This window comes from Elephantulus edwardii, unplaced genomic scaffold, assembly GCF_000299155.1.
Source record: "Elephantulus edwardii isolate Elephantulus edwardi_28Jun2011 unplaced genomic scaffold, EleEdw1.0 scaffold00006, whole genome shotgun sequence".
Taxonomy (NCBI): Eukaryota; Metazoa; Chordata; class Mammalia; order Macroscelidea; family Macroscelididae; genus Elephantulus; species Elephantulus edwardii.
This window is the reverse complement of record NW_006399756.1, coordinates 33,427,060-33,488,854: the sequence shown is the minus strand read 5'-3', so window position 1 is coordinate 33,488,854 and position 61,795 is coordinate 33,427,060. Positions and strand designations below refer to the sequence as shown.

The 61,795-nt window shown below is 46.8% G+C and overlaps 1 protein-coding gene across 1 annotated transcript; it reads left to right on the top strand.

Annotated features, from left to right (window-relative positions):
- Positions 1-18,933: 18,933 nt before the first annotated feature.
- On the top strand, positions 18,934-51,278 carry LOC102851036. Its single transcript, XM_006880199.1, has 6 exons — positions 18,934-18,995; positions 36,030-36,631; positions 44,301-44,467; positions 49,739-49,891; positions 49,979-50,080; positions 51,165-51,278. The coding sequence occupies exons 1-6, from the start codon at positions 18,934-18,936 to the stop codon at positions 51,276-51,278; spliced, it is 1,200 nt and encodes a 399-aa protein (XP_006880261.1).
- The last annotated feature ends 10,517 nt before the right edge of the window (positions 51,279-61,795 follow it).

Below are 61,795 nucleotides of genomic sequence, written 5' to 3'. Positions count from 1 at the left end.
CCTTCCTTCCTTCCTTCCTTCCTTCCTTCCTTCCCTTTCTTTTTCTTTCCCTCCTTCCCTCCTTTCACCTTGAATGGTCCCCTTCCCTCCAACTGGAGATATCCTGGGGTGCTCTGGTGGCCCTTCTATAGGCCCTGCAGGATCTCCACCCTTCTCCCCTTTTTTGAGGAAGCTGGAGATGTTGCCAGCACCTACATCACTAGGCTGGGGGCTGGATTTCCTGAAGCAAAAGTTTCTGAGGAGTGCTTGAGGTGACACGAGCTGGAAGTTTCTAGGAGATGGGCCTGAAGGGCTGAGCGCAAATCCTGAGGGTGGTAAGAGAGCTGGGGGCTGTAGAGGGGATGTGCATGGATGGGGATGGATGTGGATGAAGCTGAAGGAAGATTCACAGGGGATGCTCATGGACCATCCAGGGATGCAGGAAATGGCATTTACTAGGTGTGAGTGAGTTAAGCATTAGCCTGTGTTTCTGAGAGTGAGAGGTGGGAGTGCCCCTGCTGACCAATGATAAGGCTGACCTTGCGTGTTATGAGGTAAGAAATCTCCTTTCTCCACACAAATACCCCTTGACTATATTTTTGTTTATTTGCTCTTACAGCAAACCTACACTAGGCAGTGTATTAGACCTAGAAATGCAGCGGTCAATGCAAGCTCTCCCACCTTAGGGGGCTCCCTGTAGAGACCAGGTTACAAACAATGGCCTGCAGGCCCAATCCGGCCCTAAGGTGTGTTTGTGTAGGTACCTAGAGTTTAAAAATCTGGAAATGGTCTAGAACATCCAATTTCCAGCTTCTCTGGGCTGATAGATAAATCTGGCAGCGCTCCACCCTGCACTGGTGCCTGGCAGCACCTGGCAGGAGCTGAGTCCCTAGTGGCTCCCTCCCCAGTGGTCCATGCTGCTCTCTTCCCAGTGACCTGTGCTTCTCCAGTTTGCCACAGTACCCACTACTCCCTATGACACTGCGCCTGGGCCTCTTCATTCGGTTCTTACCTGCCTGGTGCCCCAGTAGACGTGCAAGCTAATTTGGGCTGGAGGAATTGGTGAAACCATCAGAAGAGGGCACTGAGGTTTGAACTCTTCTGAGTAAATCCCTCCCCAGTGTCTTCTCAGTGTTGTCTTCCTCAGGGAGAACGAGTTCACCAGGTCCTCTTCTTGAAGGACTTGCCACATACACTGGGGGAATGAGCAGATGATCCAGATGCTGTGATGATGCCACCAAGACCCGCAAAAGTAATTCCCACAGCACGGGCCACCTGGATCAGAATCACCTGGCAGTTCTGGCCCAAAGCTCATGCTACTGTAGCAGATCTGGAGAAGGACTCCCTCTGGTAGGTCATTGTCATGCTCAAGTTTGAGAACCACAGAGAACAGTGAGCTGGAGATTGGGTGGCAATGGGTCAGACAAACCATGTTTTCTAAGGCAAAATTGGGGATCTGGCGCCCCCTTCTTGTGCCTCTGCAGGACCCTTGTCCTGCACACCTCCTCCTAGGCATGACTGAGGCCTCCACAAGGCTAAGGGCCTGGAAACATCTCCAGCCTTTCTGCTCTGCTCCTGCACCTGGAGGGAAGGGCAGGTGAGCTTGCCAAGGCTCGTCTTTCCTGGCATCTTTGAACTGTCACCAGGCAGGGGCCTGGCTTCGGCAAGCGAGGCAGGGATGGCTGGCAGCTGAGGCCCACCTTCTCAGCTTCCCTTTGATGGGTTTGTCGTCTTGCTGGCCAGGTGGCCGGACAGGTGCTCAGTTCTGGCCAGGGGCCTGGAACCATCACCTCGTGCAGGGAAGGATTTGTTCAAAGGTGACAGGCACTTTGCTGAGTTGGGGTGTCCAACTCAGGGGGTAGGTGGGACACCTTGGACTTCTTTTCCCTTTGGGACTTTTCCCTATAGGGGTGGTCAGGGCAGGAACTAGGGTGAGGGAGGTGAGGAATGAGGCACTTTCTGGTATCTTGCAGAGGAAGAGTGGGCACCTGCATGATCCCGAGTGTGAGGAACTCCTGGGAGCAAAGTTCAAGGAGATGTCAACTCAGGCTGTACCCACTCTGCCTCGCAGCACGCACCCTGATCCCTGCTCCTCAGAGGGCCTGGTGGGTGGTGCTGGAATTGAAGACAAAGGAGATGGCGGGACATTGAGAGCATTCAGTGACTTTTCTGGAAAGATCACAGGCTCTCAAGTTTCCAAAAGTCCTTGAAAGGTGTTTTTTTTAATTGTCATATCAGTACTCTCCACCCAAGAGATTTTTTAAAAATTTATTATTAATGTCAATGAAAATCTACATTCATTCATTCATTGTTGCACTTTTCTCCCCTCCCAACCCTCCCCCCTCTTGGAAAAGTAAAAGAAAAATTCTTACATTGTTTTACAATCCCTACCCCCAGGTCCACTCTACTATGCAGCCTTCACTCTGGACTCTTGTCATGACAAAAATACCTAATCACATATCCCTTTTAAACAGTTTTCTCCCTCATCTGTTTCAGTGTAGTATACGTTATTGAACCCATCTTTCTCATTTGCCCCCCAACCCCGAGGTCAGTCCTGTTTTACAACAGTGGCACCATGCAGTATTTGTCCTTTTGTGACTGAGATACTTCTCTTAGCATAATGTCCTCCAGAGTCACCCATTTTTAATTATATTGCATGAGTTCCTTGTTTTTCAATGCAATGTAGTATTCCATTGTGTGAATACACCACAGCTTCTCTGTCCATTCATTTGTTGATGGCACCCAAGAGATTTTGATTTCATTGTCCTGGAGTACAGTCTGGGTTTACTGTTGTTGTGTACCACTGAGTTGGAACTGACCCGAAGCTGACCCTCTGGCATTTTTTCAGAGGCAGTAAATCATATGTGAGGAGATTGTCCGTCCTTCTGCAGAGCAGCAGCTGGTGGATTCGAACCGTGTGTCTTTGGGATTGCAGCACACCTTCTTGTCACTAGGCCACTGGTACTCCCTGTAACAGACTTAAGTGCTTCCTGGCGACTCCAGTAGACAGTAAAGAAAGTGTGAGAACCTTGGTGCTGGGTGTGATGCTGCTTACTGGTTTTCCTTTCAGAGGTTTCCATTGAGAACATAGCCGACTTCTAGGATAACACAAGAAAACCTACGAAAAAGGAAATGGGATATGGAGATAATGGAAAGAAGCTTGCTATTTAAATCTGTGACAGATGCATCATCCTTGTTATTTAACCATCAACCACCCTGGGAGGTCGATAGCATCAGACTCAGTCAGGCACAGATTAACCAGCAAGCACCATGTGTGAACGAGGTATGTCTGGTCTTAATTATGTTTATTTACTAATCTGTAGTGAACAATTGTCACACATTGCCATGGTGAAACCCAGGTGAAGCTTTTCACTATAGATCACTAAACAAGAACGATTAAGCCCACGTGGTGGGCCTTGCTTATCTGGTCCTCCGTGCCTGTGCTCACTTTACAGATGAGGAACTTGAGTCTCGGTTAGGTTAAAGGTGTTGCCTACACCCCACAGCTGTTGAGTGGCAGAGACAGATTCTGCAGAGGTGGGTGAGGTGGGCCGAGGAGGTCTTAAATGAAACTGATGTGGGTGGGATAAACAGCTGGCAAGAATGAAAGCCAGTACTGCTGCTTACAGAGGGATTTCCCAGACAAAATGTATCTGGGGTCAGCTGGTTGAGGAGAGGGCTTGAGAAGGAGCAAGCCCCCAACTCCTGTCTGCCTACAGAAGAGAGACGGGGAAGAAGCAAAGTCTATTTTAGTTTCTTCTCTTTTATTGTGTCTGAAGCCTGGCCAGAGGTGGTTTTAAAGAACTTTTCCACTGTTTCTCCTTTAAGCCAAATAGGTCTCTGGATGTAAAACATAAAAGTGTAATAACAACAGGGACACCTAACCTGTTCCCAAATGACCCCGTTATGTACTTGTGTACGCGTGCACACACTCACACTTCTCGTATGCACGCCACATACCCTTATTTACACAGCTGTGTGTCATCAAGTCAGAATCAACTCATAGCTGATCCTCTAGTGGGGTTTCAGGGGCAACAAATTGCACAGGAAGCCATAGAGTTGGTGCAATTCTACTAATTACAGGTTTTCAGAGGTAGTTAATCACATGAGAGTACACTGCCCATCCTTCTCCTGTGGAGCAACTGGTGGACTTGAACAGTGTGCCTTTGGGATTGTTGTGTAGCTTCTTGCCACTAGGCCATCAGAACTCAATTATGGGGGGTCGGGGAAAGAACTCAACTACTTATTGTGTTGTGTTATTGATTGCTGTTGAGTTGAGCACTACTCATAGTGACCCTATGAACAAAAGGCCTGAAGCCTTTCTATAACTATCGTCATTTATCAAAGCTCATAGAGTTTTCAGAGGCATGTTGTTTAGGAAGTGGATGTCACTCCTACTTCCAATTGAGTATTAGACTCAAGAGAAAAACCTTAGGTTGGATATATGAGGAGACTTGCTTCATTTAGTTAGACAAGGTTGTGGATTACTACTTAAGTTGGGAAACTATCCCATACTGTTGATAGGTCAGATCAGACACTGTAGAACATGCTATTGAGGTTTCTGAAGATGCTGAGGATTTAATTTGAGCTTCAGAAGATGCCAAAAAATATTTGCTTGATAACTTTATTTAATTTATTATTAATTTCAATGAAAATTTACAGAGGCTTTGGATTTCCATTCATTCATCGTTGCACTTTTCTCCTCTCCCAATCCTCCCCCCACTACACTACCCTCTTGGAAAAGTAAAAGAAAAAAAAATATGGCACACTTCACGAATTTGCGTGTCATCCTTGCGCAGGGGCCATGCGAATCTTCTCTGTATCGTTCCAATTTTAGTATATGTGCTGTCGAAGAGAACACTTGATAACTATATTTTTTTAAAAAAATGGTCACACTGTTTCCCAAAGCAGGTGACAATACTGTGAGCAGCTTTTGCTGTAGTGGTAGAAGTCCACTCCATTCTGTTGATGGTTGTTTCTACTTTCTCAGAGTCAGAAGGGAGCAGGGGCCTGGGATGAGAGCATCAGGCATGGAGTTAGGAGACTTGGCTGAGGCCTTCTCTGGTCATATCACCACGTGAAGGGGCTCAGCCTCTCCACCCAGGTTTTCTCGTGCACAATTCGGGATTTTTGTGAAGCTTTCTCTCTATCATGATTAAGCTGCATCCCTTAAGCATATGTGTCAACTTGGCCAGGCCACATTTCTCAGTGGTTTGACAGTATTGCAATGATGCAGTTGGGCAATTGTGTGGTGATGAAGTCATCCCTCATTATGTGATCTGATGTGATCAGCCAACCAGTTGTATGGTAATTAAGGTTATGTGAAACACCCATATTCAGGCCACAGCCCAGATCCTGTGTAAGGGGAGTGGTTTCCTTGAGGTGTAACTGGCATCACTTTTCATCTTATAAGAGATAAAAGGAAAGAGGAGTGAGCAGAGAAGGAAGGACTGGAGGACCATCGAGAAAGAAGAGCCGGAAGTGGAGTGAGCCCTTTGGACCTGATATCCCTGTGCTGATAACCTCCTACATCCAGGGAAAGAATGACATGATAACACATGGTAATATCCAAGGAAAACTGAGTCCACAGATGATAAAATGAGATAAGACTCTTCCCCTGAAACCATCAAAGAGAGAAAGCCATCTCCTAGAGCTGGTGCCTTGAATTTGAACTTCTAAACTCCTAGACCATGAGAGAATAGAGTGATGTGCTTAAACAATCTTTTTGTGATATTTCTGTTACACCCCCACTAGGTAACGAAAACATTTTCTCTTTTGAAATAAAGCCAAATTATAACAACAACAAAATTTAAAAAAAAAATCTTCAAACAAGAAAATTAAAAACTAAACAAAATAAAGCAGTCATTTCCAGCATATCGGCAACAGGCAATACAAAAAAATTTAGGCATGCTAGATGAGGGAGATCCTCAGCCTGGTGGACTGACATGGTGACATGATGGCCACTGCAATGAGCTCTAGTGTGTAAGGAAGTGTGAGGGTGGGACAGATCTTTAGTTCATAGGGTCACTCAGAGTTGTACTCTGCTCAATGACATCTAACAACAACAACAACAAGATTATTTCTGCTTATCACATTGAGAGGATTTCCAGGCTATGATTCAGGGAACAGAAATAAGGCTGGGAAAGGAGAAAGAACTATTGTAAGGTTTTTAGACTTTATGTGGGGTGGAACAATATCATTTGTAGGTCGACTGTGATAAGCTCAAGAGGTATACTGTAAAAGGGAAAACAGCCACTGAAGTAACAAACAATTGTCGCTAATAATCCAACCAAGGTAGTAAGATGGAAGCATGAAAAATATTTGATGCTAAAGGAGGCAGTAAAAGAGGAAAAGGGGAACAACCCCCCTCCCCGATCAAACAAGCAGAAAACAAATAGCAAGATGATAGACACCAACCCAACCACAACAATAATCATGTTAAATGTAAATGGTCTAAACACCAGTTAGAGATTGTCACATTGGATGACAAAAATAGCAAGACTCAATTATATGCTGCCTACAAGGAACACACTTTAAATAAAGACACAAATAGATTAAAAGGATGGGAAAAGATACATCATGCTAATGCTAGACTTAAGAAAGCTGAGATTGCTGTGTTAGTATTGGACAAAGCAGATGTCAGAACCAAAGATCTTACCAGGGTAATCTCATATCCACCTGATATTTGAAACAATGATACTTGTCTCACTGGATATTGATAAGGGCCAACTGAACTAAGTGCTCTGTAGACTGTAAAACACAATACAAATGTAATTGGACTTGAATTATTAGAAATTGTTTGTTGTTTAGGTGCTGTAGAGTCAAGTACAACACATAGTGACCCTATGAACAACAGCTCTGAACCTTGTCCTTTCCTGTGCCATCCTCACAATCTCTGACACAGTTAAACCCATCACACCTAGAATCACTGTGTTATCCCATCTGGTTGAGCATCTTCCTCACTGTTGACGACCCTCCACCTTTCCAAGGAATAGCCTCTCTTAGCAACATGTTCAAAGTATGTGAGAAGAAGCTCTACCATTTTTGCCAACTAGAAGCACTCAGGCTGTATGTCCTGTAAGAAGACATATCTGTTTGTTCTTGTGGCAGCATGGGATAGTTAATACTCCTCCCCAACGCCACAGCTCAAAGGCATCAATTCTTCTGTTATCCTTATTCATCATCCAGCTCTCAGATGCATAGCAAGTGATTGAAAAAAACATGGCCTAAATCAGGCGCATTGTAGTCCTCAAATGGACATCATTACTCCTCAGTAATTTGGAGAGGGCCCTGACAGCAGACTTTCCCAAGGCAATATATCTTTGGTTGTCCTGACTGTTGGTACCAAGGATGTTGATTGTGGATCTAAGTAAGATGTAAGCTGTTGACAGTTTCAATCCTTTCTCCATTTATCATGATGTTGCCTCTCAATCCGGTGGTGAACATTTTGGTTTTCTTGATGTTGAGATGTAATCCATATTGATCTTCTGTAACAAATGCCTTAAGTCTTCCTTGCTTTCAGCAAGCAAGGTTGTGTCATCTGCATAACGCAGGTTGTTGATGAGTCTTCTTCCAATTGTGATGCCACATTCGCTGTAAAGTCTAGCTTCTCAAGTAGTGTGCTTTGCACACATATTGAATAGGTATATGGAGAGAGGATACAACCCTGATGCAAACCTTTCTTAATTTTAAATCATGTGAAATTAAAATCTCCTTTGGACAACAGCCTCTTGGTCTAGGTATAGGTTTTGTATGAGCACAAGAAATAGGAGTCTAAATTCCATTTAAATGGGAGTCTGAAGGTGGTGCAAAGAGCTAAGTGCTTGACTACTGAACATGACAACTAGTTTGAATCTACACAGAGGTGCTTTGGAAGAATGGTCTGGTGATCTTTTTTCTGAGAAGCAAAGTCTTGAAAACCTATAGAGCAGCTCCACCTATGTACATGGGGTCACTGTTAGACCAGCTGGATGGCAACCAAAACCACCATCAAGACCATTTGGTGCTCAAGACCATTAGCTATTGTTGTTAGATGCCAGTTAGTTGACTAGAACTCATAGTGACACCATGGTCAGAACCTTCCCCTAGTCTGTGCCATCCTCACTATCTCTGATATCCTCCAGCCCATTGTTACAGTTACTGGGCCAACCCTTCCTTTTGAGGGTAAATCAAAACAACAATGAGATACCATCTCACCCTGGCAGCACTAGAAAGTTCAGCAAGGCAGCAAAGAAATGCTGGTGAAGGTGCGAAGAGACTGGAACACTTGTACATTGCTGGTGGAAATAAAAAATGATGCAGGCACTATGGAAAGCAAGTTGGTGCTTCCTTAGAAAATTGGAAATAGAAACACCATTTGATCCAGCAATCCCACTACTGAGTACATATCCCAAAGAAATACAAGTAGTTACACAAACTAACATTTACACACTGATGTTTATTGCAGCATTATTCGCAATAGTAAAGAGTTGGAAACAACCAAGTATCTATCAACAGGCAAATAGCTAAAGAAACTGGCACATTCACACAATGGAGTATTAAGCATTGCTGAACACTAATCAAGAATTCAAGAGATAGATACTACACAGTGCAGATGAACCTAAAAGAAATTATGTTGAGTAACGTAAGTCACCTAAAAAAAGGCATCTATGGTGTAAGACCACCATTATAAAAAGCCAAGAGAAGATTTACACAAAGAATCAACTTTGGAGGGATGCCAGGGAAAAGAGGGAGAGGGGAGTAAAAATTAATAGATAAGTTGAATGAAGGGAAAGGCTGTAAAGGTTGATTCTTCCTCTCATTGCCATTGAATCAATTCCCACTCACAGCTGACCCTTCAGTGGGTTTTCAAAATCATAAATTGCATGGGAAGAGATTGTCCATCCCCTTCAAAGTGACTGGTGCATTTGAACCACCAGAGAAGGGTGGCCTTTGAGCAGCACAACTCTGTGGACGACAATAGGGGATTGATTAGACCTTATAATAAATTACTTACATTAATCAGGGATAATGTTATGAAATAAAATGTCTCTGAGTGTATGAAAAGCCAATAGGATTTGTAAACCTTCACTAGAATAAAAATGAATTCATTCAGCAGCAACAATTACAAAGAAAACCAGGACTGAAAAAAAAACACCAAACAAACCCGCAACAAACCTAGGAGTATTTGAGCCCTTATAAAGAGCCGGGCAACATGGTTTGACCTTTTTAGATCTTAAGGAAGGAAGGAAATACAGACCATGGCTCTGAGGAGAGAGGTCAGGCCTGGCTGGAGTGGCCAGGGCAGATCCAGCAGTGCGATAGTGCCAGACTTGGCACGTTCTCCAGACCCACAGTGACAAGGGGATTTCCCTCCGCGACAGGAGGTGAAAGAGAGTGGGACTGAGCCTTCATCCTGTGAACTGGAGAGTTGTGGTGATCCCAGCAGATGCTGAGCTAAAAATAAAGGCAACCCGCTGAGCAGTTACTGTGCGAAGTCCTTTCTGAGTGTTGTCGCTTTTATTCTTTTATTCAGTTGGGACTGATCTCATCACCCCACTTAAGAGATGAGGAGATGGAAGCCTAGCATCACAGCACTATTACGCCACTGAGTCACCGTTTGAAACCACAAGTACAGGCCAGAGCCAGAGTGCTAAACACACCCTAACCTCCAGGTGAGGAACAGGGAAGGGCCTCAGTCAGGCAGAGAACACCATGTAGAAGGGAAGGAGAGGTGTCTGGGAGCTCCCTTGTCCCACTCCAGGCAGGGCACCCCACATGCGTGTTAGTCTCCCTCTTTCTCTGTCCCCCTTTTCTGCCTTTATTGGAAGGCCAGCAGCTGAGGACCAGCTCGCTGGAAGGACTCAGCCCTGGGCTAGAGTAGCTCTGGTGGCACAGCTTTATGTGTCAGGCTGGTAACTCAAAGGTCAGTAGTTTGAATCTACCAGCTGCCCTGCTGGAGACAGATGAGCAGTCTCCTCTCGTAAAGATTTAAGCCTCGGAACCTGATAGAAAGTCACTGTGAGTTGGGTTTGACTTGACAGGGGGCAGTTTGGCTTGGTTTGGGGTGGGGGTGTATCAGATGCCTCTGACCGTTGTTCACAAAGCCTGATTTTGGAGACAGAAGGTGTGTGTTTGAGTGAATCTGGGTTGTCTCATCTAGAGAATGGGATGATAGTACTGACCTCTTGAAGTTGTTGGCATGCTTCATAAGAGCAAGTGAGTTCTCACTAAAGGAAGAAAGCCCTTTTTCTCTTCTCTATCATAGCTGAAGCCAAAGACCTCTCCAAAAAGCTAAAGAGTAAGTATATCAGTTTAAAGACTAAGGTGTACCTGACCTAAGCTATAATATTTTCAAATGCTTCATTTTCATATGAAGGTTGGACAATAAATAAGGAAGACCAAAGAAGAATGGATGCCGTTGAGGTGTGGTATTGGAGGGAAGCACTGAATACCTCACAGATGGCCAAAAGAACCAACAGGTATGTCTTGGACAAAGTGCAGCCGGATGCTCCTTGGAAGCCAGGATGGTGAAGCTTTGTCTCACATACTCTGCGCATGTTGTTTGGAGAGGCTGTTCCTTGGAGAAGGACATCATGCTTGGAAAGGCGGAGGGACGAGGTAGGAGAGGAAGAACCTTAACCTGGTGGATCGACACAGTGACTGCAGCAATGGGCTTGAGTGTGTCAGGAGGTGTAAGGTTGGCACAGGATAGGATCTCTTCTTTACAGGAGTCATACTCGACTGGACAGCACATCATCATCATCTAATTAATTAATTACAATGTCTAATCAGCCTCACATTGTGTATTACCTTTCCCCTTACCTTACTTATCTGTTAACTAATTTTGTCTCTCTTCTCTTTCCTTCTTATCCCTGGTAGCCATTCATCAGAATAACTATTAAAAATCATATATAAATACACACTTGCTTGAATCATTCAAATAATAAGGAAAATTCTAGAAGAAAATAAATCCCTTGTATCTGCTTCACTGCTTTTATTTGATGCATTTCCCTGTTGGCAACCAATATTAATGCAGTGGTGGTGTATCCACTTGCAGATGCTCCTAGGCATTTATATGTTTTTTAGTTTGTTTAGTTCATTATCTTGTTTTGAAGTCTTCCTACCCAAATTTTTGGTGAATTTCGTGGGTTCCAGGAACTGCCTCAGGAGCAAGTGGCAGACCCCCAGGTAAGAGAGACACTCACATTTTCAGCCTGACCTCGCTCTATTCCCTACGTGTCTAAAGTTTGGGCCTCAGGTGTGGACAGAGCTGTCCGTGGGTTTAGGACCCTGAACGTATTACCACTTTTCTTTTTATAACTCATTTACAAATTTTTATAAAATGAATAGGAATCATTAGAAAAATAATTATACTGGGGGGTGGAAATCCTTCAGGCGAGAAGAATTGAAGGCCTGCCTGCCCAGCGCTTAGCCTGCACCTTAATTTAGCACTTATTTCACTTCTCCTTGTTGCATAATAAGTTGTTTACTGGATTGCCTCCCTGGAGGGCGGACAGCTCTTCATCCCTGGGCCCTCCCCTCTCCGCTTGTTCTTCATCAGGCAGTGCCAACCCTCACCAGCCACACAGTGTGTTTATGAACAGGCAGGTAGCTTTTCCAGGGCGATGACTTCTGGCAGCTGCTGAGAGAGCTGTGGGTCACACAGACCCTCTGTGCCTCAGTTCTGGCTCACAAAAGGGCACCCAGGCCCTGGAGGCACTCAGGCAGGGCTGCTGGGCCCCCTGGAAGCTGGGTGTGAACACAGGTGCATTTATTTATGGTGGCGGGGCTGGTGGGGGGAGCAGGCAGGCTGTCCTCAGCTGAGGAAGTAATTAGAGTGTTGCCAGGAGCAGGAAGTGGGGAGAGGCTGGGAGGCTCCAGCCTTTTCACAGTTATAAATAGCCTGGTCTGTTGGCGGAGGTGGCAGTACACACGGGAATAGAGGTGGGAGCAGCCAGTGCTTGGCGGGGGGAGGCAGGGTGCTGTGCAGGTGGGGGCTTTAGATTTCTGCGTGTCTGTCATTCAGGTTTGGGAAGGTGAAAGGGAGTTGACCTGGTGGGAATAGGGCATGTGTACTGATAAGCCGGGAAGGTGCCTGGCTAAGGTCCTGTTTTCTCTACCTCCTGGGGGCTCCCCCATCTGTCCCCACAGCTGGCCCAGTGACATCACATCACGATGGATGGTGTCACCATTGCCACCCCCCCGCCACAGGCCCCCATACCGGACCCTACCGAATCCTTAGCTGGCTATTTACTCATTCTAATTACAGAATAATATGTGATCTAATTGAAAATTGCTTAAATGTAGTATTTTGATTATATGAATATTAATAGCAAAACTGTTTCATAAAATCTTTCTGGATGAATTATAACACCATTAGTTAACATTATTAGTAACTGAGTGGAAGTTGGCTTTTCTTTTACTCCGTCTCTTTTAATTACTCCTCTACTCTGAAAAAAGTTATTGATACAGGTTCACAGTACTAATTACCACAATATTGTAGCTGAAACACCAGGAAATTTGACAAAATCAGTGGTTATAAAAACAGGAGCAGAGCAAAGCAAGCGGCAGCTTGTGCCTGTAGCGAGTGCAGATGAAACCACTCCATTCAGAGCACTGTTGTAATTGGGTAATAATGACAGCCCTGAGTGGAGTGCATTAGAAGGCCCAGGAAGTGAAAGAACATAGAATTTTAGCCTTGTAGGTGTATTGATACATGTAAGCAAGGCTTATTAAAAATGCTTTTGTGGTAACTAACAGATATTTTAATTAAATGAATAAACTTCTGCGGAAACACTGCACAGAATTTTACATTCATTTTGGTGTCACCTCCTCACACAATGTCACCTCTGGTGACACCACTGAGCTGGCCTACCAGGGCTCACATTCCTGCCTGGGACTCAGATTAATAGTTGGGGGGCACGGAGGTAGCTCAGCAGACTCCACAGTTCCAGCTTCCCGCCTCCACTTTCGCAGGAAGCGCGGGTTATAGGCTGGGAGCTCGAGATCATTTATAGATTTCCTCGGGAACAGTCCCTGCGGGCGCTGGGCAGCACTTCTCCTGACTCATCGGAGAACATTTTAAAAATAACCTGGCAGAGGAAAGGGGGCTGTCCGCCCCCCTGACCCCCACATGCTGGGAGAAGGTGGTGGACACCAAGCCCCCCCCCCCGCCCCCCCCAGGGCTTCCCAGACGTCTGCCTGGGGCAGGTGCTGGTCAGGAGCCAGCACCCGGCATGCTGGGAAGGAGCACTGCCAGCACTGGGTGGTTGCCACAGCAGCTGTTCTGGGGCACCGCGCCTTCTCGTCAGCCATGATATGGCAGCACCCCGGCCTTACGGACGTAGTACTGGGGCAACAGAGCAGGTACGGACTGAACTCACTATGTGAACCTAGACAAGTCCCTTATCCTCTCTGGGTTTCAGGAGCCTCATCAGTAAAGTGTGGGCAGGTGAGTACTACAGTCCTGTCCAATGCTTACATTTATTTTTTTGATTGTGTTAAAATATATACAGCAATCCCTGGGTTATGAGTGAGATCAATCTTAAGTGTCTTTAGGTAGAATTTGTAGGTAAGTAAAAATAGTTATATGCAGTTCTTATTTGGTTGCTAACCAAAAGGTATATAACAACAACAACAACCACCAAAAGGTCTGGTGGCTAAGTGGTAAGAGGCTGCCCAAAGGCACGTGGTTCAAATCCACCACCTGCTCTGTGGGAGAACGATGGACAGTCTCTTCCTTGGCGATTAATTGCCTCTGAAAACCCACTGGAGGTCTGCTATGGGTTGGTTTCAACTTCACAGCACAAAACCAAAACGTCAGCGGTTCGAATCCAGCAGCTACTCTTTGGGAGCCCTTTGAGGGAGTCTGCTTCCGTAAAGATTTGCAGCCTTAGAGACCCAACAGGGCAGTTCTAGTGTGTCCTACAGGGTTGTAGGAGTTGGAATTGACTTGATGGCTCCGCATCTGATTTTGATGCGGGTTAAAGGCTGGATTCATTTTCAGTTATTCATGATGTATAATGCCCAAGTGAAGATGATTGTGATGAAGAATGTGTTGCAAGTAGGGCTTGGTCCATTCATTTCAAAGTGAAGGCGAATTTAAGTAATACTAAAGCCTAAATGCAAGTTGTTCCTTTGTTGGAGGTGTGTAATCCAGGGACTTACCGTATAACATACCATTTGCTTTTTTGAACCATTTTTAAGCATATGGCTTAGTCATATTAATTATATTAATAAGGTGATATAGCCATTATCCATTTCCTAAACTTTTTCATCACCTCAAACAACACTGTTGCCAATAGTCAATAATTTCCCATTCTTCCCTTACTCCAGTCTGGAACCTCTAATCTACTTTCTGCCTCCGTAGATTTGCCCCTTTGGGACATGCCATGTGTAGGGTCATAAAATAAGTAGCTTCAGTGCCTGGCTTATTTAATTTAATATATTATTCTCACAGTTCATCTGTACTATGATATGTTAGAACTTCATTTTTTTATGGCTGAGTAATTCATTGTGTGTACCTGCCATATTTTGTTTCTATAGGTTATTATACTAACGCAGCAATGAATATTGCTGTACACCAGTACATATACTTGTACACCAGTACAAGTATCTGCCTGAGTCCCTTTTGCCACTTTTGGGCTGATATACCTAAGAGTGAAATTGCTGGCCCGTATGGTAATTCTGTACCTTTTTGAGGAACTGTCAAACTGCTTTCCACGGTGGCCGCACCATTTTAGACAATTCCCATCCACAGAAATGCATGAGGATTCATTCCATTTTCTCCACAGCATCACCAACACTTTTGTTACTTCTTTTTTTGACAATAGACATCTTAGTGGAAAGCGGTATCTCACTGCGGTACACTTGCATCTTTTACTTTACTTGTAGATATAGATTGGCACTAGTAAATTAGACACCACTGATATTTAATGAGGAGTCATGGTGTTGCTATGGGATAAGCATGGACAGCTAACTGAAAGGTTGGCAGTTTGAATCCACTAGCCTCTCCTCAAGAGGAGGATGAGGATGAATATGCTCCCATGGAGATTCACAGCCCTGGAAATCCTACAGGACAGCTCTACTGTATAGGGTTGTGATAAGGGCCGATTGGATCTGACTTGAATGGCAGCAGTGGGGTATTTATTGAGCCCCTTTTCACCTGACATGGTGCTAGGCATACTGTATAGGGTTGTGATAAGGGCTGACTGGATCTGACTTGAATGGCAGCGGTGGGGTATTTATTGAGCCTCTTTTCACCTGACATGGTGCTAGGCAACCCCATGCAAGCAGCTTTTTATATAAGGCAAATTTGTGGTTGGCTATCGTATTGGTTAGAGAACAGTGTTGGTCAGACCAACAGGCAAGGTTCTGGGCCAGGACCACAGCTGTGTGTTCCTGTTGTCCAAAGGACCAGAAGGGGAGCATGGGAAAGGAGCGAGGATGAAGGTAGAACACATCCTGACACTGATGAGAAGGGTACTATGAGTTGTGATCTGGCTTGATATTTTTTCCCCATAAGCAACTTAGATTTACCATATGGGCCCAGTCACTCGTCCAAGGTCACACAGCTGGGAAGTGTGTGGAGCCCAAATGAGAATTCAGGTGTTTTGACTCCAAGCCCAGTTATCTTGGGAGGAACAATAATTATTTCTCTCCACTGTATTTAGAAAGATCTAAAGTTGGCAAGATGGCTCCAGGAACCAGGTGGCACTTGGCGGCGAAGACAGGGCTCTGCTTGCTCCCAGCTAGGGCCAGCTCTGATCTCAGGCTGGAGGAGGAAGTTCTCTGGCGCTCAGTGCGGTACCTGGCACTCTGTGTGAATGACAGCCAGATGTTCCCACGACAGCAGGATGTGCACTGAGGGGCATCATGGGTTACCATGGAAGAAGAGGGGCAGCGGCGGTTACCATGTGGGAACCCAATGTGCTGGACAGGGAAATCCTGGCCAAGTGGACTCTGGGCATCCCTAGGCCAAGAATGGTGACTGGGAGGCCAGGGGTCTGCAGGGTGTACTTGGGTGAGGCCTGGCAATTGTCCTTGAGGCCTCTGACTTATGCAGACAGTGGCAGCATCTGAATGCCTAGCCCCTAGCCTAGAACGAAGAAGTTTGATAAAGATGATAGCCGGGAAACCATCTGCGAGTAAAACCCTACTCTGCTTGACTTTGAGATACGGGGTCACTATGAGCCAGACTCGATACTCTAGCTTTCTCTTTTTATTAATCACAGGAAAAAAAGAGTCAGAGCTTAAACACTAGGCTGCGAACCTAGCAAAGACTGGTAGTCAAACCCACTCAGTAGCTCAGAGAAGAAAGAGCTGGCCATCTACTTCCATAAAGATTTGCACTCAACAGACCATTATGGGCAATTCTGTCATTTGTGATTGCAGTGAGTTGGAATCAACTTGACAGACTCACCACCAACAACAAATCATAGAAGGTGGGCCAGGACCTGACAGGCTAGTCTCATCTCACCTATGCTCTTCCGGCTGCATTTCTAACTGTTCTAGAATGAAAGAGCTTGCAAGGATGTGGTGGGAGGGACTCCTTGGGGAGCAGTTGTTATGTACTGTCGAGTCAGAACCAACTCATAGCTGCCCCTCCAGCAGGTTTCCAGAGGCAGTCATTTGCATGGGAAGAGACTCCCATCCTTCTCCCATGGAGATTCCAAATGTGTGTCTTTGGGTTGGTAGAGCAGCTTCTATCACTGGGCCACCAGAGCCTCTTCCTTGTTGGGTTATTGTTGTTGTCAAGTCAGGTATGACTCATATGTCCCTATGAACAGCCAACCTAAGTTCTATCCTGTACCATCCTCATCATCTCAGACTCACTAGAGCCCATTGCTAAAGTCTCTGGGCCAGGGATCATCTTCTCCTTCATTGACCCTCCATCTTTCCAAGTATGATGGTCCCTTAACAAGGAATAGTCTTGCCTTGGGATATGCCCAAAAGATGTATGAAAGATGAAGCATTGTCATCTCTGCCTCCATGGAGCACTCTGGCCACACTTTTCCCAAGACCTATCTATTTGCCCTTTTTTCAGTCTATAGAGTATTAAGTACTTTCCTCCAACAACACAACTCAAAGACATCAATTCTTCTTCTGTCTTCCTTATTCATTGTCCAGCTCTCTGATTCATAGCAGGTGATTGAGAAGACCATGCCCTAAATCAGGTACACTTTAGTCTTCAAAATGACTTCATTACTCTCCAGCATTTTGGAGAGGCCCCTGACAGCAGACTTGCCCAGTGCAATATAGTGTTTCTTGATTTCCTGACTGCTGGTACCAAGGGTGTTGGTAGAAGGCTGTATAGATCAGTTGTTCCCAGATACCTCTGATTCCCCAGAGGAATTGAATACAGGTTCTCAAGTCTCCCCCACATTTACTGATTAGGAATCTTGTGAGCCAGGCTGGGAATGTTTGAGGTCCCAGGACTCCGGGCTTCATGTGTCTGTAGGTTGCATCATTCTGTGGCTCTGACTTTAGAATTCTAGGACTAAATACATGCCAGTTTCCCTCTCCTTCTCCCTGTGTCACATTGTTAACTTCTAAGCATTTTGCAGCCACTGACATAGTAACAATCAATGGACAAGAACAAACAACCACCTCAGGAGACTGTGAAGATGAAGGGTAATCAATTGCCTTGGCAGCTGGTGCAGGGCCTGGACAAATGGCTTCTGTGGAGGCTACTGGAGAAACTGGAGGCAGAAACTATGCTTCTGGGACTTCTGTGCCGAAAGTGAGTTGATGTCCGCTCTCCCCTTAAGGCCAGGGTCACAGGCTAGGGTCCCTGAGGTGAGGGACCAGGGCTGAAGAAGCCCCGTCAGGAAGTGGCGGGTCCTGTCTCAGAACTAGATTTTGGGCTGATTGCCATGGTCTTTGAGGAGTAGGAAGCTTCCCAAGACACAGCAGCAAGGTGACAGCACAGGACATCTGTGAGGGCAGGTCTGGGGTTAGGAAGAGAAGGGACAGAGACGTTATAGTCATCTCCTGAGAGACACCTAGTGCTTGCCATCACACTATTTCCAAGTCTCACAGAATGCATTTAAGAGGATACTATTTACCCTAGTGTCGAGATAGATGAGGCTAGAAAGGCCCAGATTAAATAAGTTACTCATGGCCACACAGCTGATGTGAGGCAGAGTAGGATTTGAACTTGAGTCTGGCTGGTTCTCAAGTCCACATTGTGCCTTTCATCTCATACACTTCTCTCCTGGTAGGAGCATCATTCTCTGAAAGTGGGTCCTTGTCCATCAGTATATGATACTGGTCCAAGGTCAGGTGTAAATAAAACTGAAATAGAACCCATAATCTTAGAGTGGATTCCAACTTACACTACTCTGTAGGCAGGATAGACCCATTCCAGAGGTTTTCAAGTCTGTACATCTTTATGCAAGAAGACCGCCTTATCTTTCTCCTGCCAAGCAGCTAGTGGGTTCAAACTGCTGACCTTCTGGTTAGCAGGCAAGTGTTTAACCACTGTCCCACCAGAGCTTCTAGGTCAGGTGTGTATATATAGAAATGAACAAGTATGAAAGAAGACTTTTTAAAAAGTCACAGAAATTTGCAGTATCCCAGGACAACCCAATACAGTATCAGCAGCATTTGAACTTGGCCCAAGGTCAAGTCTCTCTGATTCTGAAAAGGCTTGCTGGGGAAGCAGAGGCTAGTATGCTTTTGACCTTGGCCTTAGCCTCATGAGGCACATAGGAGCTCAGCAGGTGGCTGTGCTGCTCATGTTTCTAGAAAAGAGGGCATGGATTGCTGTGCTGGTGTTGATGTGAGAGTACCCTCAAAAAGGCAAAGCATGATTAGTCTCTCAAAGGATGAGCTGGAATTTGCATGGCAGTTTGGGGCATGTGTGTATGTAAGTATACATTCATGTACAGTTAGGGGAAGAGATGGAAAGTTCTAGACGGCTGAAATAGCTTGTAAAAGCTCAGGTCTGAAGGGTTATGTGGAGGTAGGGAAATGAAGAGAGGCTGCCTGGACAAGTGCGAAGTGGGCGTGGGGAGAGTCTGGGGGCTGGACAGGTGAGCAGGGTAGGTGGAGGGATCCACACAGTTTTTTCTGATGTTAAGCTCAGCTCAGTTTTCTAAGCTGTGCAATGGGAAGAATAAAGCCCTTTCTACAGGGCTGTGAGGTTGAAAGTAGTTGGTGAAAACAGCCATTGGTCACTCAGTCACTCCCCTGGGCAAGTTTCCTCCTCTGGCAAGTTGTTGTGGGGTGGAGAATCAACCTTCATATATACTCTCTAGGTTCTCTCTCTGCATCCTTGGTGCTACAATGGTTAAGAGTTTGGCTGTAAACAGAAAGGATGTTGGCTCAAATGCACTGAGTGACTCTGCTGGAGAAAGACCAAGTAATCTGTAAAGATTCAACTCAACTCACGGCTATCAATTCAGAATGACCCATAACTGACCCTCCAGCCGGTTTTCATTTTGCACAGAAGGAGATTGCACATCTTTCTCTTGTGGAGAAGCTGATGAGTTCAAACAGCATCTTTGGGTTGGCAGTGCAATTCCTTACCCACCAGGCTGCCCAAGCTCCCTAGCTCTGTGATCTGCAGACTCACTTGGGAAACACTTTAGGGTGGTTCTGCTTTATCCTGTGGAGTCACAATCTGAGTCACAAACAACAGCACATCTCAGGCATCTCTAAGGTACCTAATAGCCCCAGCTCCAACCCCTATCAGCACTGCTACCACTCTGATTTTCATTTTAAGGAGTTTGGAAGCCAACTCAGTTTCAGAGGCCACAAGTAGGGAACAAGGCCTTGCCTAATCTCACCCTTGGCCTTCGAAGCTTGGCTTCCTCCCCTGCTTTGCTATGCACCCAGCCAAACTCTGTTACCCCAACCCCCACCCCCAGAGATGATCTCATTCATCTCTGAACTCTTAACACACATCTTTGAATCAAGGACAGCGCTTTTCTGTAAAGCTGTTGTAGCACAGATGGTCTAAAACAAGCTCTCACCTTTGTAGTAGAGGCTGGAAAGGAAACGTAAAGGGTCCAAGGCCCGAGGGCTTGGGGCCCAGTGTGCCAGCTAGCTGGGGTTTTCTTGTTCTCCGTGTTGGACCTGCCAAGCCAGCTTTTCCAGCTCCTCGAAATCCCACACTGCCAGGACTGGAATATCTCTCTGGAGCCTGCCACCCACTTTGCAGCAGCATTTCCTGCCTGGTTCCTGTGTGAAGTTGCACATCAGGGCCCATCAAAGCCTTGGGATCCTTGGGCTCTGGTGCTATCCTCTCCTAGAACAGGTCAATCAGAGGACCCAGCAAGATCTCAGGAGCTTCTCTGCAGGGATTTGAACTGACACCTGCATTCTTCATTTACTTGCTACTGTGACATCAGCTCACATGTATTATTATCTTTAACTATCACCATAACCTATAATATAGGGGATGCTGTTCAGAGGTGCAGGGACTTTGGAATGTGGAGACACGTGCCCAAGCTCATAGTGCTAGAGAGGTGACAGCTGGGACTGGAAGGCAGTTCTGTTTCAGAAGAAAGCCTGGGCAACTGACCATCATACCACACGGCCATCAGATTAGCTCTAACACTGGCCCAGCCTTCTAGTATGAAGCCACCATATGTGAAGAGTACTTTGAACTTAAGTCGGACGTAAGTGCCATTAGGGGTGCTGCCCACTCCTTCTGTTATGAAATTCTTGCTCCATCTCAGAGCTTTGTCTAGGAGGCCGTGGTTCCTGCCATTAAGCCTAAAATTCCCAGGGAGTCATCTTCTATTTCACATAATTATCCCCTCACATGTCAGCCCCAACACTTCCCTTCCTTTGCGGGTGTCACACCCCTTAGAGCCGAGCACAATTACCCTATTCCGTTTGAGCTGGCAGAAGCCAGAGTGTGGGTCTTTTCATCTCTTCTAATTATTCCATTTCCCCTGGTCCCTCATTGTTTCTGATATTTCGTCTCTGAACATCTTCCAATTTCAGGGTTTCTTTCTGGAGTGGTGGTTGCCAACAGGCCAGTGCTAAAGTCAGAAAAGCTCTCATTAGGAAGAGACCAGGAGGGACCGTCCCTACAAGGGCAGAGCCAATCCTAGAGTGCAGAGCAGCGGTGTCTGGTGGGTCTGACTTCTTCCCTCTCTGGATGCTCATGGCTGCTCGGACTCTGGTTTTGGGGGCAGTGGGGTGTGGGAGGCAGCGGACCTCACCAAATAGCCTTCTGGGCATAGAGTGACCTGAAGCTTCTCTGAGCAGGCATCTGCTGTGTGCCAGACAGATGTGGAGCTTCAAATTTGACTCACTGACATCAAGATGAAACAAACCAACCCATAGCTGACTCTCCTGCAGATTTTCAGAGGCTGTGAATTGCACGGGACAAGATTACTCATCTTTTCCCCATGGAATAGTTGGTGGTTTTGAACTGCATACCTTTGGATTGGCAGTGCATCCCTTTACCCACTCGTCCACCAGTGCTCTGGTCCTAGGACACTGTGGGCAGCCACTAAGCTCTTTTTGCCAGTGAGTTTATGTTCTATTGTGTGAGAAAGGCAGCAGGCAGGCAAAGCAATAGGTTAATGTAAGCAGTTGAATTGCAATGAGGACAAAAGACAGAGGCAGGGATGCAAGCGACAGAGTTCCTACATGGAGCAGTAAGGCAAGTTTCTCTGAGCAGCTGACACCGAAGCTGAGACCTGGAGGGTGAAAGAGACTGTGAGGAAAGACGTGAGGAAATGGGCTCCTGGGAGAGGAGACAGATGGATGGAGCTTTGGGCAAGAAAGACTTGGTGTAGGGAAGTCATCAGGTGTGAGCCACGTTGGAGGGGAATGAGGCCCAGATGGTGTTGGATCTTCAGGGCATGGTGAAGAGTTTATAGATTTTTAGTGCCTTTTAGTGGCTTTTCCATGGACTCCACTCATTGTGTGACTTAATTTGTTTAAATATCTTCTCTTCTGTGAACTGGAGATAGAAATGTTGTCTTCCAAAGAGTTGCCAGGAAACTTAAATGAGATCTATGTATAACACTAGTGCCTTGCACATGTTACCACCTCTCCCCCCAGTTTCTGAGTTAACCCTAAATTATAGCGACTCCGTGTACGTCAGATGAGAACTGTGCTCCAGAGGGTTGTCTGTGGCTGACTTTCCAAAAGTAGATTGCCACACCTTTCTTCCAAGGCACTTGCGGGCAGATTTGAACCTCTTGCATTTCAGATACCAGCTAAGTGCCTAACCATTTTGCAGCACATGATGAGCTCTCCTTTAGAAATACTTCTTACTTTTAGTTACTATCCTTATTCAATATTATTCTCAGTTCCTCAAGGAACAACACCCTAAAATCTCAGTCTGTTCCCCTCCCTACATAGGGTTCTTCCCAGGCCAACTGACTCCCAGAACTGGCCAGACTTTCCCCATAACAAGTCCAGTGTGTGTTGTCTGAGTTTTGCAGGCTCCGAGAGGTGATAAAACAGTGGGTCTCCTGCCACTGCTATGGGCTGGCAGGCATGTGTTCACCTCACCCTGGTTCTCTTATTTTTATATAACTTCATTAATTATTCAGTAGGTATAAAAGTATTTCTGGGTTTGTGTAAAGGCTAAGAGCACAAGGAACACCTGTGTAGCCACTGCTCAGCTTAAATAAGAACGTCACTCTCCCATTTGAAGTCCCCTGTACTCTGGACGCCTCCCTCACCTGAAGCTAACCAAACACTTTCTGAAAATTTGTGTTCATCAATTGCTGTGTGTTATGGTTTTGCCACCTATGTGTACTTGTTGTTGTTGTACCATCGAGTTGGAACTGACTTATAGCTGACGCTCTGGTGGGTTTTTAGAGACAGTTTAATCGCATAGCAGGAGGTTGCCCATCCTTCTCCCACTCTATGTACTTACCGAAGCAAAAGAATGTCTGAAGTTGCATCTTTTGGAACTGCCTGTATAAATGGAGCCATGCTGTAGAGATTCTTCTACCATTTGCTTTTTTCCCCTCATTATTTCCCCGAGATTCATGCATGTTATTGCTGGTGTATAGCATTTCATTGTAGGACTAAATTGCCATTTAATTATTCATTCTCTGGTCCAAGGATATTTGGGTTGTTTCCAATTTTGTCTTCTCTTTTATAAACAGTGTGCTGTGAACATTCCTGCTCGCAGTGGACACACATATGCAGTGGTATAAATTTAGGAGTGGGATCACTGGCTTATAGAATCATGCTACCTTGTTTTCCACGGTTGTCGTAACCTCCTGGTGCGCCCCTCAGCAGGGTGGAAGTGTTCCTGTTACTCTACAGCCTTCTCAATGCCCGTGTTATAAACCTTTTTAATTTATGCTAGTCTGGAAGGTGGTGTCTCATTGTGTTCCCTGGGTTTTCTAGGGTATTTTCCAAAGAGACTATTTTGGGGCTTTGTTGAGGTTAAGAGCCTTATTATTCTCTCTTCTTTAGAATCTGTTTGCCTGCTCACCTCCCACTCCTTCTTATAAAGGTATAGGAGGATACAATTTTATTTCCCCCCCAAAACTGAGCCTCTTCTTTTCTCCTTTAGAATCCCACTCTTTCCCTCCCTCTTCACATTCCTCAGTGACCTCCTCTTCCTGACTCTTTCCATATATCTTTATAAGTTCTCACCCTGTGTCTCTTTGTCATTTGATTTCTAGATTTGAGAAAGGAGTAGTGTAGTGAGGCAGTGTTAATTGCATACTCAACCTCTGGCTATTTTCAACCTCTTTCTTGCATTCTTCCCCTATAGATTCCTAGCTTCTCTTGCAGCTATAAATTGCCACGTAACCCAGTCTTTATTTTTCCAGGCCAATGAAAAATAAAGGGAAATCTAGAAGGCTCCTAGGGGAAAAAATCAATTCTGTCCCTGAGTGAAGGAGCAGAATGGAATGCCTCCCTAGAATGGAATTTTATATATGATAATATGATGTCTGGAGCTGTGACAGTTATCTTGCAACCAATAAGCAATAAATCTGAAGCTGAGACGCTTAGATGTTATAGAAGAAAGATGGTGGTGGTGGGAGATAGAATCTTGGGGGCACTGTGGAATTATTGAACTACTTCTAGAGCAACCTCTTTTCAGACATTTTGCTTTGCTAATTGAATATTTTAATTGCTCGATTTTAAAGTTTAGCAGGTCAAACTCAAGTAAGAGATTACTTGGGAGAAAGGAAGGCCCAGCCCTCTGCATTTGAAAAGCCACAGCCATGTCAACCATAATGAGCAGGATTCTACTGCGAGTCACTGTAAGTCAGAATAGACTTGACCGCAACTGTGCTTGTTTCAATTGCTCAAACCGTATCCGTAGTGTCATTTGTTACCTGCAGACCAGATACCCTGTTTTGCGTTCACTCCTCTCTCTCTCTCTTTCCCCCTTTATTCTGTTCTCTGGTCTCTTTTGTACTGCTCATCCAGATTGTGTTTTCCAAGATCCAGTAATATCATTCCAGCCCAATCCGGTTCCTCTTGAGCTTTCTACAACTCTCGAGACCGTTTACCTGTCTTTGTGGGGGACTCCTCCCTGGGGTTCAGTGATGCTCTAGGCCCATGGTCTCCTCCACATGCCTTCATTCTCTTCTCCTTACACTGACTCCTTCCCTTGAGCTAGTGGCTGAACATGTGCCGCAGCTCAGGAGCTGAGCTTGGCTTTTGACACGAGTTATTTTATCTGCTCCTTACAAAAGCAACTATGAGTTTGCTACTTTTATCCCCATTTTACAGATGTAGAGTCTAAGACTTAAAAAGGCTATGCTGCTTGTTCAGGGTCATTGAGGTAGTAAGGAACACAGCTGTGATTTGAGCACAAATGTCTTTGACTTGAATTGTGGCATCTTAATCCCCTTCTCATCTGTTTTCACACCTCTCCTAATAACAAGTGGCCCAGTCTCATGACATCACTAACTTTTATAGAGCTTTCTCCCTAGTCTTTACCTACAGCCTTGCACTATCCCCTTAGTCCTGAAAGATCACGCTTGCCTCTCCTCTCCCCTTACATCTGGCATGCACAGAGCTTATCTAATTTTCTGCCTTTGTGATTTTCAACTGTGGCATCTCCCAGCCGTGGAGATGGATAGATGACGCTGCCTCTTCTCTGCTCCTCGTTTCTTTATATCTTATGCTCCCCTGAAGCAGCAGCCTTGACAGCTCCATTTTAAATGTTCCTTGAATCTGTCCCTTTGCCGTCATTCTTAGTCAATGACCCACGCTCCCCCACCTGGACTATCACAGCAGCATTGCCCTTTCCCTTCAGTCCCTCCCTCAAACTGCCCCAGGATGGACACGCTGATATGTTGCTACATTGCTCAGGCCCCTCACCATGTTGGCTCTCTCACACGCTCCCCATTGTCCATGCAAGTCAACCCTGGCATTGACCACTCTTTAACACCTGACTCCAACTTTGTTTCTTCTACATAATGTTTTAAATTGACCAGCATGGTCAGCCAGTTGTTGTTGTTAGGTGCTATCAAGTTATATACGACTCATAGGGATCCTATGAACAACAGACCTGAACGCTGTCCTATCCTGTGCCCACATCACACTCTCTGACACACTGGAGCCCATTGCTTCAGTCACTGTGTCAATCCACCTGGTTGAGGTTCTTCCACTCCTTTGCCATCCCTCCACCTTTCCAAGCATGATGTCCTATTTCAAGGAATAACCTTTCCTAGCATGCCCGAAGTATGTGAGACAAAGCTTTGCCCATCCTTGCCTCCAAGGGGCACTCTGGCTGCACCTTCTCCAGGATATCGATCTGTTTGCTCTTTTGGAAGTCCATAGGCTTTCACTCATTTCCAGCTACCTCCCTACCCTAGGCTGCCTTACCTCTTCTGTTATGCGTCAAACACCATGTCCTTCAGGACCAACTTTCCGTCAGGCTAAGAGAAGATTCTAGTCATTAGACCACTGAGATCACACCATCCTCAGCTTTCCCATGGCACCTCTGCAGCCCCTGTCACCTGTTCACTGCATGCTGGTGGCTGAGCCTGGTTTCCGTTACCAGACTGTATAAAGTCCTTTAAGAATGGAACCGTACCTCTCTCTGTGTATGAGGCTCTATACGGGGGAGCTGCTTGGAGGTTTTACACTCTTATGATTCAACCTACCCTCATAAATGAAAATTGATAAATGGTCTACTGTGTTCCAGATGGTAGTTCAGGTGCATTGTGCTTTGGGCTGCTAACCAAAACATTGGTGGTTCAAATGCACCAGATGCTCTATGGGAGAAAGATGAGGCAGTCTCTTCCTATAGAGATTTACAGCTTCAAAACTCAATGGAGAAGGTCATCACGAAGTGGAACCAAATTGACAGCAGAGGGCTTTGGGCTTTGGTAAGTTCCAGGTTTTATTCTAGGCACCAGGAATGAAGTTCGTGCCCTTAAAGGACTTGCGACCTACAGGGAAAGAGCAGGAAATACCCCATATATTTAAAAAATCATGGTTGGTATAGATACTTGTAGTGCATAAAAAGTATTATCTAATCAGGGCTCCTTCTGATCCTGATGCCACATTCCTCTTCGAGTCCAGCTTCTCGAATAATTTGCTTAGCATACAGATTGAATAGGTATGGAGAGAGAATACAACCCTGACACACCTCTTTCTTAATTTTAAACCATACAGTGTTCCCCTGCTCTGTTTGCACAATGGCCTCCTGGTCCAGGTATGTGCCGCATGTGCTCTGGGATTCCCATTCTTCTCAATGTCAGCCACAAATTGGTATGATCTGCACCAATGCCTTTGCATAGTCAGTACAGAACATAGATTCTTCTGGTATTCTCTACTTTCAACCAGGATCCATCTGACTTCAGCAATGATATTCTTAGTTCCACAACCTCTTCTAAATCCTGATTGAACTTCTGCAAGTTCCTTATCTATGTACTGTTCTGTTTTTAAATAATTTTCAGCAGTATTTTGCTTGCATGTGATATTAATTATATTGTTCAATAGTTTCCATATTCTTGGGAATAAGAACAAATATGGATCTCTTCCAATCCATTGGCCAGACAGCTGCCTTCCAAATTTCCTGACATAGACTGGTGAGCATCTCTTAATTGAGACAAGTCTCTTGGTATCCCATGGATTGCTGGGACCTTATTTTTTTGCCAGTGCCTTCAAAGCAGCTTCCACTTCCTCCTTCATTACCATTGGCTCCTGCTCACATGGTACTTTCTGAAATTTTTCAGTGTCATTTATTTTTGGCACAATGAATCTGTGTATTCCCTCCATTTTCTACTGATGCTTTCTGAGTCATTCAATATACTGCCCATAGCATCTTCCAATATTGTAACTCAAGGTTTAAATTTGTTTTCCAGCACTCTCGGCTTGAGAAATGCAGAGCAAGTTCTTCCCTTTTTATTCTTCAACTCTAGCTCTCTGCATATTCCATTATAATACGTTTCTTTGTATCATACAACTGTGCTTCATGGTTTTCAATGGCTGAGTTTTTGAAAGCAGATAACCAAGACTTTCTTCTGCAAAACCTCTGCAGGGACTCAGGCCCCCAGCCTTTCCACTGGAGAAGTCCTCTACTCGAGGAGGGGGACGGAAAATAGCACAAGAATGGACACTTCTTCTGTTTCTTGTTATTTTTAATTTTTATTTTATTATTTTTGTGTGAGTGTACCGTCAAATCAGATCTGACTGGTACAGGAGGAGATTGTCCCTCCTTCCCTGGCAGAGCATCTGGTGGATTCGAACCATGCGCCTCTGGGATTGTAGTTGCAGCTCCTTACCACTAGGCCACCAGAGCTCCCCTTGTTTCTTGTTATAAACCTCTGTTCCTGCAATTGCCAACTAAACACACAAATTTAGATTAAAATAAAAATTGAAATAGTGGGTAGAACAATATTGAGTGGTGAAGGTGGCAGTGTGAACCAAGTTCTCTTCTGCCACTGTGGAAAACAGGACATGGTTTCTAAAGTTAATACCTAAAGACAGAGAACTGCATGCAGGTTCAGTGCTGTAAAGATGACTAGTAGAAGAATTGAAAGCAAAAAATGAAAAAGAGTGAAGAGCTATTTCTTCTAGGGGAAGAGAAAGGACTGAAGTTGGGAAAGCGTAGAATAGAGTAGGCAGACAGACTCTCGCCTTTTATTATAAGCCTTTCTTTATACTTAAATTTTAAAAATTATAAACATGTGTTGCTTTGGTGATTAGAAAAACATAGCCCAGGGGGGTCCACAGGAGGGAGCCTTGGGGGCTTGTGCAAGGAGTGAGGGGGTGGCAAAGAAAGCATATTTGCACCCCTCATCCAAGCCCACTCCCTTTAATCTGCTTTATAGATCTGACTTTTCATGCAAGATTTTGTTTGAACAGAGCGTTCTGCAGCTGAAATTGGTTTGAACTCCATGATCCCTTTTGGCTCTCCTAATTAATTATGCTTTATATGCACCTGGTACCCTTTATGCTCATGCCTATTTACTTCCTCAAAGCATCTCATAATGTATTCATAAGCCTTGCCGCCTTCCCCCAATTGGCTATGGTTTGCAGTGATTGGTGAGATCATTGCCAAGGTTTTGTTCGTGGGGGGGCGGGGGGGGCCTTATGGAAGTGAGGCACTATAGTCAATCATCCAGTGGGTCCTCTCTGTAGCCTTTATTAGGACAGCAGTCCCTGGGCACAGTGGTCACTTTAATGACATAAAAATTTTGGTCAGTAATCACCTAACATCATCTCAGCCTCTGTAGTTTCTCGAAGGACAGCTGTGAATTCCACTTACAGACACTTGCCTCCTACTCTCCTTTTTCCAGTGGAGGAGAGAGAGGGAGAGGGAGAGAGAGAGAAAGAGAGAGACTATGAATGGAGTTAAGAAAAGAAGGCACCTCTTCGTCCCCTCCCATTAGCTTAATCACCTCCTAGTGACGCCACTCCCAGATGTGTGTCATGGTCTAGTTGCTGCAGTTCTATTTTCAGGGTTGGCTCCTTCCACTTGTATTTCCTTGGCTTTCTCTCTCTCTCTCTCTCTCATAGCTGTCAGGTTGGTCTGACTCATGGCTGATCCTCCAGTGAATTCCCAAAGTTGTAACTCGCATGGAAGGAGACTACCCATCTTCCTCGATGGGAGGGGCTGGGGGATTTCACACCACCAGAGAAGCATCATTTTGGAGTTAGCAATGTGACTGTCTATGGAACATACCACCAGAACACCCACTGAGCCTTGTTGCTATTGTTAGGTGCCATGGAGTCAAGTATGACTCATAGTAACCCTATGAACAATGACTTTGAACTTCGCCCTATCTTGAGCCAACCTCACTATCTCTGACACTTCCGACCTCATTGCCACAATCACTGGGTCAATCCATCTCATCCTGGGTCTTCTTCTGCACTGACTCTTTACCTTCCCAAGAACGATGTCTTTCTCCAAGGACTAGTTCCTCCTGGCAACATGCCCAAAATACATGAGACGGAGTTTCAAAATCCTTGCTTCCAAGGAGAGCCTGGTTTCCCCCTCTTTAGGACAAGATGTGTTTGTTCTCTTGGTGGTCCATGATATGTTCAATACTCTTTTCCAGCACCACAACTCAAAGGCATATATCCCTGTTTCTACCTGGCAGCTACTTTGAATTTGAGTTTGCAGAGGTTCTGCATTTCTAGGTCCCTTTAAACCTTCTTGCCATTGCACCCTCTCTTCCTCCATCTTTTTTAATGGAATCTATGCTCATCTTTGAAGGTCTAGCTCAAATATCATTTCATTTATAAAACTTCTGGTCTCCAAGCTGAAGAACCAGCCTGGTCATTACTTAGTTTGATTTTGATTTGCTGGTAGGTTAGCAATATCTTACGGTGATCTTAATGTCTGGTGTACTCAGAACTCAAACCCACTGCCATCAGGTTGGTCCCACTCATAGCGACCCTGGTTTCCGAGGCTGCATATCCTAATGGAAGGAGACTGCCCATCTTTCACACTCACAGCTGTACATTTGAACCACTCGTGACTTGGATTAGCAGTTCAAGTCACTGCAGACGATGTCACCAGATCTCCTTACAGTATGTGTTCAGGAACTGCTCACCGAGTTAGATGAGGTGTCCTTGCTGTTATTTTCTCCACGAGTTAGGAAATCTTGCTGCGCCAGAAGCAAATGACATCTTGGGAAGATCTCAAGAGAGGCAACTTTGTCAATCTTGCCCTGCTTTCCCTCTAAGAGAAGCTTTGAGAGAGGTAGCATCTAGAAGCCACACTTGACCGGATCATCTCCCTCGGGGATCATTAGAGACACCATTGCACAGACTGAGGAACTGAAGCTCAGGGAGTTAGACTTAATATCACGTAGAAAATAGCAGAGCTGAGGTTCAGCTTCATGTCTTGTGACAACAAGGACATTGTTTCTTACCACACACTGCTTTGTGTTCCCCACAAAGGGCTGTGAGGCAACACTGCTTAGAGCTTTCACAGTTCCCTTCTCAAACGTCTATGCAGTTGTTTTTTTCCAGATCCTTGTGCTGAAATAATCTCCCTGTTAGCCTTGCTGGCTTTCTCTTTCTCAGGTTTGCTAGCTCTTTCTTAAGCTCCTCTGTAATCTGCAGGAGTTTGTTTTTTCTCTCATCTCTTTCCAGACTCCATGATTTCTAAATCTTCTACTTGGTATCTTTTTCTGGCTGTGGTCCCCCACCTCCCCTCCTTTTTTTTTTTTTAGACGTTTCAATGCAGCCACAGACTGGAGGATGATAACAGTGAATTTGTTACTGGATCTCCTTTGATGTCATTTTGTGGGTGAACTCATTAATTTATGACAAAAACATCAAAGGGCTAGGCTCTTGCATAGGACTGGATTGTCCCAAGGCAACTAGAAAATAATGATTATTAGTTAGAGAAAAAAATCTCCAAGTCCTTGTTGCCTGCAGAGTTAAAAGTCCATGTGTTTTGAGGGTGAGGACAACCTGCCCTATAACACCCCATTAGAGCCTGAATCAGCAGTGTTAAACTCCATGCACCGGAATGTGGATCCCCTGCCACAGCCATCACTTTGCTGTCTCTAAACCTTGAGGTGTCTGTCCAGGTTGTTATAAAAGCCCTGAGGCAATGTCATAATAAAAGACTGAGGTTATTAAAGTCTCTCTCCCAGCAGAGGAGCTGGGTATTAAAAGAGACCATTCACCCTTGCGTGGATGATCTCAAAGCCCGCTGTAGCGTGCTAGTCCTGTAAAGTCAATGAGAAGGAAGACTCTAGCTGACCCTGGAAAGTGCCAGAACTGGGTTTGGGATCTAACACATTCTATCCATACTGATGGTAGGTGCTTGTTGTGTGCTATACATACTGATCGTGGTGCATGAATGATACCTGCCCAGTTGAAGCCTAAAGACTAGAGAGCAGGTCTTTGCTTCCACTAAAAGTCTCCTAACCACTCACATCTGTAGCTTCTCTGTTATAGTAAGAGCTGTCTGCTCCTCTCCAGGTCCATCCCCTTCATATTTCCTCTAGATCTCATCCCCTGCCCAACTTGCTTCTGCAATTAATTCCTCCCTTTCCTGAGCGACTGGGGCATGCTTATCAGTTCACGAACAGCTCTGTATTTCTCCACCTTAAAAGGAGCCCCCATTTCTCCCATTTCCCCCCTCTTACCACCACCCCACTCTTTGCTTCCCTTTGTAGCAAGCTACTTCAAGAGAGTTGTCTACACTCTGAGGACCTCCACGGCTTCTGTTTCCATTCTGACTTTCAAATGTGCTTTAATCAGGATCTCATCTCCGTGCTTCACTAAAACCAGCTCTTACTAAATCTATGAGTGACCTTCCTGCTGCCAAATGTGCTGGTCATTTCTCAGCCCTCATTTTGTCTTACAATAAGCAACACTCAACATATCTGGTTATATTTTCTTCTTTGAAAAGTTTTCCTTGCTCCTCTCCAGGACACCATTGTCCCTTGGCTCGCCTCCTATTTTATTGGCCACTCTTCTCAAGCTCTTTAGTTCTTAACCCGTAAGTAAGGAAGTGCACAAGCTCAGGCAATGCATGTCTTTTCCAGTGACACCTCCTCCATAGATGATGTCATCCAGTCATGTGGTCTTAAATGCCATTCGTATGATGGTTCCTGAAATTGTACCTCCCATCTCGATGTCTTCTGTGAACCCCAGTTGCCTCTTCCACTTAAATGTATAACATGCTCATTAAACTTCAACCAAAATCAGCTAAACACGATCAAAGCAATGCCCCCAAGGCTGCTCAGTCCCAATCATCCCATCAGTAGATGGCAATTACATTCATCAAGTGGCTCAAAAACTTAGATTCACTTGACTCTTCTTCATATTACACATCCAATCCATCAGTAGGTCCTGCCAACACCTTTAATTTATACCAACATCTATCCACTTCCTACCACCTTAATTAGTCTTGCTGTAGTCTAAGACAAGACTGTCTCTTGTTTGAACTATTCTGACTGACTGATTTATAGCTGACCTTCCAGAGGCTGTAAGTCATAGAGGATTACCCATCCCTCTCTCAAACCACCTCCCTTTGGGTTTGCAGTGCAACTCCTTACTGCTAGGCTTACAGAGCTCCCTGGCTTATTCTAGCAGCCTTCAATGGGTCTCCTCCTGACCCTGAGCAGTTAGAACAATCTCTAAACCTTCTGAGTTTTGCCATTCAATCCTGAAAAGAACCTTAAGGCCCTTCTGTCACACTTGGCTCCTGCGACCTGGCTGGTCTTCGCTTCATCTTCCTTTCTTTTGCCTATTCCAATCTAGTAACACTGATTTCCCTACTGTTTTTTTATTATACCAGGTTCACTGCTGCCTTGGGGCCCTTGTACTCTCCTTTTTGCCTCAATACTCTTACCCAGGTACCTTTGAGCTTCTGCCCAAATTGTACTTTATCAAAGAAAGCTTTTCCTGAATATTCCTTCTAAGATAGCTCCTCCCCACTACACTCTATCTCCTTACCATGCTTTCCTTTTTTCTTAGCAATGACTGCAAGTATACATGTTTTCATACATTATTTATTTGATATTAGTATGTAAGTTCCATAAGAACAGGGTTTTGGGTGGAACCACTGTGGAAGGCGGTGTGGCGCTTTCTCAAAAAGTTGCAAATAGAGATACCATTTGACCCAGCAATTCCACTACTGGCAATATACCCCAAAGAGACCATAACTGCCACCCAAGCAGATATATACACACCCATGTTTTTTGTGGCTTTGTTCACAATAGCAAGGAGTTGGAAAAAACCAAGTGCCCATCAACAAACAAATGGATAGAGAAGCTGTGGTGTATTCACACAATGGAATACTACACTGCATTGAAAAATAAGGAACTCATGCAATATTATTAAAAATGGGTGACCCTGGAGGACATTATGCTGAGTGAAATATCCCAGTCACATAGGGACAAATGCTGCATATGCCTCTGTTGTAAAACAGAACTGACATCGGGGTTGGGGGGAGACTGAGAAAGATGGGATAAATAATGTATACTGCATTGAAACAGATGAGGGAGAAAACTGTTTTAAAGGGATATGTGAGTAGGTATTATTCTTATGACAGGAGTCCAGAACGAAGGCTGCATAGTGGAGTGGACCTGGGGGGAGGGATTGTAAAACAATGAAAGAATTTTTCTTTTACTTTTCAAAGAGAAGAGTGTACTGGGGAGGTGGGGGCAGGGAGAAAAGTGCAACAATGAATGAATGGAAATCCAAAGTCACTGTAAATTTTAATTAAGATTAATAATAATAAAAAAAATTAAGAAAAAGAACAGGGTTTTGGATATTTGCTCCATGCTGCATCCCAAGCTCCAAGAATAGTGGCTGAAACATAGTGGGTATTTAACAAATATGATAGTGAAATGAATTTATCAGATAGACTCACCCAAATCTCTAGTCATCAGGTGAAGAAATGGTTTGCAGATGATTGTCTAATGAATATGTTCATAATCAGGTTGGAAGGACTGTGCAAGGTATGTGTGAGGATCTTCATGCTGTACATTTATTTATTACCAGTGATCATCCTGGGGACCACAGATATTTTTCAGTGTATTAATACCAAATCATTTCTTAAACTGGAAAGGGGAATGAAATAATCAGCCTTTGACTTGTCCTTCATGTCATATAACCTCTTTAGGTCTCCATGATATAAGTAGTTAGAGAGGTGGTCACTTCACTGCCAACAGATGGTCTGTAAATGCTGGAATGAGTCTGTATCATTAAAAGGATCAACTCCAGACTCTAGAATCTGACTTCCTGGGGTTTGAGTCCTGCTTCTACTTTTCACAAGCCAATGTGACCTAGGCCAATTTAATATTACCCTATGTGTATACAGAATGGGAATATAAAGGATAATAATGGTATTCAATTAAAAAAACAATTCTAAGAGTACACTTGACCTGACAGCACTTAACAACCACAACAAAACAAACTGTGTAGCACAGGTCTGGCACATAGAGAGTGCTCAACAAATGTTAGATATTAAAAATGAAAAGTCATGGGGAAATTTTAAAGGGTCATAGCTGTTGAACGGTTTTGTGGGAATAAGCAATTCCAGACCATTAGAAGATTGAATGAACATTTATTTTAAAATGTTACTAAATTTTTCCATCTATTAATAAAGCTGTGGTGCTGGAGAAGAGTATTAAGTGTACCATGGACTGCCAAGAAAACAAACAGATTCATCTTGGAGAGGACTAAACCAAGCAACTCCTTGGAGGCAAGGATTCTGGGGCTTCGTCTGACATACTTTGGGCATGTTGCCAGGAGGGATGGGTCCTTGGAGAGGGACATCATGCTTGGGAGGGTGGAGGGATGGCGCAGGAGGGGAAGACCTTCTATGAGATGGATTGATTCAGTGACTGGGGTAATCGGGATGGGTGTGTCAGAGGCAGTGAGATTGGCACAGGATAGAGCAGGGTTTAGGGCTGTTCGCTATGAGTTGCAAACGACTCAACGGCACATAACAACAACAACAATTAATAAAGCAAGTATGGTGAAATGATAAGAATTGCTGAAGCTCAGTAGATAGTATAAAGAGAGCTTATTGCACCATATTTCTAATTATTCTATAGAAATTTTTTAAAAATTGAAGGAAAAAAAGGGAAGGACTGTAGAAGTAGTCTCATGAAGTCTACACTCATCTTTTAGAATCAAGAACTGCGGAGCCAGAGGTGAGTTATGGGCCCGGAGTCATATGGCTGGGGAAGGCCAAGTGAGAACCCACACTCCTGGCTCTCTGTATCACCCTCTGTGTGGGTTGTGCTGGTCACTCTCCAGCAGCAGGGTCTGCATGTGCACACAGGGATCTCCTCAAAGAGATCGAACAAAGAGTATTATGAACGTGCAAAAGCAAGAGTGGATTGTCCAATAAGCAAGGTGAGAATGGACTTCCTTGACCTTACCCACTAGCCTGAACAAAAAATTTCACACGTTTCCCCACCACATGTGAAACTATTCAGAGCTGACAAATGAGTTTCACTACAGATTAATACGCACAGGTTTGCCCTATTTGCCTTGCTTATTGGGTACCTTGTCCCTGTTAGAGATGGTAAATTTGAAAAGAGGTTTTGAATCTGGAGAAAGTTAGTGTGGGTTGGCAGAGAGATACGTACTTAAGCAAATAGATGATCTAGATGGAAGATGTAATGCCAAAACTATGAAGGAAGCAGCGTCCTCTCCCACCGCCAGACTTGTGAACAGGGCCAGACTTCCATCCTCCGGAAGTGAGTGGATTGGTTTGGCACCACCTGCTTGTGGTTTTGAGTTGTGGTCACTCGGGTGTGTAAGTGTGTGTAAACTCTTGGATTTCAGAGCAAGAAGAATGGGAGGGGGGGGAGGGCGGAGGCAGAGGGCAAGGCCAGAAGGCACAGCAAGGAGAGAATGATTTCAATTCTGGAGGGCTCTGAGAAGGGATCCCCAAGTATTGCTGAGGCTGAAATGCAGATACATTTTTTCTGAGTTCTGCAACATCCTCCTCTAGAGCATGGGGTTCAAGGCAGAGAAGAGGGAAGGGGAGAGGCGAGAACGTCTATGCAAGCTCTGTGTGTGTATATATTTGTGTGTGTGTGAGTTGCACACAGAAGAAACTGGAAGAGGAAAAAAATACAGGGGGAAATTCCGGGTAGGGTTGGGGGGTGGGCAAGAGGGTAAAGAGGACGCACCTGGGGGCCTGCGAGGCCGTCTGGGACCTGTCCGCCCCGCAGGTTTGACTTTCTTGTCTCTGAAGCACGCAGCCTCCCTATTTTCCTGGGCGCCAAGTCCCGGGAGGCCGCGGTAGAGCGCAGAGCGCGTGTGCTCCGGGTAGGGGGAAGGGCAGGTGGGAGAGGCGGGGCCTCGGGCTGGGCGGGAGCTGGGCCTCCGGCCGCGGGCGGGGCTCCTCCGGCGGGGCGCGGGAGTCTGGGGGACCCGCTTCCCCCTCTCCGCCCGCGGAGGCGCCTGGCCCCTCCTCCCCCCGCCGCCCCCACTCTTGCCGCGGCTGTCAGAGATAAACCGAGCGGTTGCCTGCAGGAGCAGCAGCAGTGGGCGATCCGGCCGCGAAGAGCCCCAGGCGCGGCCTCGCCTCCCCGGCCTGGCTCGCCGGTCAGTACCGCGGACAGCACAGCGCGCCTCGGCGGGACCTCGCTGCCTGACCGCCCACCAGTGCGTCTGAGCCCCGGCCTGCGGCGTCTGTATCAGCACCGCGGACAGCGCCCCGGGCCCCACCTGGCCGCGGCCCCTGGCCCACCACTCCCCGCGTCAGCACCGTGGACAGTCCCCTCCCTCGCCCTCCTGGCTGCGGGCTGCAAGCTGGAACATGGCCACCGAGGTAGGGGGCTGAGCAAGTAGCCCGCAGGCAGTGCTGACTGCAGGAACAAATCCCCGCTAGGGGCAGACGGGGCGGGAGAGGAAGGCGGGGGTGGGATGGGGTGGTTCCCTGGGTGGGATCCGGAGGAAGAGGGGTGGGGGGTGCGGGGGAGAGGCAGGGGCTCTTCCTGAGGGCTCAGATCTGATCCCTGGCCTGACAGTCCTTCCCATGTCCCACCTGAACCCCAAAGCTGCCCGCGCCACTTGTTGGCTCTGCGGCTGAGATTTCTCCAGGGCCCCAGGTTGGGATTTCCTCTTGACTTGCCCTGCACTGTAAGTCCTGAGCCTTTCCCTAGAGAGCTGGGGATATACGCGTGTGTAAGTGTGTACAAGGGAAGGCCGGCCAGCCACTGTTGCTATGCAGTGCTGTCATCCAGCTCCTGAATCCAAAACCTTTGCAAAGTGATGAAAGATGGATATCTGCATTTCCTTCTGGAGTGGGAGGGGGAGAAAGGTAATCTCAGGCCAAGAACAAAATGGTTAGTTTTAATGGGTTGCTTGCAGTGACCCCGACTTTGGCACATCCTTCTTTGTCACACCATTTGAATCTCCTGTCTTGGGATGTACATATTTCCCCTGTGTATGATGGGAGGTGCTGCTGTCTCCGGGTGGTGCCTATGGGCGTGTCACCTTCAAAGGACTTGATGATTGAACCAAGGAACCTGGGCAGAATTACTCACTCTACTCCTAGGGGCGTCTCATCACCACCACCACCTCATTTTATGAGGGAGGTGGGCAATCGGCATTGTGCCCACTTTCTAAGTGGTAAAACTAACCTATAAAGAAGGGGAGGACCTTTCTGATGCTCACACAGCGTGTTGGCAGCAAAGCAGAAAGTTTCTTTTCATTTCTAGAGTGAAATGCAGGGTACCAGGGTCTTCCCAGTTCTGACGTGGATCTCCTTTGTGGCTTTCCTCTATTTCCAGCTCGATTGAAACATAAGACCAGGAGGAGAGCAGAGGCTTTTGAACGATTCTGTGCAGTGCCTCTGGGCATCCTGGTGAGCAGCGTGACATCAATACCAAGTGTTATTGTTATTATTCTGCAGTCGTAGTCACTACAGAACAAGGTGTCATTGCTTGGCTTCACTCAGCTTCCTGAGAAGGCATGGGTTAGCTAGGATGAGCATCCATCCCTTTGAGAACGCAAACTCTGAGCAGACAGAGACCCAGGGACCTTGGATTAGAGAGTGCAGGAATGGTGAGTTCCCAGAAACTGCCAAAGACACTGAAACGAGCCAGAAGAACAAAGAGAGAAATAGCCAAGGAGCTGGTCACCTTCCAGATAAAGCTGCCAGACTGCAGCAGAAGCTGCTCATATAAAGGAGACGCTTCAGCCATGGGCCAGCAGTGTGAGCAGGGAGGCCATCTCTCGTGATGTGATGTGATCTGACAGAGTGCAAGAGGCCCATCTGTCCCAGCATCTCTCCCTCATGGGGCAATGATGGTCCACAGATTCCAACCACTGTGCTCACATCTCTAGGTTGAGGCACTGCTTCTAGGAAGCTGCTGTTAGGTGTGCATGGCTCTCCTCTGGGAGAGGCTCTGCTCATAATGCCTCTGTGGTTACAGCACTTTCCAGTGTAAAAAGCAATGTCACGTGTGTGCTCTCCTTTGAGGCTTAAGGCAACCCTATGAAGTGGGCAAGGATGGTATTATTAAACCCAATTAAAAGGGGAGACAACTGAGACTCAGTAGCTTACCTGAGTCCTGTGAAAGAGCCAAGGAAGGCATCATTATCTTATTTTACAGGTGATGCAACTGGAGCCCAGTGACTTAGTCAAGAAAATGTGACTGTAAAGTGGCAAGTTTAGGATTAGAACTTGAGTCTTCTGCTTCTCTGGCTAGTGCTTTTTTTTTTAAAAAAAACCAAACCAACAAACCCCCACAAACTACTTACAGTTGTTTTTTTTGTTTGTTTGTTTGCGTTTTAATCCAATTAGCCAGTTGTGTTGCCTAATAGAAAGATGAGTGCTAGGGTTCTTCATGTAGGGATTTTAATGGAATAAGAGTCATAAAGGAGGCCAGGAAAGCTGGAGCAGGGTGACCCAGGGACCCTTAACTGCTCTGATTTAGTAAACTTGAGGGGAGAATCACTCAGAGGCATAACCAAAAGGCCAACGAAGAAGCCAAGGAAGATAGGAGCTGAGGACAATCATAGCCCATTCTGGAATTTGTCCTTCAGCCAGTGCTGATGGTCGTACCAGTGGAGGAAGCCTTTTTCCAGTCAAAGCACAGGATTCGTGTATTATATGGGCTGTAGGATGAGTCATTGATTTCCCCTATGCTCTTTTTAATATTTGTTGTTGTTGTGTGTTGTGAGAACAAACCCATAGCTGACCCTCCAGTGGGTTTTTAGAAGCAGTAAATTACACACCACCACCAGAGCTCCCTACTCGTATTTGATAAAAATTACCAGGAGAAACCTGTTGGCCTAGTGGTAAAGAGCTGCACTGCCAACCCAAAAGCATGTGGTTCAAATCCACCAGCTGCTAAGCAGGGACAAAGATTGGTAACCTCCTCACATGTGATAATACAGCCTCTGAAAACCCACTGGAGGGTAGGTTTTGACTAGATGGCACATAACAACAACTTGGTAAAAATTACCAGGAGAAAAATCACACTTCAAACTCCTATGGCTGTTCCTTTGGAATTCTGAATTAAGAAAAAAAATCCTCAGCTATAGTAGAGTATGTGTGTGCGTGTGTGTGTGTGTGTAAAGGGGCACAGTGAATGAGAAAAAGTCTTGGATGGAAGTCATGGATACCAGATCCTTTCTTTTCCCTAACTTCTATTTAGAAGTTAGCATTAGGGGAAAGTGTGTTTGAGGAACTCGGAGGAGGGACAAGGCACTGACCTCATTTGGAAGGCTGCAGCGAGCCCATTTCCTGAATGTGTGTCACTGGGAGCAGGGACTGACCCAGGAATCAGTCCAGATCACAATGGTCAGTTGGGAGGGGCTCTCTGAATGGTAGAGTTCTGGCCCTTAAGAGATTCCTAAAGGCATCCAAACTGCATTATCCCATCAGGACACTGATCTCAGGCATAGAATGAACTGCCAGCAGAGAATGGGCTGGGCTTGGCTCCTGGTTCAGGTTGAGAAGGGAAGTCTGTGCCTGGTCATTGTCCATCCTGAGATCTGTCCTGGTTACCTGTAAGCTTCCTGTTCATCTTCACCATAACTAGTGGGACCCAGAGGGTTCTTCAACTTAATCCGATTCTCCAGCTGAAGACTCAAATGCATCCTAAAAAATTATTTCAAGTCAAACCCAAACCACTGCTATCAAGTCAATTCTTACTCATAACAACACTGGGACAGAGTAGAATTGCCCCCTCCCCATGGAATGAGATTGTTTTCAAGGAGGATGTAATGTGTGTTCAATTGCAACTTCCTGTTTATCTTGGTGTAATAGCCTAGGAATGCTCTTGCGTCCTCCAGTGCTTGTTCCTCTCAGCCAGCCAGGTTGACTGTGGTGGGTATGAGACTAAATGTCTGGCAGGTCTTACTCTTCATCGGGGCAGCCTTCCCCTCCCTGCCCCACTGCAGTCTGAAAATTGATGCCAACAATTTTGCCACTGATTTTCTCTTTCTTTCTCGTGAAATGTCTCTTGGTCCTAACTTACCCAGCAGTTAAGAGGTCAGCAGATGGTGATGGAGAGGATTGAGGAAGGTGAGAAGTAAATGAGAAGCAGATCTTTAGATCAATTAAGAAAGGCCAAAAAAAAGAAAAGAAAAAAGAAAGGCCTGGGGAGGGGCTTGGGGTGGAAGGCTCTGAGAGAGGATCTTCTTTTAAGACTTGAGAGCATCATGAGTCTCTGATAAAGACTACACTAGCTTCCTGGAAGCGAAATAGCTAGCAGGGAGCCTGAAGCCTAGCTCAAGCTCTGGCCAAGAGCTCCTGCCACGGCTTTCCTTATTCAGAGATCCTAAACTGGCAGCTCTAGGGAACTCTAGTGGTAAGGATGGTCTAGTGGTAAGGAGCTGCTCTGTCAGCCCAGAGGTGCACGGTTCAAGACCACTAGCTACTCCAAGGGAGAAAGATGGGCAACCTCCTCCTGTGCAGTTTACAGCCTCTGAAAACCCACTAGAGAGTCAGCTATGAGTTGGTTTTGAGTTGACAGCACACAGCAACGAATGGGCAGCTTCAGGACTGAATCTCTTGTCTGCACATGTGCCTTTCTTGGGTGTTCTTAGCACTCACACATTTTAGACATTTCTAAATCAGGACATCTCACATTGAGAAACTATATTTATAGCTTCCCCTGAAAAAACCAGAAGTGCTAACAACCTAGGTTCACATTCTCACATGGCATTCACTGATCAACTGCCTTTGCAGGAGAGGGCATGAGCTTTCTAATTAGCTGCTGTCTCCACCGGGCCCATTTCAGTGCATAGCCCTGTAAACAGTTACACTCCTAAGCCCTAAGAAGGCCTCTGGAATGCCAGAGCTGGGAGAAGTTTCAGAGATTACCTCGTCCCAACTTTCTGTCTTCTAATTGAGGAAATGGAGGCCAAAAAGGGAAAGAATCTCCCCGAACTAGCCCCTAGATCTCCTGTTCTCAGCCGTCACCATGGGCACCTCACAGTTGTGCTATAGATAAGAGGGTCAGAAGAGCCAGCCTTGTCTTAAATGCTGCTCTTCAGTAACTGTACTCGGGTTAGTGAGATGTGTGTTCTATGTAGAATTGGGGGGGGGGGGATGAAAGCTCCTGACTATAAAATGCACCTGATCACCTCTTGGAAACTCCCCAAGATGCCACCAACACTTTCCAGGGAGCGAAGGTGATCCCTAGTCACCCACACCCAAGACAGTGTTCAAAGGCTCAGGATATGGTTGGGACTAGAAAGGGTGTTGACATCTCCCATTCTGGCTACTTGAGAAGCCATGGGTCAAACAAAGCCAAGAGGGAAAGGGACTGTATAATTTCGGCTAACTCTGCTTTTGAATAGATTCTGACACATTCCCTGTAGGATAGAGTAGAACCACCGTCCAGGCTTTCCAAGGCTGGGAATCTTTGGGAAGCAGGTGCTCACATCTTTTCTGTTATGGACTGGCTGGTGGCTTCAAACTGCTGACTTTCGGTTAACAGCTGAGTACTCAACCACTTTGTCGTCAGGGTTTAAATCTCAGTGGTTTAATACAATGGAGATTCATTTTCTGCTGAGCAGAGGCTCAGGTGGATATTCCTGATCAGGGACGGTTCTCCTCCAGGCAGGGATTCAGGGACCCGGGCTCTTTGCAGTGTATGGTTCCACCAAGGGGGAAAGAACATAGAAAAGTGGTAGGTTTTATGGGTTCAGCCTTTACATGGCATGAACCTCTTCTACTCATTCCCATGACTACACCTAACTGCAAGAGATGTTGGGCATGAATCTCGTTATTAATCTAGTTGTATGCTTGGGGAAGAAGTAATAGTTGTAGACATCTAGGAAGTCTCTAGAGAGACATTGTGTGTGTGTATGGTGTGTTTAAGCAGGGACGAAGGATACGGTTGGAGGGAAGTTGAGTCCTTGTCAGAAGGGTTGGAGCACTGCCCTTTCTGTCTCTCTCTTGGCTTAGATGTACTTATTGAATCAGAATTAACATGATAGCAACTGACAACAACAAAGATAAGCATTTCTTCAATTGTACTCCCAACCTAACCTCCACCACTCGCCATCAATCTCTCCCAAGGCTGCAGAAATGAGTTTCCTAAGGCAAACCAAGGGAGTGCATCCTCAAGATCAATTGACTTAAAATTGATACGAATTGAAAGGTGGATGAAGGCTCTAGCTCATTCCTTTCTTTAGAAAACATATGATTATGAACCCTTAACCAGTTCAGCCACAACAACCACCAGATAGCATATATGTTAAAAATGACTTCTATTCCCAAAGGATTCTTTTCAGCTACAATGTCGTTGTTATTATTGTTATTGTTAGGTGTTATCCAATCGAGTACAACTCTTAGCACCCTGATGAACAACAGATGTAAACCCTGCTCTCTCCTGTGCTGTCAGCATCTCTGACACACTTGAGCCCACTGCTGCAGTCACTGTCAGTTCATCTCATCGAGAGTGGTCTTCTCTTTCGTTGACCCTCCACATTTCAGCTATAATAGGATCCTCGTATATGTCAAAGGGACTTCAGTTAAGACTCTGATTAGAGGAATCAAGGAATATTAAGACTAGAAGAGCATTTATAGATTATTTAATCCAATCATGATACTTTGGGATCGCATTTCTTATATAAAACAAGGCTCACTCAGAGTAGCAAAGTCTCAAATTGTACTTTTCTATTTCCTGGTCTTTCACCACCTTGATCCACTAATTCTCTGCTCTTTCTAACCTATTGACAGCTTTTCTTCTATTTCTTCTTAAGCAAGTTCAAGTATCTTCCATCTTTAATCCCCAACAGAAACCCGCTTCCAGCTACTTGTGATCTACCTTTTGGCTTCCTCTACACTCTCGCCTCCCACCTCTCTTGCTAATCTCTAAACCATCTCCAGTCTTGTTGTAATCTGCCCCCCAGCCTTGAAGAAAGTTCTCTGCTATCATATTTTTTTTCCCTTTTTGTCTGAGTTGCCTTTTCTTCCCTATATTTACCCAGTGTTTTCCTGTTGGCCACTGGTAACTCCTGGCCTGCCTTTCTGACTTAACATGGGATTCAACAAGCATTTTCTGAGTGTTTTCTAGGCAAGATGCTACTTCTTCGTAGCATTTATCACAGTCTAATTAATTATATATTTACTTGTCTTTCTCCCTGGAGCTCACAGACTGTCTTCTGCTCTGTGTCCCCAGAGCCTGGCAATAGTAGGGACTCAATAAATGACAGCTGGGCGATGGAACAGATTAATCTTAATTACACAGGATGATCTAGCAGAGTTTTTTCACTCTGCCTTTGAGGCTCAGTTCCCATCCTAGTTCCAGTGGTTGGAATGCTGGAAAAAGGGGGCCCATTCTCCAGAGAAATTGAACCCACTTCCCACAAATGCTAGAGTCTATGGTAATGTCAAATCCACAGGTGGGCAAAGGGATAGAAATTGCCCCACTTTTTCCGTTCAGAGAAAGATAGTCCTTCAAGTTCTGTCCTCAATCCACTCAATCATTTTTGGGTAATTTTGGACACTCATGGGCCCGTCCTTTCCTTGTACTGGACATGGAAATAATATATAGTTCTCCCTGGTCAGAGCCAAAACTTGGCTTGAACCTGAATTATCCTCCAAGTTCATGGCTACATCAACCACTAACTCTGCTGTTACACTTTCTCCCCTTCTCCCAACCTCACTGTAAGTTTTAATCAGCAACCTCTGAAGTCTTGCTCGTCAAAGGTAGGGCCTGACAAATTGGAAATACTTGATGATTGCTCAGTGAATAAAGGATCAGAGAAGGGGAGGAAGGGAAGTGTCTGAACTGGTCACCAAAAGGTCTTTTTTCTCTTATTCCTGAGGTTCCAGGACCTCTCAGCTTGCTTCAGCTTTGGCCTTGCTTCAGGCTTTTGCTAGAATTCTCTGGGATAGCTCAAGGCCTCTTCTCATCCCTACAGCCCTGTTTCCCCTGGTTCTTCCTGGAGCACATGCAGAGCAGCTAACTCCTGTCCAGTTTGCCTGACCCTTCCCCCTTTTTAACATCAACTGTCCCATGCAAAACCAGAGAGCAGAACCTTAGCCTGTGCCTCCTTTCTGTCTTCTCAGGTTCACAATCTGCAGGAGCTCCGGCGAAGTGCCTCCTTGGCCACCAAAGTCTTTATCCAAAGAGACTATAGTGAAGGCACCATCTGTCAGTTCCAGACCAAATTCCCCCCAGAACTGGACAGCCGGGTAAGAAGTCTCTTCCTACACTTGGAACACACACTGGGATAGAAGTGGGATGGGATTATGTGATGGTATATCCCCTCAGGACAAATGCATTATCATGAAACATAGAACATGTTGAACCACTTCATATGAAAGAATAAAAACAAATATCCTTAACACTGTCTGAGCATCTCTTCATAGAAAGTTAAGGGTCGAAGCAACCTTAGAGATCTTCTAGTGCTAACCCAATGCCACTGCCTTCAAGGGGGGTCTGTCTGACTTACCTGCCCTCTGTAGGACAGAGTAGAACTACCCCACAGGATGCCCAAGGACTTGGCGTCACATTTTTGGGTATATTGTCACAAGGGTCCCGTCCTTGGAAAAGGACATCATGCTTAGAAATGTAGAGGGTCAGTGAGCGAGGAAGACTCTCAGAGATATGGATGGAAACGCTGACTCTAACATTAGCCTTAAGCACAGCTGAGAATTCTGATGTTGGCTCAGGATCTGGTAAGATTTCGGTCCGTGAACGTTGACATGAGTTAGTTGACTCAATGGCACCTAACAATAATCACGTGTCTTTATAGAAGCAGACTCTGCTCGTCTTTCCCCCACGCAGTGGCTGATGGGAATGAACCAGTGACTATTTGGTTAGCACCAGAATGCTTTAACCACAGAATCACCAGAGCTCCCTCTAGCCAGCAGCTCTCAGTTTTCAGTGGCATCAGAATTGCCCTGAGAGTCTTATTTAAAATATCGATTCCTGAGCCCTATTCCACACTGACTCAGTTGGTGCGCTGAGTGCTGGGAATGTTCATTTTCAAGCAGCAGTTCTCCACCTGGGATGCATATTAGAATTATCTGGGAAGCTTACAAAAAAATCCCAGTGTCCTGACTGCGTCTCAGACCAGTTAGATCAGCGTCTCTGGGCCTAGGGCTCAGGTATCAGTATTTGAAATCTCCCCAGATGATTCCAAATGTGCAGCCAGCACAGAAGGCCTTGCCTTTCGATGCGGAATCTCCAGGTGATTGGGAGTCAGGTGATCCAGAGAGCATCCTGTGAAAATCACGGGTCTTCTAGCGCTGTGTTCTTGACGGGCTTGGCTGCACATCAGAATCATCTGGGAAGTTTTGAAAGTTCTTGGCAGGGAGTCATTTTGGGTAGAACAAGACAGACATAGTCTTTGACTCCCCAACACCAGTCCTCTACCCAATTTGAACAGAATCCCTTACGGGGGTGGGTGGTGTTGTGATGTGGGCATTGCAGGTGTTAAAGGTGACTTAGAGCTGCAGAGGGTCAAGGACTGCAGCCTCCAATATGGATTGAGGCTCAATATCAAGAAGATAAAGGTTCTCACCACTGGGTCAATTGAAAGCATCAGGATGGCTGGTGAAGAGATTGAGATTGTTCACAGCTTTAGTTTGCTCGGCTCCACAGTCAACACTCTTGGCACCAGTAGCCAGGAAATTAAAAGGCGCATTGCCATGGGAAAGTCTGCTGTTAGGGACCTCTCCAAAGTACTCAAGAGCAATGGTGTCTCTCTGGAGACTAAGGTGCGTCTGATACAGGCCATGGCCTTCGCAATCACTTGTTATGCATCAGAGAGTTGGACAATGACCAAGGAGGACAGAAGAATTGATGCCTTTGAGCTGTGATGCTGGAGAAGAGTATTGAGAGTACCATGGACTGCTAGGAAAACAAACAGATTCATTCTGGAAAGGGTTAAACCGGGTGGCTGTTTGGAGGCAAAGATTCTGAGACTCCGTCTAACATACTTTGGACATGTTGTAAGAAGAGACCGGTCCTTGGAGAAAGACATCATGCTGGGGAGTGTGGAGGGATGGCGCAGGAGGGGAAGGCCCTCTGTGAGGTGGATTGATTTGGTGACTGGGGTTACTGGGATGGGAGTGTCAGAGACAGTGTGATTGGAACAGGACAGAGCAGAGTTTAGGGCTGTTGTACATAGGGTCGCTATGAGTCGCAAGTGACTCGAAGGCACATAACAACAACAACAACAACAGTGTGCAGCCGGAGTTACAAACTGTTAAACTCTTGGTTACTAAAGCTGCAGTCTGGGCACTGGTATCATCATCATCGTCTGCGAGTTTGTTAGAATTGCAGGCTCTCAGGATTCTCCCTGGCTCTCCTGAGTCAGAATCTGCATTTTAACAAGATCTCTAGGTTATTTGTGTGCATGTTAAATTGAGAAACACTGCACTGGTTTGTCCCTAGTGATTTAACAGAGGGAACTTAGGGGCTACTCATGATGGAAAGCAAGCTAGCAGCAGTGCCAGAGACCCTGAGTTTCCTGGTCTTGGGTTAGCACGGGCTTGCATTTCTTTCACTGATGCAATTGCATTGGTAGTGAGGAGGAGTAAAAATGGGGGCCTGTGGGGTCAGCATCTCAGCAGGGAAAGCTTAGGGACTTAGAGGAAGGGGCTGGTGGCTCTTCTTCCCTCCTCCTCTTTGCTTTGGAAAGAGGGCGATGACCCTGATGCTTCATCTCAGAGTCTGACAGTGGCATTAAATGCAGACAATGAAAGCTTGTATCAAAGGCTAAGTTCTGGCCACAACTGCTTGGGCACTTCTTGGTCCAGAGACCTATTACAGGGCATCAACTCCTCCTGCTATGCTTTGCCCTTGTTCTAGGGTGTATGAAAGCCCTCATTCGGGGTTGCCCTAGAATTGGGCTGGGGCTGGGGGAAGGGTACTCCCATCTTTCTTCCATGCAGCAGCCCAGGGAGGCAGACTTGAATGGGTCTGAGATCTTGGCTGATCTGATGCCCAACCAGTTTTGGGGAGCAGTGTGGTCTCTTCATCCTAGCATATGTGTCCTATGAGATGAGTTGATTCTTAGGGTAGGGTAATGGGCTTGAGCTATGGGTCAAATGGGCACAATTTCTGTGTTCCCTCCAGATCTGTGTAGGAGCAAAGCTGGGAGTGCCAACATTTCTGACTGTTCCCAGTAAAAACTTTCACGCTAGACAGACATGGGAGGTCCCTAACCTGCCTCATGGACAAGTTCTGGTCCTATGGAAATATGACTAGTGGTGTTTGGGAGAACATGGATCTGGCCATGGGCCCTTTAATATCTGCTAGATGACCTTCCAGGTCATCTGATACAGACCTGCATGGTGGAGAGCATCAACTCTGGAGTCAGAGTTGTGTAACACAGGGCAAAACTTACTCAGTATCTAGCAAGCATTTATCGAGCACCTACTATATATTGGACCCCGAAGGTCTAAAGCCCTCTTAGAATTTATTTCCTCTTCTCAGGCTCACTGGTATTGAGTCAGAACTGACTGAGCTGACCCTCCAGTGGGTTTTCAGAGGCTGTAAATCTCTTGGGAGGAGATTGGGTTGCTCCTTTTTTTTAGTTGAAAGCTGGTGATTTTGGACTCTCCATCTTTGTATTAGTAACACAAGCCTCTACACACTATGCCACCGGAGCTCCCTTTATTTGCTATTATGGCACAGAAAAGACACAAGCAAGTCCATAGACTAGATAATCATTGTTTTTATGTGCCCTTGAGTCACCTGCGATTCACAATAGCTCTGAACCCTGCCCTGTCCTGAGCCAATCTCACTGATTCCAATACATCTATCCCCCATTACCCTCGTTACTATGTCAATCTATCTCATCCAGGATCTTCCTCTCCTGTGCTGTCTCTCCTCCCTTCCAAGCATGATGTCCTTCTCCAAGGACTGGTCCCTCTTGGCCACATGCCCAAAGTATGTGAGACAGATCTTCAAAATTCTTGCCTCCAAGGAGAAACTTGGGTTCACCCTCTGTAATACATACCTGTTTATTCTCTTGGCAGTCATTGTATATTCAGTACTCTCCTCCAGCACCACAAGTCAAAGGCATTGATTTTTCTTTTGCCCTCCTTATTTTCTCTGATGCATAGCAAGTAATTGTGAAGACCATGGCCTGGATCAGGCACACCTTAGTCCCTAGACTGACATCATGACTCTTTAGCACTTTGAAGAGGTCCCTGAAAGGAGACTTCCTCAGTGCAAACCTGCCACCATCGCTGATTTCTGATCCACAGCGACCCTCCATCAGGTTTCCAAGGCTGTACATCTTTGCAGGAGGAGCCCTGTCTTTCTCCCATGGAGCATCTGGCTGGTGTGAACTGTTGATCTTTCAGTTAGCAGCACAAGTAATGTACCATGCCACCAGAGCTATCCTATATAGTAGCTTCTGGAGAACAGAAAGAGGAGGCCAGGGCAGGAGAGCTGGGTGAAGTGAACAGACGGGAAGAGGCTTTTTAAGGTGAGATGTGAGAAAGAAAGGAATGGGCCATTCTATAACCAAATAGCTGAGAATAATGGCCCAAAGAAGTGACGTACAGCCTTAAGTCTTTACAGCCAGCATTACTCTCACTTATACCTTAGTATCTGTTACTGCTACATGTATGTTATTAGTGTACAAAATAGTTAGACAGTGGTTCTTTTTACCAGTAGTATAAATTCAAAATGTCGAATAGTTGACAAGTGAGGAACAGGTGTAATGCATAAAATGAACCTGGTCCATACAGCATAATTCATATTCTTTTTCTCATTGCTGTTGAGTCAGAACAACTCATAGCCGAGCCTTCACTAAGCTGCTGCGTGGTTGAGGTTGTAAACTGCATGGAAGGAGATTGTCTATCTTTCTCCCATGTTGCTGCTAGTAGATTTGAACTGAATCATCAGAGAGGTGTGGCCGTTGGGTCAGCAGTGCAAATCTATGGACTCTGCTACCAAAGCCTCCTTAGCTATTATTATTATTATTATAGCAGACAGGACAGCTTTTCATTTGTCCATATATACAGGGTTGTGGTGTTGTGAGCACCCTTCTAGCTAGGAGGAAGCGTGCCATCCCCAGATCTCGTCCCTCTAGCTTCATGCAAGTGGAGTTCCCACTCACTCTTTTGCTGCCATTAAGAAGGGTAGCAAAGTCTGTTGAGTTCTTGTTGGAGCCCCTGGAGAATATATTGGGTAAGATATCATCTAAGCTTCCTGTCTCTGAGGGAAGCCAAGGAGTTATTCCCATTTTCCAGGTGAGAAGATCGAGGCCTAGAATGGTTAAGCTATTAGTCTAACATCACACAGCTAGTTGATGGTTCAGACCTCCTGACTCCAGTCCAGTTCTTCTGCTCCACCTGTACCTGTAGCCTGTCCTGTCTGGCCTGTGAGCCCATGTGTGACCCCTGTGGCTTCCCTGCCAGTGTGCCTGTGACCCCACACCTGCAATTGTCCACACTCCAGGGCCGCTGATTTCTGACTCCCTGTTCCCTCTCTCCCTCTAGATCGAGCGACAGCTCTTTGAGGAGACCGTGAAGACCCTCAACAGCTTCTATGCAGAGGCGGAGAAGATTGGGGGCAGCTCCTACCTCGAGGGCTGCCTGGCCTGTGCCACAGCCTACTTCATCTTCCTCTGCATGGAGACCCACTATGAAAAGGTGGCTCCCTCCCTGGGCTGCCCTATACTCATCCTCCCCAGGCCTCCAGCCTGCATGCACATCCCCTACTGACAGTTCTCTCTGCAGGTTCTCAAGAAGATCTCTCGCTACATCCAGGAGCAGAATGAGAAGGTCTTTGCTCCTCGAGGCCTCCTGCTCACAGACCCAGTGGAGCGTGGGATGAGGGTCGTATCCTTCTTGGCTGTTCTGTGTAAGGGCCCAGAGCAGTCAACCAGTGGGGGTCTCTGGGGGTGGCCTGTCTGGCCATGTGAGGCCACCAGGAAATGGACACTGCTCTGGGGGCATCTGTTCAGGTTTTCCCAGGATTCCACACTTCACTGGTCACCACCCCTTCCACCATGAGCTGTCCATGTGATACTCAGGGTTTACATTTATGGAACTGCGTTTAATCAGTTTTAATATATGCCAGAGATTGTTGCAAGAGAGTGCTGGACATACAAATCCACATGATTTTCATGAGGACTCATAGGGGCTGCTCTCTTTTTATCCCCTGTGTAGGTGAGGACACTCTGGGATTAAATCAATGGCTCAGGACCCCTGCCTGGCAAAGGTCAAAGTTAAGCCTCAGGCTCAGTCCTAACCATGAGGCTTTATTGCTCCTCAAGGAATATGCAAATCTGCCATATGTTTTCCTATCTCCTGTAATCCTCGTTTTATCCTTTTGAGGGAAGTCCTATGAAGCCCTTTTGGCAGATGAGGAAAATGAGACAACTCCCCAAGTCTTCATCCTGGTGCTAGACTGGATAGGGATGGAGATGTGGGGTGCTGGTGGGTGGTGGTAATAGGTCTTCTCACTCTACACAGAATAGTACAGTCGAGGTGCACACACCGTCATCCACATTGCTCCGCAGCAGTGAGAGCAGAACTGTGATGAGGAGATCAATTTCACAAGTACACTCGCTGTGGAAAGCACACACTCCCAGAGTCTCACATCTCCTTCAGCAGGGAGTGTTTCTTTGTACTGAACTTAACTATGGGCTGAGCATTGTGTCTCATGCTTTACATCATTCCTTTTAACCCTCCTGACAGCACCAAGTTTCTGCGATTGTCCCCATTTTACAGATGTGATAGTTGAGGATTAACAAGTGCCACGCAGAAGATAACAGCCTGTGAGTAAGTGAGGCAGGATTGGAACTCAGGACAGCCAAGTCTCCAGCACTGGTAGGAGGAGGCCTCACTGCCTAGGAGGCTGCACTGTCCGGCCTCTTACCACCGGCCCCTGACCTGTGTGACACCCTTAACTGCTGCCCAGATCGAGATCTCCATCTACGAGGACCGCTGCAGCAGTGGCAGCTCCAGCAGCGGCAGCAGCAGCGGCAGCGGAGGAAGCAGCAGTGGCGGGGGTGGCGGGGCAGGGGCCCGGTGACTGGCCGAGAGTCCCTGCCGGGAGGTGTATGGCCGGAGCAGCGAGGGCCTCTCAGATCTGCGGCGGCTGCGCTATCAGAGCACCCGCTTCTGAGTCATTCCCTGGGCCCACACTGCCGCCTCGGGCGGAGGGGGCTGGCTGCCCGTACCCCTGCCCCTCGCCCCCAGCCCATTTCTGGATGGGCTTGGTCCTGACAAGGCCTGTCTGGATCTGGGGCAGGCTGGGGTGGAGAGGACACATCTGGAAAGCCTCTTTGCTTCAGCAGCTCCTCTTCCATCATCTGGCGCAGGGCCCTGGCCTTCGGCCTAGAGAATCCCCATCCTGCATGACACCCTCATCCCACTCCACCAGGACTCTCCCTCCCCCAGGGTCCTGCCTCTCAGTGGCTGCTCTTTCTGACGCCACTCCAGGCCTTTGCCTATGATTCAGCCTCCACCGAATTCAAGGCCTGGGGAGACAGGAGTGGTCATCGATGGACACCCTGGCGGTCCTGGGACTTCCTGTCCTCTCTCCAGAGCATGGAGGCCATCTAACATGCCCCAAAAGTATCCATGTCCTGGGACTCTGCAGGCCACCAGGTCACAGACAGGGTCTCTGAGTCTGGAGAAACCCTTCAGGAGAGAGGTGACTATGGGGGCTTGGATCTCCTGAGTTGGAACCACCTTTCGAGATTAGAACCTTCACGTACGTGAGAAATGGGCATGCACATGCGCAGTGTGAATCCATGCGTTTGACTCTGTATGAGTGTATCTGTGTGTGTTGAGTGCAAGTACGTGTGTGAGGTGTGCTCACGTGTGTCAGCCCGTGTGCTCCTCTTTGCTGCTGGCTAGCACTGCCTCTCTCTGCATTCTGTCTTGACTTAGCTACGCAATCAATCTGTTAGTGGCTTCTTCCCTGGGGTCGAGCTCTGCACTCACTGTAAATAAACGTCCCAAGGTCTCATTTCTCCTCGTGGGGCTGCCAATGTAGCTCTTCTCCCTGTCTCTCCCTCGAGTAACTCTCTTCCTCCCATGCCTCACCTTCAGATTCTGTGTCCACACTGTAGAAAAGTTGGGGTTCTCAGAGGGCAAAGCCAAGCTTCCAGCACCTTCCGTGTCCTTCTCCCAGCCCCTTTAGAGCACTGGGGCCTCAGATGCTGCATATTCAGTCCTCAGGCCTTCAAGGCTGAGGGAGGGAGCCAGCACCCTGCAGGGGAACAGAGAACTCCCCTTCCACTAAGAGCCGAAGGGCCACCCAGCAAAGGATGCTGGGGTTTCAGGCCAGAAGGGGAGCCCAGAGGGAAGGGAGCAGCCTGGCCTGGTGCCCTGAAGATGGGCAGGAGAAGCTGCCTACCTCAGCCAGCAGGAGGTGCTATAACTGAACCGGAAAGACCAGCCACTGAAGGTGGTTTTCTGGAACCAAAGAGGGGCCAGGCTTCCTTTTGGACATATGAGCAGTATATCGGGGAGATGGAGAGGGTTGGACCCACCCTTGAGGCCCCAGGGAGTCCTGATCCCCTGCAGAGGATCTAGCCCAGGATGCTCCCTGCATACCCTAGAGGTGTGGCTGGGCACACCAATGATCACATTGTTCTACTGGCCTTTTGTTCTACTTTTTCCAATAAAAGGATCGCCCAGCTTGAGATCGTGTGTTGCTTTCTTTCCTAGTGATGGGGTGGTGGCCATGTCCAGGTTCACAGAGAGAGGCTTGGCCGCCCACCCACCCACTTCACACAGAGGTGGGACTGGGCTGACCACTGTGCTCTACGTGGCAGAGGTCCTGTCATGGGAACAAGATGACTCTGTCTTCCTAGAGCTTACGGTCTGCATGGCAGCAGACATCCCGGCCCCTCAATTCTGGGACTCTCTCTGGGGGTAACTTGCAGCCTTGGGCAGAGAAAACAGGTTGGATGGATGGCAAGGTCAAGGGTAATTACTTCATGACTTTGCTTTGAGTCCCAGTAGGGGCTAGACCACAGGTCAGTCAACAAGGAGGACGAGAAGACAAGTAGCTAGGTTTTCAAAGGTTGTAAATTGCATGGGAAGAGACTGCCCATCTTTGTCCTGTGGAGAAGCTGGTGGACTTCAGACCACATGCCTTTGCGTTGGTAGCGCAACTCCTTACCCACTAGGCTACCAGAACTCCTTGGTTGAGAGACAATTAATCGTTCTATTTTCAAATAATATGAGCCAACATTTCCTTATCACTTATTCTGTAGCAGACACTAGCCTAAAGCTTTACACAGTACATCATTTAATCTGCACAGCAATCCTCTATGATGTGGGCTATTATAATTTCCATTTTATAAAGAATCTTGAGCCTCATGGAAATGAATCGAAAACGGGACAGAGGTTGGCTCTGAACCTACGTAATCTAACTCAAAATTGTGAAGATGTTAGAGTCTCATCAATAGTTTGAAGTTTTCTGCCATTTTAGGGTTAACATTTAGCAGGTTTGCAGGAAAGATTTTGACAGGTATATAGCCTCCAAGGAAAGGCTGGTACCTCCAAGCACAGGCTTTATGGGAATGTGGGTTGTTTGTGCACTGGGCAGCCTGGTGAAAGGTGACGGGCAGCAGGAAGGAACTTACCTCACTTCAGGCCTGGTTATTTGTGGCTTCTCTCTGCTTAGAGTCATGTCCCTGTATCCTCCTTGCCAGCCTCACACAGGGCCCATCAGGATTAGCGAGAAGGGGAGCTCCACTCCTGCCTGAGTAAGCTGTCTCCTCAACTCTGATCTGAAGGGGCCAGCCAACCAACCAGTCAGCCCTGAGTATTCCTCCTCCCTCAATGTCACCAGCATTCTGGCCTAAAGCAGGTTATGGTGAAACCAGGTTTACAGAAGCTCGAGGCGCCGCAGAGTGGTGGAATAGTGCACTGCACTTGGAATTCGAAAACATCCAGGACAGAGCTACTTGGAAGAAACTTCCCCTTCACCCAAGCTAGCAACTGCTCCCAACTGGCGAGGGTTTTTCTGTGGCTTCTGGAAGCATGAGGAGGGGGACTTCCAGTGGTGCCAACTCTTCCTGTCTACAGCCAGCTCTGGGGGTGCTGTTTCCAGAAGTCTCCCCACATCCCTGGAAGGACGTGCCGTAATTAGAGTTACCTGGCTGGAGGTGTCACCCCTTGACAGATGTGACAATGTGATTCTATAAACACAATGGCCGTGGAAACCTCACAAGGCAATTCTAGTCCGTCCTGTAGGGCCACTGAGTCAGAACAGGCTCCACTGCAAAGAGCTTGGTTTTCACTTTTCACAGCTTCTCCCAGAGCAAAGGTGATGCAGACGCAGCCCCAGTCAGAGCTGAAGTTGAGCTTGCTTTTGTGACACCAGGAGCCCTGGTGCTGCTGTGAGTTAAGAGCTGAACTGCTAACTGTTGGGACCCACCAGCGGCTCTGCTCTAGAGAAAGGACGTAGTCTTCACCAGTAAAGATTCACCGCCTCGGGAACCACGTTTTCCAGGGTCCAACTATGCTCCACAGGGTTGCTGGTTGTTGAACTCAAAGGTAGAGAGTTTTAGGTTTATGATGGTACATTACAGACTCCTGGAGGCCCAGTTATCTCATCTGTCATGCGTCACGGAATTGTTTAGACCAACAGTTCTCAATCTTGTGGCAATTGTTATCACCTGGGAATATTCCAGACCTCCTGCGTGGTCCTGCCTCCAGATACTTCTATTTAATTGGCCAGAGTGCAGGCAGGGCACCAAGCTTTTTCAAAGTTCCCCTGGCGATGCTCCTGTGAAGGCTGAGAATCCCTGGTTTAGACAATACTGAGAGCCACTGAGAAGGCACAGCCTATGTTCCGAGCGTGCTGATGGAGAAACTGGATATAATGTGGACTGCCCAAACCAGAAGGTTCCTTAGGAACAATGATGACGAGGCTTCAACTACCCATGCCACCAGGAAAGAGCCGTCACTAAGAACAGTGCATCACGTTTGATAAAGTAGAAGGTAGGGGAAGGAGAGAGCCTCACTGAGACAGGCTAGTGCCAGAGCTGCGGCGAGGCGCTGGCACATCCCAACCCCCACAGAGCGGGCACACGACCAGCCGCGCGTCCTTCTGCTCTATGAGGGGGAGGTCACCACGGGTCGGAGACCACTGGACAACAACTAACAACGGCAAGTGCCCCTGAGGTTCTCACATGCCTCTGAAAATGCGAGTCTCAAATTAAAAGCTAATTGGTTTCAGGAAAGTGTCCAGACTAAGATGAGCATGAACTGTGTAATTTCCTTTATGACAAGTTCAAGGATTAACAAATCTCTGATGTTGGAAGTCAGGAGAGCAGTATGGGGTGTGGGAGGATGGTAGTGCTTGGGAAGGGGTTTTGGGGGCTCTGGGCTGCTCGTACCTCCCTTATCTCCATCAGAGTGCTGTTACCCTGGAAGGTTTACTGCGAGAGAACTCTTGCACTGTAAAGGCTCATGATGTGTGTATTTTTCTGTATGCATGATGCCACTGTGGTAAAACCTACAGAAAAGTTTATTAGCCCCCAAATAGAAAAAGCAAGCACAAGATTGAAATGAATGCTTTATTAAAGATCTATAAATGTAACATTTATGTCAAAAAGTCAGCTGCAATTCCAACTCGGCTCGAAGGCAGATACATGTGCATGGATGTATATATAATACTTTGTGTGGGTTGTTGACATATTCGAGGATGTTGGGTACGATGAAATGTGGGGCCTCTAAAAGAGAGCATCCCCGAGGCCCAAGAAAGTCTTAAAAGCACCCAGGTTTGTGCAAGTTCTTGGCCTTGAACTTGCTGCACTTGCATGCAAAATGATGTGCCTTTATCTAGGGAAATGAAGCCACAGCTTTCAGCAGATTCTCAAAAGGGGTCATGACCCTCCAAAAAGGTTAAGAACAGCTGGTTTTGAGGAATCAGCGAGACGCTGTCTGTGAATGTGCCTGGCATGAAGTAGGGGCTCAATGAAGTCGGTCTCAGCCCTTCCTTTGTGGAGTCCAGCCTCCAGGGATTTCTGCGTTGACACTTCTCAGGCAACTTCTAGGAGGATTTATTTTGCTGGCGGCCGCAGGGTTGCCTATACCCGACTCATAGCACTTCCTCTATGAGGTCGTTCAAAGGGCCCATCATTTCCGCCCCTGCTGGGTAAGAGCTGAACTCTCACTGCAGCTCCAGGGAGCCATGGAGCATTCTTTTTCTGAATTAGGGATGCATGTGGTGGTGCAAGGGGCCAGGGGACCCCAAGAACTGACTTAGTGTCTTCGAACGTCGGCTTCAGCATTTTTAAAAGGAGAGTATTATGGGGAATAATGCACTTTGCAAATGGCGACCTCTCTGTGAAATATTATCATCATGCTTTTCCTCCCTCTAAACTAAACCACTGAGTTGTTCTGATTCAGAGACCTCCAGCACGTCAGAGGAGAACTGAGTTCCATGAGGTTCTCACTGACTCATGCCAGGCCTTTCTTCCAAGGTACCCCTGGGTGGGCCCAAATGGCAACCTTTCATTTAGAAGCCGAGCATGTTAACAACTTATGTCAACCAGGGACTCTGAAGGTAAACCCACTCAAACTCAGCGCTCCTGAGGTGGAACCAGCTCACAGCTAATCCTCCACCAGGTTTCTGAGGCTGTAAATCACACAGGAGGAAACCACCTACTTTTCTCTCTTGGAGTTGCTAGTGTTTCCAACCCCCAGGGAGACTAAGCCATTCTGGATTAGCATCGTAACTCGCTATGGGCTGTATTAGCAGAGCTTCCCCACGTAACACAAAGACCTCACTACACAGCAGCCTCATGACAGATTGGTAGCCAAGTTTCATATTCTTGCACAGAATAAACAGCTATTGAGGCCAAGCTTCACTGATTCCCTAATGTATGCCAGGAACAGCCTCATGCACTATTGTTGTTTGTTCTCGAACACCTGCTAGGTAGTTATGTTTGAATTCTTATTTTATAGATGAAGAAACTGAGGTTCCAGGTGGTTAGGCAGCTTGACAAGGGCCCAGGCCACAGCTACTGTCAGAGCACAGGCTCAAGCCTAGGTCTCTGGCTCCAAACCCCACCCTCCTTCTGGCACCATATGTCACAGGCAAAGACTTTGTTATACCTGGATTGACTCATAAAGACCAATTCTAGACCCAGAGAGGAACACGTGGGTAGATGCAGACACAGAAAAATTAGCTTTGCAGGGCCATGAAGGTGCTAGTTATTTCGGAGTAATTCAGGTTATCGATTTCTGTAATGGAAAAGTGATTGGGGACTAGCTACCACCTGAGCGCAGGACTGAGCGAGTCCAGGGAAGGAGGAAATGTTACACATGGCGTACAAGACCTTGCATTATGGGCCTGGCCCTCTTCCCTGCTGGTGCAATTAATCGGAGGCTGAGTATCTTGTCTCACACATTTCCACCACTTCCTTTCCTTGACCCTAAACGTCTCAGTCCTGGCAAATGAAAGGGAAACACAGCCAATCACAGGCTGACAGGAAGAGATGGAAATATACCGCCTGACATTCCCAGGTCCCAGGGGCAATGTGCTACCGAGAGGCCGCTTAGGCAGACACACACAGGCAAGTGGTGACTAAATAACTCAATCAGACTGCAAGCGGTCACCGAGTAACTCAATTAAAGGGTAGAGGTAGTGACCCCAGGCCACCCCCTGTGCTGCGCAACAGCTGTCACCAGTTGCCTGGCTGTTGGCTCTGTCCTGCTGTCCTGTGGCTCTGCTGGTCCAGGGGAAGAGAGGGGAAGTGTGTGACTCCACCCTGCTCAGCCCCAAGATTGTTAGGCCGGGTACTACTGTGCCTGGGGCCCTGGAGGAGGAAGTGTCACAATGGATGAAAAGATGGATAAGTGGAGGGATGCAGAGATGTGTGCAGAAGATGAGTGATGGGCCCGAGATGAACGCGAGAGCTGCCTGGCTCCAGATGAATGCTTGCAGGCCCTGGAGAGGCAGGTGAATGGATGGGTTCTGATCGGCTCTGTTCTCCCTTGTGCAGATCTAAACACAGGCCAGAGCTGTTCAAAGAGAAGAGACTGTGCTAACCCAGTCCCTAAATGAACTCTGCATTTGTAACTCTGAGTGATGGATGTGTCTTGTTGGGAAGGATTCTTAGGGGTCTAATACAGCCCCAGTTAATGGCTTATGGATTGTTGTAAAATCTGACTCTGTTAGAAGTGGCAGTAGGAGGTCAAAGGCCCCGGAGCAGGTTTTAATAACAATACCTACATTTTATTTGCCCAGGCACACCCCGCTGAGCGCTTCACACACTTCATCTCAATCTTCACAACAACTTCACCAGTTGAGGGCTAGCTGATTTTAAGTCAAGGCAACCTCTCATGTTGCAGTTTCAAACTCATTGTCATTGAGTCAGAACCAACTCATGTTGACCCTCCAGCAGATTTTCAGAGGCTGTAAATTGCACCGGAGGAGACAGCCCATCTCTCTGCCTCAGAGCAGCTGGTGGATGCGAACCACTTGCCTTTGCAATGGCAGAGGACTCCTTACCCCCTAGGCGAACAGAGCTCCCTGCTGGAGGGCAGAATTGTGCTGACTTTTGGAAGCAGATGGTTAGGTGTTTCTTCTGAGTAACAGTATTAGGATGTGGCTACCATGGATGGCTTGTGCTTTGTGGGTGAAGAAACTGAGGCCCAGGGAAATGAAAGGACACATCTGAGGTCACTTACAGAGTGGGTGGACGGAGTATCTGGTGTTCAAGCCTGGCTCTGCCTGGCCCCAGCCCTCAAGGTGAAGAGATAGTTTTAGGAAGGATGAGAGGGAGCACTCTAAGAAAGCAGGTGGCAATTAGAACGCACCAGCGTTCTTTTGTGGTGGGAGAATGTGCTGAGAGCTTTTTCCTGTAACTCTGTGAATTGGTCTTCAAGATACACATCTTGATTTTGAGGCCAGATGCTGCAGTGATGATGTGTATTGGATTTCTCTTCCTCCCTGACCCTGACCCCTTTGTCTCTGTGCCACCGCCCCAGCAAGGAGTTGGGGAATGTGGGTGTCTTCCTCCCCTTCCCCAGGACCTGTGAACCCACATCTGGGGTGAAGGGAGGAGCGTGAGTCCTTAGATATTTTTGTGTGTTGAGGAGTGGGGAGGGGAGAAATGCATGAAGTGATTCTAGGGAATCCAGCTCTTCATGGTACTTTGCAGTGGGCCGTGAAGGAGAATGAGCTGTCTTTACAGGAATTATTTAGGACCCTTGATAGCTCAAGGAGCCCTGGCAGTGCAGTGATATGGCTGCTAATTGGGAGGTTGGCGGTTCAAACACTCACTGGGAGGAAAACTTGATCTTCCTCCACAAAGATGAAGAAGCTCAAACCAAACCCGTTAAGTTGATTCTGACTCATGGTGACCCTCCTTCAGGCACCCGAGGCTGTAAATCTGAATAGAAGTAGTGTGGCTTGCAGACCATATGGTTAGCAGCTCCACACGTAACCAGCCACTGTCACTGGCCTAGGAAAGCCTACGGAGTAGTTCCACTCTGTCACAAGCGGTCCTCAGGCGTCTGAATCGACTCACTGGCAACTAACCACCACCACAGGAGATTCTGGGTGGCCTTTCCTAGAAAGGGTGGCACGTGCTTCCCCCAGTCTCATCCCCTACACTTCTGACTCTGTCCTTCTCCCCTGAGCGGGGTTCCCTGGCCCGAGCACCTGCATTCAGATCTCTGTGTTTTATCTCCACATACCCAGCCTGGGGCACCTGAATCTGTTACCTGGCTGAGTACTTATGCTGACAGCTTCCGCATCCACAAAGGGACAACCAAGTACTGCTCCCCTTCCATGCTCCCGAAATGGATTCATAAAGCTGTGTTTCTGAGACATTTTGAGCTTCTTGGAGAAGCACGCTGGAGTGGTGGGTGGTCCCCGTGGGCAGCAGGGCTGGACTGTCTGATAAGCATGGTAAGCATAGGCTTCACCTTGCTTCCTCACTGATCTGACCGTTCCCAAGTTCATGAAAGATCAGTAACAAATTCAAGTAAGCCCACGTCTGCCTTTCTTCCTGGGCACTCCCAACCTGGCAGGGATTGTAAATTCAGTGTGGCGCTTTGTTATGTGGGAAGGGGTGTGGAACTGGGAGTGAGATACTGCCAGTCATCCCTTGAAGCAGAATCTGAGGTAATTAGGCAGCGTGGAACTGCTCACTATCCTAGTAAGTAGGTAGGTCAGCTAAGCCAGTGCTTATGGTGGGCAGACTGGCAGGGCCAGTGTAAGATGACTTCTGGTCAGAGTTGGCTCAAGTCTTTGGAAAGTCTCCTTTCTGGGTCTGCTTCAGTTTCCTCATCTGAAAAGGCTACGTGTGACATCACAGAGGTCGTTGGGATTTGGTTCTAGTCTTCTGCACTTTCTGAGAGTCCAGGTCATTCACTGGCCCCTGCACTGTGTAGTCCAACTGATTCTAGGCCACCCATGCTCGGTTAATCCTACTTGAGGATTATGTTCCCTGAGAATGACAGGGAACCAAGCCAGGCACAGTGCACACTCGGTCCTGGGGATGGCCTGCTCTGTCCCCTCATGGCTATCTGTGTTCTTGCCACTTCTCTGTTAAAACTCCGAGCTTCCTGAACGACTGGTGTTCTCCTGCATGTTGCAATCTGCAGGACTCTACTGTGTTCTGGGTCTGCTAAGAAGCAGCCGGGGGGAGGGGCGGAGGGGAGGGAGAGCTGGGGTACATGTGAGCTTTCATACTGAACAGATCTGGATCCCATCCTGAATCTTGGTAATCCAAACTCAAACTCATTGCCATTGGGTAAGAACTGACTCATAGCGGACTACTGCATTGGGTTTCCAAAGCAATAAATCACGCAAGAAAAGGCTGTGTATATTGGTCTGGAGGAGCCACTGGACACAAGATTTGAGCCATCAGAGAGAATTACGGTCTTTGGGTTAGGAGTCCCTGCGGACTGTGCACCTTCAGAATTCCCCACTTTGGTAATTGTTGTTAGTGCTTTCGAGTACGACTCACAGTGACCCCGTAAACGATAGATATGAACTCAGTCCTATCCTGCGCCATCCCTATCATTGACACTTTGGTAATTAGTACTCATAGCGGCAAGAAGCTGCACTGCAATCCCGAAAGCCCTGGTTTGAATCCACCAGCTGCTCTGTGGGACCAATCTCCTTCCATGAGATTAACTGTCTCTGAAAACCCAAAGGAAGGTCAACTATGAGTCGATTCCGACTTGATGGTACAAAATCACAACCTGTACCACCAGAGAGCTCTGATGGCCTAGTGGGTAAGGAGTCGTGCTGCCAGTCCAAAGGCAAGCAATTTGAATCCACCAACTGCCCTGAGGCAAAAAGATGGGAAATCTCTTCCTTTGTGATTAAAAGACTGAAAATCCACTGAGGGCCAGCTATGAGTTGGTTCTGACTTGATAACAAGGAGAAAAAAAAAGAACTATGTACTACAGTTCCTGGTTTGTGCAAAAGGCCTACAGGCTAACCCAAAGGTTGGCAGTTCAAATCTACCCAATAGCACCTTGGAAGAAAAGGCTGGTGCTCTGTTTTCATAAAGATTACAGTGAAAAAGAAAAAGATCAACTATGGAGCATAGGGAGTCT

Bases quoted from the DNA above. Each gene is read 5' to 3' on its own strand.
- LOC102851036 (XM_006880199.1), top strand. From the start codon at position 18,934: ATGAAGAGAGGCTGCCTGGACAAGTGCGAAGTGGGCGTGGGGAGAGTC. The intron at 18,996-36,029 runs GTGAGCAGGGTA...TCCGCCCCGCAG, and splicing joins AGAGTCTGGGGGCTGGACAG to GTTTGACTTTCTTGTCTCTG. The intron at 50,081-51,164 runs GTATCCTTCTTG...ACTGCTGCCCAG, and splicing joins TGGAGCGTGGGATGAGGGTC to ATCGAGATCTCCATCTACGA.